A 60,948-nucleotide genomic window follows, 5' to 3' on the forward strand; every position below is an offset into this window, starting at 1 on the left:
ATCCCAAACACTAAACTGAGGAGAGACAAATTGCAGGGACACATTAATTGCTGAGCACAAGGACAATGCAAAGGAGCTCATTAGACCCCCTGAGTCAATGTCAGTGCACAGAAACCCCCAGCAGGACAGCATCAGTCTGACAAGGCTGAATCGAGGGGATGGACAAGAGAGGGGCATTCATAGTCTTTATTTATAGCAAGATTCCTGAGGAGCAATATGGCTCAGGAAATACTGGGATTTGCCAGTCTTGGTCCTTACACGATGAGCTGGAATGATCCAGTGAGCCAGGAGGATTGTAGGATTGGTGGATAATTGAAACTGGAAGTGGTCTCTGGTTGCCATTGGGTCCAGTCAGCTGCTTACCACAGGGACAGCTGTGAGGTGAATTAAGTTTGCTGGTGGCTTTATCCTGTCAGGTCTTGAAAAGCCCTAAGTATGTAAACTATGTAACTTCTCTGGGTGGTGTGATTAAAAATTTTCTGACCTCATCATGAAAATGATGATTCTCACTATGTGAGTTTGAAGCTCTCTTGGTTTGGTTTATGTCTCTCACATTTTCATCCTCCCACAATATGCACTCTGAAAAGTTTAGCTTCATCTCCTCAGTAACTTGCTTATAAGTATTGGAAAGCTGCTATTAGGTCCCACCAAAACATTTTCTCCGAGCTGAACAAGCCCTGTTCCCCAGCTTCTCCTACCAGGGCAAGTACAGCAGTCCCCTGACCTTCTCCATGTCCCTCCATTGAACTCTCCCAGTTTACCATCTTTTCATGCTACATCTTCCAGAACTGGATGCAGTGTTCTAAATGCTGCCAAAAAAGCAATGAGCCCCTTAATCTGCTGACTTAGGCTCCTGTTAGTACAGCCCAGGATGCTCCTGGTCATTTTTGCTGCCAGGGCAGACTTGGTTCATGTTCAGCTTGGTGCCTACAAAAGCCACAAGGTCTTTTTCAGCAGAGCTGCTCCCCAGACACTCAGTCCTCAGCATGTGTAATTGCAAGGGCTTCTTCCTTCCCAGATGCAGGAGTTTGTCCGCTTCAAATTTCATAAAGGTCCTTGTCAGCCCATTCCACCTGCCTTCAAGACCCTTTTGGATGGCAGCCCTGTTGTCAAGGGGGTGTCACAGGCAAGTTTATTAAACAAGCACCCCCCTCACCTACTGCAGCATATGTGTCTTAGTCATAAATGTATGGGGACTGCAAGTCTCCATCTTAGGGGCATGAGGAGAAGTGTCCTAGTGAACAAGCAACCAAAAAAGTGATATCTATGGAGCTGGAAAAGAGCAGCCCCAAAAGGGTATTGGTTCTGTATACCGAGAGAGGAAAAGAATCTGCAAGAAATAGTATCAGGGCTCTGTTGTTTCAGCCCATGGGTGACCTATCCTTTTAATGTTAAAGACTGAATAACTAAAGTGTCTGAACTATTTTATCAGCAGGGGAGATCCTGCTGATTTATGGAGTGACAAACATGAAGATCCAGGTGGGAATGCAGTAGCCTGGTGGAAGAGTCCACAGTTATTAGTGTCATTAGGGAGCTTCTCAACTGACAGAATTTTCAGTAATAGGACCCCAGGAGAAAGATACTTCATCCATGAAATTCAGAAAGAGATTTTTGCCAGATGTCTTCTCTCAACACCTTCTTCTAGGATAAAGGTTCTCTCTCTTACAAAGCAGAAGTGCAGAACTTTCAAAGATTTTGACACTAACACTAATGAAATGTGAGACTAATTAGTCTTTTCAAATTAGCATCTGAAAAATCCAATGGTTGAAAAGTGACACCACTGTACAGATAAAATCCTGTGTGACTTGGGCCTACACCCAAAGAGGGTTAAGAGGCCTATCACAAGTTTTAGGTGCACTCTGTTGCCTCAACCCAACTAACAGCTCACACATGAGTCACCCTGCTCCCCTGCTCACCCAAAGAGTGTGCACACAGTCTCTGTGTACTCTCTTGTGTTTATCTGACAAGGGGCCAGCTTGAGCTGCTGTGTCTGTGGGGCACAGCACTGCCCTAAAGACAGGTGTCTTGGGTCCTGGAGTTGTGTGTAGGTTGTTTGTAGGGAACAGTCAGTGTAACTTTTCTCTAAAAAATCCTTTTTCTCTTTTTCTGATTCTGCTGCACTTCTATATTTTTCTTTATCTTCCTGGATTTCTCAGTCTCCTTTGGACTGAATTCTTTTGGAATCCTCTCTCATGGGGAGCTCTGCTTATCTCAATTCTTATGATTTGAAGAAAACTCCTGAACTCATTAGAATCTTGTTTCTCGTGTTTATTAGAAGGTCATCACAAAACTTGGCAGGTCTCTCCAGACTAGCTGCACAAGCCTAATTCTTTTCAATCCGGTACATTTCTTTCTTCTGATGGTACAACAAGGCCTTGTGGCTCAGTTTGTGTCTGATAGCACAAAATGGCTTTGAACAACGCCGTTCTTTTATCTTTATACCTATTCTTACCCAATTAACAATAGACACATATATTATTTTTCTTAATCACCCAATGACCCATCATCTGTGTACTGCACTGTGGCATTTTCTAACCAATCACACACTATTACCCACAAACCTCTAGAAGAAGAACATGAAGAAGACAGAAGAAGGACAAGAGACAACACCCTAAATCCTCCATCTTTTCTTCTGTTCTCTAAACTAACTTTTTCACCCAGTGACTTAAGAAAACTTTCTAATCTACACACTTACACTTTTAGGTTTTTTCATCTAATTTTAACAGTTGTTTTCATGTATCACCATGAAATTCATATTATATGAAATTCAGTGTTTTTCTGGATCTAAGAACTAAGTATCAGAAACAAGGGCACACACTCTGTATCCCAGACTCCAGCAGTCAGTGTGCTGGGAGCAGCTGATTTATGGCAGGATTCATTAGCTCAGGTGCAGCCTCACACTGGCACGTTGCATCCATTTATGCTCCAGAGCAGTTTTCTACACCACACTGCACTGCCATGTGGAAGCCAGACCATCGGCACTGCTGAGGCCAGGCTCCCAAATTGTGTGGGCTCACTGGGCTCCCTTGGCTGGGTCATGAGAGTGCCTCTGCTGGTGTCTTAGCAAGGAAAGTCCTGAACATGTCTGTCCTGTAAAGCCTGTAAAGCACCTTGCAGACAACCTGTCCTCAGAAAGGTGGGAAGAATAATTACTATTTCGCGGGCAGAACCAACCACAGAACAAGATCAGACTGGTTTAGCTCACTGCCAAATATAAAAATTAGGCTCAAGGTCAGACCTTGTCTGCCAGGAAAGCAGATGACAAGCAGGCATATCTGCTTCCTCTACTCTGTAATATCTGTGCAGGATGCTAACAGCCGACAACTAAAAGACAAGAGGTATCCAAAGCTGTGCTCCCTTGTCACCAAGCTGGTTTTAATGCCAAGGTTCCACCTGCAAGCATAACGAAGTCTTCACACACTGTTCAATGATGAAAGCATGGTCAGAACACAGCACTGGAATGCCTGGTCACCTGTCATTGTTCCCTATAATTTAAAATTATATTTGAATATTTAGATTATTTCCTTCTTGTTAAGCTGAAAAATTCATTTTGAAGTATTTGTGCCACTTTGTTTTGACCCATTTGCTGAGCAAGTTGTATTTTCAAAAAGCCTCTTCTGAACACAGTTCTTTGAAATTTTTTTTCCTGAAACTCAGAATTCCTCAGAGAATATTGGTTCCCGGCTCTGCCAGTGAACCGATGCATGATAACTGAAACCCCAGTATGTTTTTTGGCAACAAGATCAAATTTGACAGTGCAAGGGATCCCATCATTGACAAGAGACGGTGTTGTGAATTTAATATTAAACTATACTCTTCCACATCATGTTTGGACAAATACTGATTAACTAGAGAGATTTTGAGGCAGAGGAGCTGGATTTGCAAGGAGCAAAATTCCCACCCAATTCTTCTGCCCATCATAAAAGAACTCAGGTTTCCCAGATCCCAGTTGTCAAGAAGAGAGATTGCAGAGGACCAAGTTCATAAGATATTATATGCTATGCTATGATATGAGAAACACATTGTATGTTTAATATTTTATATTACATACTATGCATTATAGAGCACGCACAATGTGTCATATATAAATCATCTATTATGTATTTCAGAAATTACATGTCATATACTTTATCTGTTATATGTGACATTATTCACACCCTCCACAGCAGGGTGCACTGCCTGTTCTGGACAGTGGCAATGGGATCTCAGAAATGTTGATATCTGGTGCAAACATCTCAGCAGAACTGATCCAATGACTTAGAGATGGGTAGAGGATGAGCATACGCTTAGGCTGGCTCCTTCCCCCAGCCCCTCCTAGTAACTGAATCCTTTTCCACACGGAAAAATACACAGAACTGTGCATTGATTTTCCCTGAAAAACCCTTTTTTTCCCCTACATTATTTTTTTGGAACATTGCTAATCTCATTCTCCGAGGTGTGATGCCATATGTACCAGCATATCAATTGTTCTCTTGATTTACAGGCAGGTGTTGCTGTCAAGGTCAAACTACAGCAAAAATTGGGAAGAAATTCGAAGCACATGCTTATTAAGATTAAATTAAATTCTCATAAAACTATCTTTCCTCCAGAGCAAATCACCTGCTTTTTCTGAAAACATGGAAGGTGGGGGACAGAGCTTGAAAAACATTCAGTCCTGCTAGCATGCCTATGGAAAATGCAATGGTTTCACATGCCTAATCCCTACAGAGCAGGTTCTCCAGCTAAAGTGGAGCCTGTAGATGGCCAAAACACAGCTCTCTTTATGTACTATAGCCTGAAGTCTTTGGTGCAATAAAGTTGAGCAAGAAGGGAGCCTGCAGTTGAGACAAACCAGGTAATCTGAAGCAAGTGGAAGCAGACTTTATTGCTGTTTTTTTTTTTCCTGAAACACTTAGAAATGTGTTAAACAGCTCAATAATACATCATCATTTCATTCATCACTAAACAACATTGTCAAAACTCAAGGATGACCTCTTGACGTGTTTTTTTTGCTGCTGCTTTCACAGCCTCATCCAATCTTTGCTGTTTCAAGGTTTCTTTTCACAATAAGTAAGTTCTCATTCTATCCATGAGACCTACTAAGAGGTGATGGGGAAATTCGTACAACTTTACTTTCATTTCTGGTTTTGTCATTCACCGTGGCAAGATTTTAAACTGAACTATATATCACATAGATTACCTTTTTTTTGTTGCCTTTGAAGTTTATCTTATTATATCGTCTGCCTAATAATACAAAATTTCTCCAAAGCAAACTGCTCATGTACTAAGACAATAAAGAATTTCCGTCCTGACCTTGATTGATCTTATCTGTACTGTACAGATAATTTCTGGATGTCACAGCTGGGTACCTCTTCCTTCATCCTGAGCCTGAATGGGTGAAGTGAGATGAGAATTATAAAGGTCACAGGAAACCATAATAAAACCTTTCATCATATCTTAGCAGAGCTCATATACTTCAGAGCAGTGATTTCCCTGCATCTCCTCCTGAAAACATGCAGAAACAATGAAAGAACTTATACTAACCATTTCTTGAATCCACAAATAGTTCCTCAGAGGATGTGACAAACATAAAAGGTAGAGGTTCAAAATAAACCCTCATCTCTTTTTCTGATCTTTGAAACGCTTCCCCTCTATTCAGGGTTTTGCAGGGCACCCCTGTAGTGCCATCAAAACAGACTCCAGATGAGCTCACATTTCTCTCAGCAGCAGTCTAATCATACAGAAACAGAAACCCTGTTTAAATTAGAGTACATGTGATTTTTGTTGCACCTACCTGCTAGCTAAACAAATAACATTATGTAAACCTTGATGCTATACTTCATGTATGATAAATCCTTGGTGTGTCCTAATTTCTTAATATCAAAAATATAATTATTCTGTTAAATTTTGTATTTTATGTATGGTCAGACTACATGCTGGTAGTTTTATATTGTACACAAAGTTACTGAGAAAAAAGAGATTAAAGCATATTCATACTTTGCTATTAAAGAGTCATTTTACAGAAGTTGTTGATAGAAGCTGATTTTACAGGTATTTTCACCAGACTGATGAGATACAGGGGCTCTTTGTTAAGGATGAGATATAGGGGCCATACAATCTTGCAGGACCTATAGGTCCCCTCTTGTGTGAACATCTGAGCTCTGTTCCATCTGGAGGAACAGGAGTCTGGTGTCAGATGTGTTTGATCGTTCTTGCCATTTCCTGATCCAAACATATTGTAAAGCATTGTGGGGTGGATTGGCATAACAGCATCAGGATCCCAGCTTTGGAATATGCAGGCCTGCCTTTGGAAGTGGTCTGCTAGCAAGCCTGAGTGCAAACCACAGCTTAGGAAAGCACAGACTTTGATGGGATGATGAGAGTGAAGCCCAGCACTTTGTAAAAGACTTGCATCTGACTGCACACTGCAGCCATGGGGGTTTGCTTAATGAACAGCTGGACACTGAAGAAATTTTCTAAATTTGGGGATTTCTTCAGTTAATTGAACTTGGGGTGCAGGGTTGCACAGAAGGCATATTGTGGAATGTTGCTGGCCTGTGTGAAAGCTTCCTACTTTGCAGTAGTTTTTCCTTGGAGAGGAAACACCATCAGTAGTTAAAACTGGAAAAGCTAAAACACCATCCACAGACTTTTTTTTTTTTTCTTTTAATCTTCTCAATGAGATTTTCAATTTAAAGATTCTGGAGAAACATCAAAGGCAGCTGGCTGTACAAAAACGTTGTCATGCAGTAGGTCAGACACAAATGTAAAGTGTGCCAGTTGCTCTGAATGACCTCCTTAGATCCTTAGATTGATGATATTAAGTGTTCCCAGGGTTTATGAGACAGGGAGGCTAGGGTAGGAACTGATTGTACACCACACTCTCCAGGAAAACCTTCCCCGCTGAAAGCATGTACTTGATGCCAAATGCACAGTTCCCTGCATTGCAATGATGGAAGCTGAACATCTTCACACTCGTGTACTTGAACCTGACCCAGCCAAAGCACAGTCTCAGCTGACTATCTCACATTACAGATGTTCATGCTCACAGCAGATTTATTGGCTATCCTGTTCTGGAAATATCTCTCTCTTCCCCTTCCTCTTTCTTCAGAGCTTCTCAGGAAAAACACACACACCCCTCTCACCCAACACACACAGACAGCCTGCTCGCAATGTCTTCTGGATTTCTGACTCATTTAGGGTAAGAATCACATCTAGGACACATCACATGTGCTAGCCACAATTTATTCCTGGTCCACACCTCCTTTCACAATTCCTGAAAAATTGTCTCTCAGGGAAAGAAAATGGATCCTAAGCACTGTAAAAGGATCAGAGAAAAGAGTAGCTGCAGCCTCTCACAACAAATTTCCCTGCTTTCCCCAAATAGAAGAGTTACCGTATTTCTGTTTGCATACAGTAGCTTTATTACTAATTTAACTGCATTGAAGAATTATTTGTTGGAAGCATTTGAGATCCAACAGGTCTGCCCCATCTCTTGACTTTGTTCTGTCTCTACAGTGATTGAACTTCTAAGCAAAATTTGCACTGTAAGTTTGCCAGTTGGGAGAGCAGTTTGCTGCCAAACCAAGAAAAGCATAAGAAGATTACAAATGGATTCTGTTAGGAGGTGGAATTGCAGGAGTGATCTGGTGTTTCATTCAAGATATCTCTCATGCTTCTCTCAACACTGAGGCTGCTCAGCCACCCTTGCCTTCCTAATGATTTCAGCCCCTTGCCCTCTCACACTCACAGAGTTGGCTCACTTGACTCACACATCTAAACCCTTTGGAGCATGGTCTGAGGAAGCAGAAAAGCCTCCTGCTCACCTAACCAATGGAGAGGGCCCCATGCAGGCCACTGGATGGCACTGGAGCATCCCATGCACCAGGAGAGTCTGAGGGGCTGGCTCCTGTTCAGCCTGGAGAAGACAAGGTGAGCTGTGATCTGAGGGGCTCAGCAAAAGGACAACTGGAAAGAGCCTTAAATGGAAACAGGGAAACTCAGACCAAACAAAAGGAATAAAACACTCATGCCAAGGATTGTTCAGCACTGGCAGAAAGGCCAGAGATCCTAGGTAATCTCCACCCTTGCAGTTGTTCAGAAATCACTTGAAGATGGCCATGAGCAACATGTTTTATTTGGAGGTAGCTCTACTGTGACGAAGGCCTTGGATTATGGAGTTCCCTTCCAGAATAAATCTTTCTGTCAGTAATTCTAAGGAAGATTTAAAAACCTTTGTCACCTTCTGCTTGATTTTCACCCTTTGTTCAATTTCATTGAAAAACTGTCACCATCAACTCATGTGTAAAGTAACTTGGGAATTACTTGTTAGATATTTATGAATACTAATGTCAGACTTCCCTAACCATTTCTCCAGAGGCTCTCACCTGCTCTCTTGTCAAATGTAATCCCCTCCACTGAAGTCTCAAACATCGTTTCCACCTTTATTTCATCTTCTTATTAGTGGAAAACTTCCAAGAATCATTTGATAGATTTTAGGACATGACACTTCTTCAGTTGTTTAGATACTGTCTTTGATTTTAAAAAAACGATGCAATAGCAAATGCAAGGTTTCTGACACATTTTTATCCATATCTCTACTTGAGCCTTTCCTCAGCTGTTTTGTAGGATTGCACTCCTCTCTGGTGCAGGGGAAGCTGTGCCTATGACATTCCAAGCAGAGTGTATGGACTCCTTGAAGCATTTAAGCTGGAAGGAACCTTGAGGGTTTTCTACTTCAAGCTGTTGCTCATGGCAGGACAGAGAATGGGGAGATTTTCCAATGCTGCTTATGAAGCCAGGGTGGAGATAGCAGTGTTGAACAGGAGGGCTTGTTACTGTGCAGCTCTGGAATATTTCCTGCAAGGGGCTGAGGGAAGAGGAAGCATTGGGAGAGTGGCCACAGCTGTGTTGGTGGGTGAGAACAGGAGCAGAGAGGCTGCAGGAAGGCACGGGGAGCTGATAGAGGCAGCGAGTGTCACCACAGGTAACACAGCTTTAGCTGGGCATAGCAGCCACAGACAGAGGTGGAGGAAGGCTGAGACTCTGCTCATCCAGGTGAACTTGCACATGGTAAAACAGAGAATGGAATACCTTGTCATCCCTCCTCCCTCACAAAGAAGGTTTAAAAACACAAGATAGTTGTTTCCAATGGGATCAGCCAATCAGTCAGCTCAAAGTTAGGAGACCTTACTGTTTGATGATGTGATTTGGGCAGTGCAAGACTGTATCACCAGCATGATCCATCACTCTGATTGATTGTATGAGGTACAATGAAACAGCTGATATTTAGGAACAGTCTGCAGGTGAGAGTTTGGCCAGGATCACAGCAATTATCCATGTGCTCATCCAGATTTTAGCACTGGTTGAACCCACTGTTACTGAAGAGTGAAACCAGAAGGAGATAAATCCTTTCAGCAGACTTTCCATGAAAAGTGTCTCAACATGACTGCACAACACATTTCCTGAGCACATGGAGACATCTCTCCATGAAAGGGCCGTATTTATCTACACGAGTCAGTCCATAAAACAGAGCCAGTGCTGCTTGCAAGAGAGTCTTTATTGCACCCACCCAAAAGAGGTTACAGACAACGGCAGAAACCACAAGGGCTTGGTAAAGCAAATCACAAAGGAAGGGACACAAGCAGAGGCAGAGATCAAGCTCTCAGATTCCTTGCAGGTTCTGCATCTTCCCTCAGGATCACAGGATCTGCAGTCTAAGAGCCACGGCCAGGGCGAAGGGGACGCAGGAAGGAAAGCATGTCATTGAAGCCAATTTCCTTGTAATTGGGGACATTTACGTGTTCTCGGGCCAGGTATTGAATCCCACTTCCATCACCGTGCTCACACAGCAGCCAGACACCTCTCTGCACTTTGTGAGAAGACACGATGTCATTATCTTCTCCCCCAGTCAGATTAGTTGCTTCTCTTACTATTCTGCTTCTCCCTTGATAATCAATATGTTCATAGAGAGTGATCTGGGGATTGTGCAGGTCTTCTGTGATCAGCTGCAGAGAACTGATCCTGTCATTCATCTCTTTACCAACATACTCATATTCTCCCTCCTCAAATACCAGAAACCGACCCTTATACTGGACATGCTCATAAGCCACCCAAGGCTGGCCAATTACTTTCACTGAGGAGACAATATCATTCCAACCCACGTCTGACAGGTTGGGAGCGTCAGTGGAGAATTCTTTGGACAGTCCCTGGAAGTTGGCGTGTTCATAGATGATGATTTTTCCCATCTCAGTAGGACTTCTGGAGTTTGGATTCCTTGCTGTAGGAGCTGGAAGACAGCCTGCACAAAAGGAAGACAGCAAACAAGCAACACTTGTAAGAAGCCTGTGCACACCAGACACAACATGATGGAGCGTGTGGAGGAAGAAAAAAGAAAGAAGGGAAGATCAACACATTTATAAGAAAGAATAAACCTAGCAGCAGCGGGAAAGCAGTGAGGACATGACATGGAAATTTTCATTTATAAGAGGATATAAATTGAGATATGTACCCATAACAACTTAGTTTTAACTAGATATATGTGTTGGTTTACAGATATCCCCCAGAGTAAGCTGTCAAATACTCTCCCGTTCACCCCTCACAATGGTGCACCACTGGCCCCCTGCACCCTCTCCCTTGGCAAGGTTTGTTTGTCCTGCAGCAGCCATCTCCTCCTCATGCCCTGCAAGATGGGTTCAGTCTCTGCACGTGCACACAGCACACCCTCACGGCTGTGCTGCAGCTCTCAGCCCAACACTAAAGCCTCCTTCCCTTCCCCTGCATTATTGCCCTGCAGCTGCCCAAGAAACCCTTCCAGTTCTCTCTGCACAGTGTGCCTCTTACCTTGATGGCAGCTGCAGGGCTGGGGAGAGCTGAGGGCAATTCCTCCAGTGCAGGGCTGCGGTTTGGGAAGGGCGTCTCACCTCCCTGCATTTATACTTGCACAGAAGTCTTGTGCAACACCCCAGGTGACAGAATGAAATGTGACCAAAACTCTCCAAAAGCCAGGAGGTCAGCCACAGTAATTCTGACACACCAAAGTACATTGTGGTACAGGGGCTGTGGAAGTTTCCTGCTTGTCAGAATTTATGTTCTTGCTTTCCTTGGAAGCACTTAAAATGAACAAGGACTTTTTGTGGGAGATGTACAAGTTGCAGAGCTAGCATTAAAGTACCAGTTTTTGAAAAAAAACCACTTTATTTCTCTTTAACATCATGGAATCATTAAGGTTGGAAAAGCCTCCAAGATCCAGTCCTACCTCAGACTACGTACCACCATGCTCAGTAAACCTTATTGCAAATGTCACTTCTCCTTGTGTTTTGCTGACTTTCATGGATGATGATTCCAGGACTTCCATGGGTTGCCCATTCCAAAGCTTAACTACTCTTGCAGTGAAGATGTTTTTCTTAAGCACCAACCCAAACCTCTCCATACAGAAGCTGAGGGCACTTCCCCTTGTCCCATCATTGGGTGACTGCAGAACAGAGCAACCCACCTGGCTACATCCTCTAGTCTTGGCATTGTAGAGAATGATAAGGGCCCCCCTGAGCTTCCTTTTCTCCCATATAAACACCCCCAGCTCTCTCAGCTGTTTCTCAGCAGACCTGTGCTCCAGACCCTTCAACAGCCTTGTTGCCCTTCTCTGGCCTCACTCCCACACCTCAATGTCTTTCTTGCAGTGAGGGACCCAAAATGAACACAGGATTCTGGATGTGGCCTCACCAGTGCTCAGTACAGGGGGACAATCACTGCTCTGGTCTGTGGGAAATGCAGGCACAGAAAGCTCTCAAGGTCCTGAGTGTCCAGGCTCAGAGATAGAGATGGATACAAAGTTTGACCTGAGCCTTCAGAGGAGGCTTAGAAGCTTTAGAACAATACAGTTACACAGACGTGATGTAAGACTAGAAGTTTGTAGTTCAAGCAGAAATACGTTTTAAACAAGTAGAAATATGCTTCATGTAAGCAAATAAGTATCTTAAGCAAGATTTAGCAATGTTAGTTTCTGTAGTGTTATAGGTGTGGATGAGAAAAGATGCATTGTGGTAGAATCGTGTAAGACGAAGCAATTGATGATTGGATTATGAAGATGCTAGTGAGCTTTGTGTAGGTTGTTGATTGGCTAAGAAATTTGTAAAAGACATTGTAACTTGAATTAAGACGGCTTCTGATGTGATAGCATTGAATGTAACACTTTAAATGTCTTCCCCTTCCCTGAGACTGATTATGCAATAAAACACCTTTTATAACATCTCTCAGCTGACCCCGTCTGCTCTGATCCCAGCACTGCTCCTGCTGGCCACACCATTGCTGATACAGACCAGGTGCTATTGGCCTTCTTGGCTACCCGGGAGTACTGATGGCTCATGTCCAGCCCTCTGAAGGTGTGGATGCCCCATCCCTCAAAGGGTTGTTTAGGGCCCCTTGCAGCCCAAACCATTCTCTGATTCTGTGACATATGTATTCACACATATATTTATGCACAATAATAGATGGGCATGGTACTATCATAGATGATAATCAAAAGCACCAATATTGTTGTCTCAAAACCAGACAGAAGATCACAGTGGAGAACCCAGAAACTGGGGGTAAATAGGGACTGACTGGTATGGTGTAAAACCAGCTTCAAAGTCAGAATTTTAAAGCAGAAGCATGGCAAAGAGCACCATTGATCTTTGCAGATATTTATTTTGTGCTAAATACTGAATATTGTAAATGGTGCTTTATACTGTCAGTTTTGCAATTAAACTTGCATCTGTTGAGAGAAGGTGTTTCTTACTTGTCAAGCCACAATCTTCTTGTGCTAAATATGACTCCAAGCATTTCCCCAGTTCAGGCTGAAGTAAATGCTTCAGATGGAATTTTTTTTTAATATTTTTCTTGCATCAACTGTTTCTATTTCTGTCTACAGAACATGAAAGCAGAGATTGTCCTGCCCCAGCTCATTTTTGCTTTTGAAATCTTTGATCCAGAATCTTGGTTCTCCTCACTTCCTGATCCTCCTTTCTTTTCTTCACTACATGGGCACAAATCATGCCCTACCTCAAATTATTTTCCCTGACACCAGACTTTGCTCTTGACCAAAGAGCTCTTTGCAGTGCACCAAAAGATATCATGGTCACAGGATCTGAACTGACACACAGAGATCAGCAAATAATACAGAGGGATTATTTATACATACAGAGGTATAGCAAATAATTTATTCTGTGATCACACAAGTTACAACACCTTTGAGAACTCCACCTCTATGATTCCTGGGATCTGAGACTGTGGAACACCCAGGATGGCCATTTTCAGCAGTGCTTCTCCAGAAAACTGCTGGACTTGGTGAACAAGGAGCACTGAAGGACACATTTTTTTGGAATGTGGAGAGTGTCTTGATCACATGCTTTGAGTGCTCCTGGGATTCTGCAGAGTTGTAGAACACAGAATCCCATAAGCTCTGCTGCAATGAGAACTGTGGTAGGGGTGCTCTTCTTCATTCACCAGCTCTACACATGTCCTGTCCTGCTAAGACCTATCTTGCTCTTTGTGTCTTCAGCCTTCCAGCACTTGGAAATTTTAAAGTCTGGGAAGATGAGTTTGTAAGGTATGTGAAATATTACAACATCTGCTCTATGAAGTTTATCTAACAAAGAACTTTTTGATTCCAAAAAAATAAAAATTAATCATAATCATAATCATAATCATAATCATAATCATAATCATAATCATAATGGTGTGATTTGCCAGCAAAGTTTGAGCTGGAGCAGCCAGCAAGCTGGGCATGGACCTAGACTGGGACTTCAGACAGGCAGGTGAATTGTGCTGGGAGTCAAGGCACCCACAGAACACCAGTGAGAACAGTGTGTGGTGTGTGTGGGCTGGCTGCAAGCACCAAGCTGCACTAGCCAGGGGGAAGGAGACACCAAAGTGTCCTCTGCTCAGAGAGCCCAGAGCCAGGCATGAGAGTGGCCAGGCTGGGGGCTCTCTACCCTGTTGGAAGCGCCTGTGAAGGTGCTTGTGGCTGTGGAGAGTGAGGTGTGTAGATCTTCACTGGAGGGCTCCACGTGGATGATGTGGAGATGAGGAAGGAGATGGGGCTGTCTCCATTCCATTCTGTGGGAGAGCTGGCAGTGTGGGTGTGGGGTGTCTGGGGGCAGCCCTTGGGCTGTGGCAGCCGCTGCATTTGGCCATGTCTGTGTCCTTCCCGAGCAACAGGGGGTGCCTGTCCCTGGGTCACACAGCCAAGCCCAGCACAGGTGCCCCTGCAACCTGGGCAGCAGCGGTGTGAAAAGCAGCCCCCGACAGAAACCCTGGCCCTGGGCTCAGCAGCTGAGCAGGAGGAGCTCCTGGGCCTGGACTCCGCTCATCCTCAGCTATCCCAACACACAGCACTCAAAAAGTGACTTGGCCAGAAAGAAACCCGGCAACTGGGGCTTTGCCACACAAAAACCAAACACCCTGGTGTAACTTTACTCTTCTTTCCTTTTACTTTCAGTCCTTATCAGCTGTTTGCAGGAACTACCATGGGCTTTCTCAGAAAAGCATCTTGTGTGTTGCAATCCTGCAGATCCACAGATGTTCTCTCAGTTCTCTTTTTCTTCCACTTGTAGTTGGATGGGATTCTACTTCTACTCTCTTGAAAGCAGGAGAGACACATCCTGAAAAATTCCCTTCCAAAAAACCCCAAATTCACCAAGAAAATCCCAAACACTAAACTGAGGAGAGACAAATTGCAGGGACACATTAATTGCTGAGCACAAGGACAATGCAAAGGAGCTCATTAGACCCCCTGAGTCAATGTCAGTGCACAGAAACCCCCAGCAGGACAGCATCAGTCTGACAAGGCTGAATCGAGGGGATGGACAAGGGAGGGGCGTTCATAGTCTTTATTTATAGCAAGATTCCTGAGGAGCAATATGGCTCAGGAAATACTGGGATTTGCCAGTCTTGGTCCTTACACGATGAGCTGGAATGATCCAGTGAGCCAGAAGGATTGTAGGATTGGTGGATAATTGAAGTTGGGAGTGACCTCTGGTTGCCATTGGGTCCAGTCAGCTGCTTACCACAGGGACAGCTGTGAGGTGAATTAAGTTTGCTGGTGGCTTTATCCTGTCAGGTCTTGAAAAGCCCTGAGTACAGAAACCACCCAACTTCCCTGAGGGGTGTGATTTAAAATTTTCTGACCTCATCATGAAAATTTTTGTCAGCCATGGAAGAGACTAGACTGAGGGTTCTCAGAGGGGCTCAGCAAAAGGACATCTGGAAAAAGTCTTATCTGGAAACAGGGAAGCCCTGACTGAAAACCACAGTCCTAAGAGTTTTTATGCCTTGGAAGAAAGGCCAGAGATCCTAGGTAATCTCCACCATTGCAATTGTTCAGAAATCACTTGAAGATGGCCATGAGTAACATGTTTTCATTTGGAGGTAGCTCTGTTTTGAATAAGAGTTTGGACTAGGGAGGTACGTTCTGAATAAATCTTTCTGTCAATAATTCTAAGGAGGATTTAATAACCTTTGGCACTTTCTGGCTTATTGCATCCATTGTTCAATTTCATTGAAAAACTGTCACCATCAAGTCATGTGTACAACAACCTTGAGTTTACTTGTTGGACATTTATGAACTCTATTTCCCCAGTGTCAGACTTCCCTCCTCATTCCTCCACAGGCTCTCACCTGCTCTCTTGTCAAATGTAATTCCCCCTGTTGAAAGCTCAAAGTCCTTCTCCACCTTCATTTTATTCTCTTATTGCTGAAAAACTTTCAAGAATCCTTTGATAGATTTTTGGACATGACACTTCCGCATTTGTTTGGATATTGTCTTTGATTAAATCCACCCCAAAACAAACCTAGGCAAGAGCAAATGCAAATTTCCGTAAACATTCCCACCCATATCCCTAGCTGAACTGTTTCTTTGTTGTTTTATAGGATTGCACTCCTCTCTGGTGCATGTCCCCATGACAGGCCAAGGAGCGTATATGGACTCCTAGAAGTAAATCATATCGAAGGAACCTTGAGAGGTCTCTACTTCAAGCTGCTGCTCTCAGCAGGATGGAGAATGGTGAGATATTGTCTCATGCTGGTTGTGAATCCAGGGGAGGGAAGCAGAAGTGGTATTTGCAATATGGATTAAAGGGCATGGTGATATTTGGGCAAAGGCTGGACAGGATAGTATTGGAGGCCTTTTCCAGCTTTAATGATTCCATGTTTCTAAAGCAAAAAGGCTTTTTTTTCAAAAACTGGTACTACAATGCCATCTCTGTGACCTAAATATCCTGCTTGAGATACCTCCCATAAAAAGTCCTTGTTCATTTTAAGTGCTTCCAAGGAAAGCAAGAACATAAATTCTGACAAGCAGGAAACTTCCACAGCCCCTGTACCACAATGTACTTTGGTGTGTCAGAATTACTGTGGCTGACCTCCTGGCTTTTGGAGAGTTTTGGTCACATTTCATTCTGTCACCTGGGGTGTTGCACAAGACTTCTGTGCAAGTATAAATGCAGGGAGGTGAGACGCCCTTCCCAAACCGCAGCCCTGCACTGGAGGAATTGCCCTCAGCTCTCCCCAGCCCTGCAGCTGCCATCAAGGTAAGAGGCACACTGTGCAGAGAGAACTGGAAGGGTTTCTTGGGCAGCTGCAGGGCAATAATGCAGGGGAAGGGAAGGAGGCTTTAGTGTTGGGCTGAGAGCTGCAGCACAGCCGTGAGGGTGTGCTGTGTGCACGTGCAGAGACTGAACCCATCTTGCAGGGCATGAGGAGGAGATGGCTGCTGCAGGACAAACAAACCTTGCCAAGGGAGAGGGTGCAGGGGGCCAGTGGTGCACCATTGTGAGGGGTGAACGGGAGAGTATTTGACAGCTTACTCTGGGGGATATCTGTAAACCAACACATATATCTAGTTAAAACTAAGTTGTTATGGGTACATATCTCAATTTATATCCTCTTATAAATGAAAATTTCCATGTCATGTCCTCACTGCTTTCCCGCTGCTGCTAGGTTTATTCTTTCTTATAAATGTGTTGATCTTCCCTTCTTTCTTTTTTCTTCCTCCACACGCTCCATCATGTTGTGTCTGGTGTGCACAGGCTTCTTACAAGTGTTGCTTGTTTGCTGTCTTCCTTTTGTGCAGGCTGTCTTCCAGCTCCTACAGCAAGGAATCCAAACTCCAGAAGTCCTACTGAGATGGGAAAAATCATCATCTATGAACACGCCAACTTCCAGGGACTGTCCAAAGAATTCTCCACTGACGCTCCCAACCTGTCAGACGTGGGTTGGAATGATATTGTCTCCTCAGTGAAAGTAATTGGCCAGCCTTGGGTGGCTTATGAGCATGTCCAGTATAAGGGTCGGTTTCTGGTATTTGAGGAGGGAGAATATGAGTATGTTGGTAAAGAGATGAATGACAGGATCAGTTCTCTGCAGCTGATCACAGAAGACCTGCACAATCCCCAGATCACTCTCTATGAACATATTGATTATCAAGGGAGAAGCAGAATAGTAAGAGAAGCAACTAATCTGACTGGGGGAGAAGATAATGACATCGTGTCTTCTCACAAAGTGCAGAGAGGTGTCTGGCTGCTGTGTGAGCACGGTGATGGAAGTGGGATTCAATACCTGGCCCGAGAACACGTAAATGTCCCCAATTACAAGGAAATTGGCTTCAATGACATGCTTTCCTTCCTGCGTCCCCTTCGCCCTGGCCGTGGCTCTTAGACTGCAGATCCTGTGATCCTGAGGGAAGATGCAGAACCTGCAAGGAATCTGAGAGCTTGATCTCTGCCTCTGCTTGTGTCCCTTCCTTTGTGATTTGCTTTACCAAGCCCTTGTGGTTTCTGCCGTTGTCTGTAACCTCTTTTGGGTGGGTGCAATAAAGACTCTCTTGCAAGCAGCACTGGCTCTGTTTTATGGACTGACTCGTGTAGATAAATATGGCCCTTTCATGGAGAGATGTCTCTGTGTGCTCAGAAAATGCAAGGTATTCCATGCTGTGTTTTGCCATGTGCAAGTTCACCTGGATGAGCAGGGTCTCCTCCATCACTGCCTAATGACAGCTGCGCACCCTGAGCTGTGGTTTGTGACAGCTGTCCCATGGCAGCTCTGCGCTGCAGTGTTTATCTCCCTCTGTGCTGACCTCCTGTTTGCCCTGATTTCCTTGCACTGCTCGCTGGGCAGGTCAGACAGGAGCTGCACTTGGCCTTTTTGAAGCTCATGAGGTGCCCACGGTGCCCGTGCTGCAGCAGCCCAGGCCCCTCTGCACGGTGCTTTCCCTCAGCTCATCAAACACAGCCTGCAGCTTGGAGTCATCTGCAACCCTGCCCAGGGTGCCCTTGATCCCACTGCCTGTGCCTCTGAGGGAGATGGAGCACAGCTGGTGCCAGTGGGGACCCTTGAGGGACACCAGTTGTTACTGGTTTCCACCGATCCTGACAAGGCCGTTCACGGCTGTGTGGCTGACAATTCCCTATGCCAAACTACTTCCTGCATTTTTCACTTCTGTGCTGCCATTTGTAGGCACATGGAGGACAGGGGGGTGACTGGGGACAGCCAGCACAACTTCAGCAAAGGCCTGACCTCCTGATGTGCAGGATCAGATCAGGCTGGGGGATGAGTGGACTGGGAGCAGCCCTGCTGAGAAGGAACTGGGGACACTGCTGCATGAAAAACTGGACATGACCCGGCACTGGCAGCTGGCAGCCTGGAAAGCCAAGTGTACCCGGGGCTGCCAAAGGTGTAGTCAGCAGGTCAAGGGAGGGCCTTCCTCCCCTGTGATCCACCACGGTGAGATCCCACCTGGAGTATTGCATGCAGCGCTGCAGGTTTTTACTGGGGCCTTTGAAACCTGGAGAGGGGAGATTTCAATTATACATTGGGCAGCAAATTTTTGTGATGAGGGTGATGAGTCACTGGCACAGGTTGCCCAGAGAAGCAGCGCATGCTCCGTCCCTCCAAGGCCAGGTTGGATGGGGCTTTGAGCAACCTGGTCTAGTGCAAGGGCTCCCTGCTCATGGCAGGGGTTTGCAACAAGGTGGTGTTTGAAATCTCTCCCAGCCAAAATCATTCTGTGATTTTGTGATTCTAGGATGTGCAAGTTCAACAATACAGTGAACCTTGCCATGGTTTCAGGTCCCAGTCTCTTAGTTTCATATTCCTCTTTTTACATCTACAGTACCTCTTTTGCAACACTTCTAAATTTTGAATATCAGCACAGTGAGTCTATATAGCTCCAAGTACCAGCAAAATCCTGTGCTTTCCAAAGGTGACTGAGGTAGTCGGGTAGCTCATTTTCCATATCTGGAGGCATGAAACACATGGCTTAGGGAACCCTGTTTTTATCAAAGGAAGAAAAGAGTACTCCAGGATGGAAGGTAAAGAAGGTAACGTGCAATGGTTAATTCCAAATGCCTCTGACTGTCTTACAGCCTATTTCTCCTGGAGAGGCAGTTGCTCAGCCACTTGATTTTCCTTCCTCATTTGCAGATACACCCCATCAGCGGAGGACAGAGCTGTCTGTGTTTCGATGTGTCTGTCTGTGGCTGCTATGCCCAGCTAAAGCTGTGTTACCTGTGGTGACACTCGCTGCCTCTATCAGCTCCCCGTGCCTTCCTGCAGCCTCTCTGCTCCTGTTCTCACCCACCAACACAGCTGTGGCCACTCTCCCAACGCTTCCTCTTCCCTCAGCCCCTTGCAGGAAATATTCCAGAGCTGCACAGTAACAAACCCTCCTGTTCAACACTGCTATCTCCACCCTGGCTTCATAAGCAGCATTGGAAAATCTCCCCATTCTCTGTCCTGCCATGAGCAACAGCTTGAAGTAGAAAACCCTCAAGGTTCCTTCCATCCTAAACGCTTCAAGGAGTCCATACACTCTGCTTGGAATGTCATAGGCACAGCTTCCCCTGCACCAGAGAGGAGTGCAGTCCTACAAAACAGCCAAGGAAAGGCTCAAGGAGGCATGTGGATGGGAAAATATCAGAAACTTTCGTTTGCTATTGCATAGGTTTGTTTTGGTTCTCTTTTAATAAAATACAGAATCGAAATAATGCAAAAGTGTCAGGTCCAAAACTATAGCAAAGGATTCTTGGAAGTTTTTCACTAATAAGAAGATGAAGTAAAGGTGGATAAGGAGACTGAGCCTTCAGTGGAGGGGATTACATTTGACAAGAGAGCAGATGAGAGCTGCTGTTGAATTGGGTGGGAAGTCTGACGTTGGGGAAATGGAATTTATAAATATCCAACAAGTAATCCCCAAGTTATTGCACACATTACTTGATGATGACACATTTTCATTGGATGCAATTACCCAGAAAGTGACAAAGGTTTTTAAATCTTCCTTAGAATTACTGACAGAAAGATTTATTCTGGAAGGGACCTCCATAATCCAAGGCCTTCGTCACAGTAGAGCTACCTCCAAATAAAACATGTTGCTCATGGCCATCTTCAAGTGATTTCTGAACAACTGCAAGGGTGGAGATTACCTAGGATCTCTGGCCTTTCTGCCAGTGCTGAACAATCCTTGGCATGAGTGTTTTATTCCTTTTGTTCGGTCTGAGTTTCCCTGTTTCCATTTAAGGCTCTTTCCAGTTGTCCTTTTGCTGAGCCCCTCAGATCACAGCTCACCTTGTCTTCTCCAGGCTGAACAGGAGCCAGCCCCTCAGACTCTCCTGGTGCATGGGATGCTCCAGTGCCATCCAGTGGCCTGCATGGGGCCCTCTCCAATTTGTTCACATTTACCTTTTCACAGGGCATCTGAAACAGATGCAATATTCCAGGTGTGGCCTCTGTTCAGAGGAGATGGAAATAAACTCTTCCCTTACCCTGCTCCTCCAGTTCTTATGCTGTGATATGGGCCACTGCCCTTCATCTTCTTATCCAACAGAAAGGAGTGAGAAAGAAGTCATTCTGACACTACTAAAATTAATTTCTCCGTGGTTGCATATGCTGAATATTATCATGTTTGTGGTAGGGTAAGCCCTTTACAGAAAGAGTGACTGCAACAGCTACTATTCAGCATGAGCAAAGAAAAGAAGTTGGGTTGAACAAAACCAGAACATGAGAACCCATTGCTCACAGACTCCATGAAAGTTTGAGTCAGGTGAGCAGGAGGCTTTTCTGCTTCCTCAGACCATGCTCCAAAGGGTTTAGATGTGTGAGTCAAGTGAGCCAACTCTGTGAGTGTGAGAGGGCAAGGGGCTGAAATCATTAGGAAGGCAAGGGTGGCTGAGCAGCCTCAGTGTTGAGAGAAGCATGAGAGATATCTTGAATGAAACACCAGATCACTCCTGCAATTCCACCTCCTAACAGAATCCATTTGTAATCTTCTTATGCTTTTCTTGGTTTGGCAGCAAACTGCTCTCCCAACTGGCAAACTTACAATGCAATTTTGCTTAGAAGTTCAATCACTGTTGAGACAGAACAAAGTCAAGAGATGGGGCAGACCTGTTGGATCTCAAATGCTTCCAACAAATAATTCTTCAATGCAGTTAAATTAGTAATAAAGCTACTGTATGCAAACAGAAATATGGTAACTCTTCTATTTGGGGAAAGCAGGGAAATTTGTTGTGAGAGGCTGCAGCTACTCTTTTCTCTGATCCTTTTACAGTGCTTAGGATCCATTTTCTTTCTCTGAGAGACAATTTTTCAGGAATTGTGAAAGGAGGTGTGGACCAGGAATAAATTGTGGCTAGCACATGTGATGTGTCCTAGATGTGATTCTTACCCTAAATGAGTCAGAAATCCAGAAGACATTGTGAGCAGGCTGTCTGTGTGTGTTGGGTGAGAGGGGTGTGTGTGTTTTTCCTGAGAAGCTCTGAAGAAAGAGGAAGGGGAAGAGAGAGATATTTCCAGAACAGGATAGCCAATAAATCTGCTGTGAGCATGAACATGTGTAATGTGAAATAGTCAGCTGAGACCCTTTATTTAGAGCAAGATTCCTCATTAACAATATAGCTCAGATAATACTAGGATTTGCCAGTCTTGATCCCTAAGACATGATCTTGAATGATGCTGTGAGCCAGGAGGATTGTGGGATCATAAAATAATTCTGGTTGAAAGTGACCTTTGGATGCCTTCGGGTCCAGTCTGTTGCACAATAAGGCCATATATCCTGGGGCATCTCCACCCTTGCAGTTGTTCAGAAGTCTTTTGAAGATGACCATGAGTAACCCAGTCTTGTGTGGAAGTAGCTCTGCTTTGAAGAAGGTCTTGGGCTAGGGAGGTCTCTTCCGGAATAAATCTGTCAGTAATTCTAAGGAAGATTTAAAAACCTTTGTCACTTTTTGCCTGACTTCATTCTTTGTTCAATTTCAATGAAAATGTGTCATCATCAAGTCACGTGTACAATAACTTGGGGATTACTTGTTGGATATTTATAAATTCCATTTCCCCAACGTCAGACTTCCCTACGAATTCAACAGCAGCTCTTACCTGCTCTCTTGTCAAATGTAATCCCCTCCACTGAAGGATCAAAATCAATCTCTACCTTTACTTCATCTTCCTATTACTGAAAAACTTTCAAGAATCCTTTGCTACCAAAAAAAAAAAAAAAAGGTTTGCACTAGCAAGTGCAAAGTTCCTTAAACCACCCCATCCACATGCCTCCTTGAGCCTTTCCTTGGCTGTTTTGTAGGATTGCACTCCTCTCTGGTGCAGGGGAAGCTGTGCCTATGACATTCCAAGCAGAGTGTATGGACTCCTTGAAGCATTTAAGCTGGAAGGAACCTTGAGGGTTTTCTACTTCAAGCTGTTGCTCATGGCAGGACAGAGAATGGGGAGATTTTCCAATGCTGCTTATGAAGCCAGGGTGGAGATAGCAGTGTTGAACAGGAGGGTTTGTTACTGTGCAGCTCTGGAATATTTCCTGCAAGGGGCTGAGGGAAGAGGAAGCATTGGGAGAGTGGCCACAGCTGTGTTGGTGGGTGAGAACAGGAGCAGAGAGGCTGCAGGAAGGCATGGGGAGCTGATAGAGGCAGCGAGTGTCACCACAGGTAACACAGCTTTAGCTGGCTGAGGGACCCGGGCAAGCTGCAGTACTGGCACCATGGGCACCTCATGAGCTTCAAAAAGGCCAAGTGCAGCTCCTGTCTGACCTGCCCAGCGAGCAGTGCAAGGAAATCAGGGCAAACAGGAGGTCAGCACAGAGGGAGATAAACACTGCAGCGCAGAGCTGCCATGGGACAGCTGTCACAAACCACAGCTCAGGGTGTGCAGCTGTCATTAGGCAGTGATGGAGGAGGGCTGTGACCCTGCTCGTCCAGGTAAATTTGTGCATGGCTAACCAGTTCCTGAAATACCTTGTCATTCCTCGTCCCTTTTCAAGACTTTACAAGTTAAAAAAAAAAGGCAGGTTTTACCATTAGGATTAAAGGATTCGAATGAATGAAAACATTCTGTTTATTATGTGTTGAAGAGCAGTAGAAGATTATATCATCACTACAATCACTGACTTGAGATACAACCAAGCATGTCATAGCTTGGCACAATCTGCAGGTGAGAGTTTGGCCAGGATCAGCAACAATCTACATGCTCACCAAGACTTTTTGAGTCAAGAGTGAACCCACTGTTACTGACCAGTAATGGGATACAATCCTCCATGAGAAAAATGTTTGCAAGTGACTGCATAGACCATTCTCTGGATATACAGAGATATCTCACCATGAAAGCACAATATTTATCTGCTCTAAGGATGCATTAAACAGGCTCACTGCTGATTGCAAAAGATTCTTTAATGGCACCAACACAGAATGGATCAAAGATAATGGCAGGTGCCACAGTACCACAAGGGCATTGTGAAGCAAATTACAAAGGAAGTGATGCTGGTTCTGTTCTAATATTTTCTGTTTCACTTAGCTACTGAAACAACATGCAATGCTTCTACATTCCATAGCCAAGGACTCTGGAATGCCACCCGAGAGTACAATAGGTTTCACACACCTGGCATGCCTCCTAGCTTGGACACTCTTTCATATGATCAAGAGTGATGATCCTTGCATTGCTGGGGTGGGAGAAGAGTGCAAGGCAGGATAAAGAAGCACAGATCTGCAGTGCAGCACAGCAGAGAGCACTCACATTCAGTAGTCCTGTGACACTGGGGGGGAAAGGCAGCACAAGCAGAGGAGGAGATCTAGGTCTCAAGTTTCTTGCTGAGGCTACATCTTTTCTCAGCGCTGCAGGATCTGCATTCTTACAGCCACAACCAGGGCGAAGGGGACACAGGAAGGAAAGCTTGTCATTGAAATTGCCTTGTAATTTGGAAGGTGTTCTCATTGCTCTCGGACAATGTATTGAATTCCACTTCCATCACTGTGCTCACGCAGCAGCCAGACACCTCTCTGCACTTTGTGGGAAGACATGATGTCATTGTCATGTCCTGCAGCCAGATCAGTTGCTTATCTTATTATTCTGCTCTTCCCTCAATAATCAACATGTTCACAGAGAGTGATCTGGGGATTGTGCAGGTCCTCTGTGATCAGTTGCAGAGAACTGATCTTGTCATGCATCTCTCTACTAACAAAGTTATGTTCTCCCTCCTCAAATACCAGAAGTCGGCCTCCATAATTTGCATGCTCATAAACCGCCAGGGCTGGCCAATTACTTTCACTGAGGAGACAATATCATTCCAATCTGCATCCTTTAGAATGGAGATGTCAGTGGAGAATTCTCTGGACAATCCCTGGAAGTTGACATGCCCATAGATGATGATTTTTCCCATCTCAGTAGGACTTCTGGAGTTTGGATTCCTTGCTATAGGAGCTGGAAGACAGCCTGCACAAAAGGAAGACAGCAAACAAGCAACACTTGTAAGAAGCCTGTGCACACCAGACACAACATGATGGAGCGTGTGGAGGAAGAAAAAAGAAAGAAGGGAAGATCAACACATTTATAAGAAAGAATAAACCTAGCAGCAGCTGGAAAGCAGTGAGGACATGACATGGAAATTTTCATTTATAAGAGGATATAAATTGAGATATGTACCCATAACAACTTAGTTTTAACTAGATATATGTGTTGGTTTACAGATATCCCCCAGAGTAAGCTGTCAAATACTCTCCCGTTCACCCCTCACAATGGTGCACCACTGGCCCCCTGCACCCTCTCCCTTGGCAAGGTTTGTTTGTCCTGCAGCAGCCATCTCCTCCTCATGCCCTGCAAGATGGGTTCAGTCTCTGCACATGCACACAGCACACCCTCACGGCTGTGCTGCAGCTCTCAGCCCAACACTAAAGCCTCCTTCCCTTCCCCTGCATTATTGCCCTGCAGCTGCCCAAGAAACCCTTCCAGTTCTCTCTGCACAGTGTGTCTCTTACCTTGATGGCAGCTGCAGGGCTGGGGAGAGCTGAGGGCAATTCCTCCAGTGCAGGGCTGAGGTTTGGGACAGGCATCTCACCTTCCTGCATTTATACTTGCACAGAAGTGAAATTGCAAAATACCCAATTCCAAGGAACTGGGAATGATTGATACCATGCTTAGGGATCAAAAATCATTTAATAGTCTACCTTGGTTTTGATGTCCTACAACCAGACATCTGAGTGCTCTGGTTCAGAAGTCCATTGAAATGTGAGTGACTTGATAACCTTAGAACTTGGCTTCATGTTTGTCCTCCTTCAGAAGCTGTCTGAACCACAGTAATTAGAACACATTAATTGGAGCAACCCCAGCTCCTTTGGCCACTCCTCATCAGACATGTGCTCCAGATCCTTCAACGGCTTATTTCCCTTCTCTGGACTCACTCCAGCTCCTCCACTTCTTTCTTAGAGTGAAGGGCCCAGAACTGGACACAGCACTTGAGGTGTGGCCACACCAGTGCCAAGTACAGGGGGACAATCCCTGCCCTGGTCCTGCTGGCCACATCATTGCTGATACAGGCCAGGTGCCGTTGACCTTCTTGGCTACCTGGGCACTGCTGGCTCATGTTCAGGTGCTGTCTACCATGTGTGGGGTTTTTGTGACCTCAGGACAGGACTCGGCTCTTGGTCTTGTTGAACTTCATACTATCAGCCTCAGCCCATTGGTCCCTCTGCAGAGCTTTCTTACCCTCCAGCACACAATACTCACACCCAAGCTGGTGCTGCATACAAACTGACTAAGGGGGCAGATCTAAGGGTGGAGCACCCACATCTTTTCTAGGAAACCTTTTCCAGTGCCTCACCACCTTCACAATGAAGAATTTCTTCCTAATGTCTAGCCTAAACCTACACTCCTTCAGCTTGGGAAGCCATAGTAAAAAGTCTCTCTCTCTGCCTTTCTTATAAACCTCTTTATATTTTGAAAAACCACAATAAGGTCTCCCAGAAGCATTGTCTTCTCTAGGCTGAACAACTCCAAGTATCTCTATCCAAACCCTTCTTTGTAGGAGGTTCTCCAGCCCTCTGATCATTTTCATGGTCCACCTCTAGACCTGCAGTAACTTGTCTGTGTCTCTCTTGTTCAGGAAACCCCACAGCTGCATGCAGTACTCCAGGTAGAGTCTCACCACAGCAGATTAGAAGGGAAAACCCATCTCCCTCATCCCGCAAACTACACTTTATGCAGCCCAGGATACAGCTGGCTTTCTAGGTGGCAAGTGTCAGGTCATGTCCAGTTTTTCATCCACTGGTGTTCTCAGTTCTTTCTCCACAGGCTACCCTCAGCCCACTCATTTCTCAGCCTACACTGCTCCTGGTGATGGCTCTGACATCTAGTTTCAGGGTCTTGCACTCAGCCTTGCTGAAATTTATGGAGTTCACATCCAGCCGTTTCTCAAGCTTCACAAGGTCCCTCTTAACAGTCGCTTCCTTCCAGCATAGCAGCACACCACTCAGCCTGGTGTCATCTGCAAACTTGCTGAGGGTGCACCTGAACCCATGTCTATGACATCAAGGAAGATATTTAATAGCACTGGTGGCACTGTGGACCCTTGGGGATCACCATTTATTCATGGTTTCCATTGATCCTGATAAGGTTTATCATGTACTCACTGTGTGCATGACAGCACAGGCAATTAGGTACCAGCAGCATACTGCTCCAAGAGATGGTACTTCCTCAAGGGAGAAGAGATCTATAAAGATTTCTTATCTTTTATCAGAGTATTCACCTACTCATTTAACCATTAACTTGCTCAGTTATGGTGATTCAGCAAGGAGGTGTGTTAACAATTAAGTAACTCAAACTGCTTCCTGCTTGTTAGCTCTTTCTGTGTTTGTATTTGTAGGCACATGAAAGACAGGGAAGTGACTCGAGACAGCCAGCACAGCTTCAGCAAAGTCCAGTCCAAATAACCTACTGGCCCTACAATGGAGTGACTACTCCAGTGGAAAAGGGAAGGGCTACAAATGTCATCGACCTGGATTTCTGCAAGGCCTTTGACATGGTCCCCCACAACTTCCTTCTTTCTAAACTGGAAACATTTGATAGATCAATAGATTTGATGAGGAGACTGTTCAGCAGACTGGGCTTTGGGACCATGTAAATGACAAAACCAAGTTTGCTCCAAGGAAGGGAATTCCTTATAAGAACAACCAGATGCACACATTTCACTGTGTCACATCTATTTTCCTGATGACCTCTACAGATCTCTGAAGGAAAGTCTCTCGCTACTGCTTCTGTCAGCAACATGCTTTGCATCTTTTGAGATTTGATTTGCAAGGATGGAGAATCTCATTTAAGCTTTGCCATAGTTTTGCTCTGATTAACACAGAGTCAATAAGGCACTGCCAAGAAAACACAGCAGCATGAGGGGGAGGAATACTCTGACAAAGAAAACCAAGAAAAAATTAAAGGAAGCATCAGCAGCTGAATTGAAAGTGGGGCAGCTCTGTTGTTGGGTAAAGGGAAGATGTGTTTGAAGAAGCATATGTGAATAAAAAAGAAATTGCTTCAGCCCTGCTCCCCACAATGGCTTTTCAGTGTTGGATACATTAAAAGATGCTGTAAATTCATGTTGTGGGAATTCCAGTACCAGATGAAATGAGTAGGAAAGAAAGCCACAGTAAAAACTTGCTAGCTTGCAAACAGCAAGTTTGAGAATTCTGTACTTGGAAAAGAACTTGAGTTTCCCCAAGTGACTGTAAAATCATCTAGCCAAAAAACCATAGAATAAGGCATGTGCAGAGAATATCCTGCCTGCTGGTTTCCCTCCACTCCTCTGATGGTGGGTGCTTGGGCAATGGAGCTGCACCACAGGTGAAGAGTCACAGTGGCTCATTCACAAAGCTGATCCAAAGGAGCTGCACCAGAGCCTTCAAATACGGAAACAAAGGCATCATTAAGAAATTACATAAGTGGTTAATGTGTAACGTCACCTTTTACTGGGCATACAAGATCTGACTTTATACCCACATTTTATATTCCGTGTTTACCCAAACACGTCTGAACCTGTTCTGAGGATGTTTCTGATCAAGCCAAGAAAAGCTGAGTCTGTGCATGTATCACCTCTCTGTTACAGCCACAGTGTCTAAGCTTTCTCATCTAGATATCTCCTTTTGGAAAACTGTTGAGAAGACCCCCGAGCTGTTCACCACTCTTCACAGAAGTAATTGTGAATGCCGTTTATTTCTATCTTTAGCACACTTTTATAGGGTTCTACAGGGTCTGCAGGCAGAACAAGCTACTATTGGCTAACACACACAGTTTACATTTTTTCTCTTACACACAAGGATATTGTTTTACTTTACTCTCTCTTCTGCATGAAGGTTTCAAGGACTTTAGCCCTTAATATTACGACTTCTTTCAAAGGCTGGTTTGTGCATACAGGCCTTTACTAATATATAAAATACAGCAACAGAAAACCACTTGTTACAAGCCTTCCTTGTGCTGCATTCTCTTCAAAAGTCCATTTGCACTGGGGATTAATAATCCCCTCTGTGAACGTTTTTTGCTGACTGTTAATTTTACTCTATTTAATATCATGTCTAGTTTAGCAGGTTTTGGGACCTCCAGATACTGTTTATTCCTGGGTTGGCAGGCAGACTGAGGTGTCAATGCTTTAGTGTTTACTGGGCAAGAGTATTGCACAGTGCGCTTTTATAGGGATAAACAGCATTTGAGAAGTACAGTAGGGAATGCCATGGTTGGTGATGTATCTTTCTGAGAGGCCTCTTAAAATCTGTCAAAAGAGTGAGGGGTGAGGATGACCAGAGAACATGGTTCCAAGGGTACTGCTATCTGAGCAGTGTAGAAACTGCCAGCTGGTCTGCACTGCACTGCGCTGCACCCCAAGTGCAGCTAGACCACCTCCCCACAATCCCCAAAGTGAAGAAAACCCCCTCTCTGGTGACCAGGAGAGACAGAGCCAGACAGGAACGTCAACTGATTAAAATCAGAGTAACAGCAGCTTTGGGAAGCAATGTAATATTTTCTTTGCTCAAGAGAAACAGAGGGAAAACTCAGAGGTATCTTCTTCAGAAACCTCCTGGCTGTAAGGAACTTCTCATTTACGTATGCCAAGAAAATAAGAGTATATCTTCTTTCTAAGAAATGGTGGTTTTCAAAAAGGAAATATCATTAAGTGTATTTCTTAGGAAATACAAACATCCAAAATTACCACTCTCCTATTAACAGTGCCTATGTAACATCATTATCATGCAGAATCATGAGATTCTGAAAGGGATCTCTCAGATACGACCAAGGCACTTCAATAAGACTTCCAAAATCATTTCTTCCACAAACTGTTTTGGGCATAAGGTGACATTTGGCAGTTGACTCGCCACTATAACACACATGTTCTAGTGCAGGTAGAATGCCAAATGCTCTTGGAATTGAATTTGGAAATCCCACTTTGGTGAACAGAGCAAGGAAACCCGAAACTGTCTGCAAAGCACTAAGAAGCGCCCCAAAACACCTGGATTTTGTGCTATCCCCACTTCATCTGCCCACCTGAGCCCAGCAGAGGAGCACGAGTGGCTGACATGTCAGCACAGCCTGCAGTGTTTATTTCAAAGTCCAGCAGTTGATAGCATAGCATGTTCTGGGCTTCATGTGCAGATTGTGCAGATTTTCAGCAATCAGCTGCAGAGAGCTGATCTTACCCCTCATCTTTCACCAGCAAAGCTGTGTTCTCCCTCCTCAAGCACCAGAGTAACTGGTCTGTATAGTTTGGGTGTTCACAAGTCAGTGGAACTGGAAATAACTTTACTCTGTGTTCTAGCCACAAGCCTGTAGTTGCCCCAGTTGCCTGCCTGTGTGGGCTGACACACCAGGGCTTCTGCAAGAATACTGGGCAGAAAATAAAGGCCAAGTAGAGTGTAACCCCCACTCCCCGCCAATAAACAAGAAGGAAGAACTGGTGGCAATGGATGTGGAGAAGGCTGAGGTACTCAGTGTGTTCCTTGCCTCAGTCTTCACTGGATTTCCCCTGTCTCTGGAGTCACTGAAGCTGCAGGTAGTGACTGGAGGAGCAAAGTCCCTCCCACTGTAAGTGAAGAGCAGGTTTGAGACCACTTGATGAAGCTGAACAAATCTATGGGACTGGATGACATGCATCCCAGGGTCCTGAGGGAGCTGGCTGGTGTTGTTGCCAAGCCACTCTCCATCATATTTGAAAATTCATGGCCTTCAGGTAAAATCCTTGGTGAATGGAAGAAGGGAAACATTATTCTTATTTTTAAAAAGGGGAGAAAGGAAGATTCTGGGGAACTACAGACCAGTGAGCCTCACCTTTATGCCCATGAAGATCACTGAGCAGATCCCCATGGAAGCAATTCTAAGGCACATGCAAGACAAGAAGGGGATCCAAGACAGCCAGCATGGCTTTACTAAGGGCAGATTATGCCTGACCAATCTGGTGGCCATCTGTGATGGAGGGATTGCACCCATCAACAAGGGGAAACCAACCAAAGTCACTCACATACTTCCTTAAGAACTTTGACATGGTCCCACGTGGCATCCTTATCTCCAAACTGAGATACACAGGTTTGAAGGGTGGACTACTTGGGAAATAGCCACACAGCCAGAGAGTTGTGGTCAGTGACTCTATGTCCAGAAGGAGACCAGTGATAACTGGTGTCCATCAGGGCTCTGTTCTAGGACCAGTGCTTTTTAAGATCTTTATCAATGACACCACAGTGGCACAAAGCTGAGGGGTGCAGCTGACACAACAAAAGGATGGGATTCCATCCAGAGGGACCTGGATGAATTTGAGAAGTGATTCCATACTTACCTCATGAAGTTCAACAAGCCCAAGTGTTAGGTGCTGCACCTGGGTCAGGGCAATCCCAGACATGAGCACAGACTGGGAGAGGGTCATGGGGTGCAAGCACCTCTCCTGTGAAGACATGGCTAAAAAATCTGGGGTTGTTCATCGCAGAAGAGAAGGCTCCAGAAAGATCTCATTACAGCCTTCCAGTTCTTGAAGGGGGCTTATAAGAAAGAGTAGAAGCAATTTTTTAAGTGGGCAACTAGTAATAGGATGAGGATGGAATGGTTTTGAGTCAGAAGAGCAGAGACTTAAATTAGATGTTATGAAAAAGTTCTTTACTGTGAAGGTGATGAGGCACTGAAACAGCTTGTTTAGAGAGGTTGTGGATTTCTTGACCCTGGAAGCGTTCAAGGCCAGGTTGGATGGGGCTATGAGCAACCTGGTCTAGTGGAAGGTGTCACTGCCCATGGCAGGAGGGTTGGAATGAGATTATCTTTAAGACACCTCCAAACCTCAGACTTCGTAGGATTCTAGGATTCTATGATCAGTGCCTTGAGATACAATAATTCATGGCGTAGTTAAATACAGGCTACAGGTGAGAGTTGGCCCAGCAGCACAGTGATAATCAAAATGCTTACCAAGCTCTTTAATCTGGTCACAATGTTTCTGACCAGTGAAACTGGAAGGAGATAAAATTCTGCAGGAGAGATTAATGAAAAATGGTTGCAAGTGACTGCACAAAATATTCTCAGAATACATAGAAACATCTCTCCATGAAAGCTAAATTTTCACCTACACTAAACAGTGCATAAAACAAACCCACTGCTGATTGCAAAAGATTCTTTATTGGCACCAACACAAAATGGATTACAGACAATGACAGAGGCCATTTGTGGGGCAGGAGAGCTCTCACTTTCAGCGGTCCTGTGATGCTGGGGGAAAAGTGACAAAAGCAGAGGGAGAGAACAAGTTCTCAAATTTCTTGCTGGGGCTGCATCTTTTCTCAGCGCTGCAGGATCTGTGTTCTAACAGCCACAGCCAGGGCGAAGGGGACGCAGGAAGGAAAGCTTGTCGTTGAACTTGATGGCCTTGTAATTTGGAAGGTGCTCATGTTCTCGTGCAATGTATTGAAATCCACTTCCATCACCGTTTTCGCACAGCAGCCAGACACCTCTCTGGACTTTGTGTGAAGATGTGGTGTCATTGTCATGTCCCCTAGACAGATTGGTTGCTTCTCTTATTACTCTGCTCCTCCCTCGATAATCAGCATGTTCGTAGAGAGTGATCTCGGGATTGTGCAGATTTTCAGTGATCACCTGCAGAGAGCTGATCCTATCATTCATCTTTTTACCAACAAAGTCATGATCGCCCTCCTCAAGTACCAGTAGCTGTCCTTTATAGTCTGCATGCTGATAAGCCACCCAAGGATGGCCAATTACTCTCACTGAGGAGATACAATCGTTCCAATCTGCATCTTTTAGGTTGGCAATGTTGGTGTGGAATTCTTTGGACATGCCCTTGAAGTTAGCATGCTCATAAACAATGATTTTTCCCATCTCAGCAGGGCTTCTGTGGTTTGGATTTTCTGCTGTAGGAGTTGAATGGCAGCCTACAGAAAATGAAAACAGAAAATAATCAATGATTGTAAGAGGTCTTTACATACCAGACATTAAATGCTGGAAACCAGAGAAGACAAAAGGTGAAAAGGAAACTTAAAACAATTTTAGCAGAAGATAAAAATTGCACCAGCTATGCAAGAGTGAGGACATGACATAGAAATTTCAATTTGGAGGAGAAAAGTAAAATGAGATTTGTACAACACAACAGTCCAGTTTCATTTAATATGTATACCTGCGAGGGATACCTGAGCATTTTGTGTAACATCCTATTGGTATACCCTAAATAATAACAAAATAAAATACACAACTAGTGATAAACCTTTCTGTTGATAATTGACACTGCAGTTGAGAAATATTAGAATATTAATAAATATAATAGAAACTGGCACTCATTGTTTGGAGTAGGTTTCATGAGCCACAAAGAATGTAATATAAAAGTAGTGAGACATGCAATTAATTTCTAAAAGAAAGTGACTTTTTTATTTAAAATTGTGGGGAAAACCCCTATTTTCTAAGGGCAGAAAAGAATTTTAAATTCACTGAAACACCTAATTTCTCTTTTTATATGGAATTTTACTGAAATCAAAAAGTTTCTTCTCTTGACATACACTGAGAAGCAATCAAGTTGTAAGCATCAACCCTTTAACTTAGACTAAATTTCAGGTTTTAAATGTCTTTTCCTAACACTACTACCAACACACATATCTAATTCCCCACAGTCATCTGTGTTCAGTTAAAAAGCCACAGTGTTTATTAGTAACAGCTGCAGGAATAGTAATGAGAGGCCATTTATGATAACAGCTCCCTCTCTAAATCATGTAGCAGTTACTGAAGCAAAGATTTACATTTCAGGGCAAACAAAAGGGACCGAAAAAGCCACTCCTCTAGCTGGTTCTGAGAAAGGATGGGAAAAGACAGATATTCCCAGTAAGATTAAAAGCCATAGTAATACTGCAGGACATGTGCATTATAATTTAAAAACCTGAATCACTTAAACCTCACTTCTATAGAAAAAAAAACCAACAAACCTCTATGTTATTAAGAACATGTATTTTTTTACAGTTATGAAAGCATATACGGAACCTGAGGGGACCTCAACTCGGACTCACTGACTGATTAAGCACTACTATAATTTCTACCCGTAGAAAAAGTATGAATAATGACCCGTTTTGCTGATACAACATAAGGATCCCATGACGAAGATAAATTTGTAGAATATCTTCACTTTCACCCCTCACAATGGTGCACCACTGGCCCCCTGCACCCTCTCCCTTGGCAAGGTTTGTTTGTCCTGCAGCAGCCATCTCCTCCTCATGCCCTGCAAGATGGGTTCAGTCTCTGCACATGCACACAGCACACCCTCATGGCTGTGCTGCAGCTCTCAGCCCAACACTAAAGCCTCCTTCCCTTCCCCTGCATTATTGCCCTGCAGCTGCCCAAGAAACCCTTCCAGTTCTCTGTGCACAGTGTGCCTCTTACCTTGATGGCAGCTGCAGGGCTGGAGAGAGCTGAGGGCAATTCCTCCAGTGCAGGGCTGAGGTTTGGGAAGGGCGTCTCACCTCCCTGCATTTATACTTGCACAGAAGTCTTGTGCAACACCCCAGGTGACAGAACTGAGAAATGGTCAATAAATAAACAAAAATTATTAACTATCTTATTTGAATTTTGATCTGTCTACAACCACTTGTGTTATTGCTTTGGGTCAAAAGTCTGTTGAAGCATAAACCTCTGATAAAACCATAGAACTTTGGTTCTTGTTTGTCCTTCTCCTCCAGAAGCAGATGAATCATAGTAATAAAAAATATCAAAGTACTTTATGACACATAGGCTGTAGATTTTTTCTGCCTGTTGTAAAATACATTATCTTTACCAGTGAAGCAAATATAGTAAACAATGCTAATTTTCCAAAGGGCTTTGCTGGGAGATGCCCACTTGACAGAGGTGGCATTTAGGTAGAATTTTATTTAATTATCCTCTTCCTTCTCACCTACATAGCCATTTGAGTAGCTACAGGGAGGAAGAGCTGCTAGAGCAGGGCCAGGATGCTCTGGCAGAGCTGCAGTGGCAATATTTTTTTTTTCATTGCAGGTTAACTCTGTAATATATTTTCAGACAGGTTCACTGCCTAGCATGCCAGAAAGCTGTTCTGCAGCAGGAGAAAGCAATAGGATCTTTATTAATTCACGTAATAAAGGGGGACCCCTGCTCTGTCAGATAGGAAGTAACTGGAGAAGATGGGGAGCTGGGAAGGGAGATAGTTCACCCCTGCAAAATAAGCAGCCTGAGATTCAGCCAAATCCTCATGCTGTATCTCTTCACTGGTGCTTGGCTGAGCCCATGGTGTGCTAGATCACAAAACTAAGCCAGCATAAAAATACTTGAGGCTTTGGGGTTTTTTCCATGTGGTCCATTGTTTCGCAGCTCTGCAGAGGCTGGAAGCAGAGGAATTGAAACTTGTAAATTGCAATTTTGGGGTTTTGAAGAGAAAGAGGCCCTCACTTTCTAGCAACAGCTAGCTGAGAAGTCCCTTTTCTGAACAGGAAAATCACACCTTTAGGACACATGTGTTACAGTGATCTCAGCCTACCTGAGTCCAGCACCTCAGTTCAGTGCTACTGGAAAGGGCAAAACTCCATTCCACTGCTGAACCATTGTGTCCACTGTCTGGTGAAGAGAAGGGAGGACAAATGAGCACCCTAATGTGAGGAACACTTGAAAGAGGGATTAAAACAGCCTAGACTAGGATGGATTTACACTGCTATTGTACAACATTCATTCTTCTTAGCTTACTAATATGTTTTACTCATTAAATTATTTAGCTTCTCAAAAAAAAAAAATAATGTGTAATGACATAATTAATCATGAACTAAACATTCCAAACTTTCTCAGCACCTGCAGACACAGAAAGCGCCTTTGACCAAATGTATGAGCCATGAAGGCATCACAAAGACCGAGTCTGAGTGTATCTAAACTATGGTACGGAGTGATGCAGCCAACAGTGAATTCCTAAGCCATCCACACACTCCCTGCAGAGCACAAAAGCCAGCAGTGGGGCTTTTCATGGCCTCCAGGAAAATCAAAAGGCAATGTATGATGGAATGATACACGATGGAATCCTTTACCATGTTTTCTGTGCTACTACAAAAACGTGGTAAAAGATCTCTGTACAAACACTGCCAGGTTCACAGAAAGAAATGAGTTCCTGGTTCTCATTGACCATCTGTCCCTGGTGTTATTGGATTGAAAACTAAATGGATTTTAATGTCATTAATCTCATTTTATATGGTGCTTTATGCACAAGGAAGTCACTGAACAAAGCCCCACACCCCAGGGTGGGGTTGGGGGGTTGATATTGGAAATATTTATGGAGTTTTCTTTGAGGGTTGGGTTTGTTTGCTTTTATTCCTTATGGATCACAGAACGATTTGGGTTGAAAAGGACCTTAAAGGTCATTCCAACCCCCCTGGCATGGGCAGGGACACCTTCCACTAGACCAGGTGCTCAAAGTCCCATCCAACCTGGCCTTGAAATATTCCAGGGATAGGGAATTTCCAACTCCTCTGGGAAATCTGTTTCTGTGTTCCTGTGTCTTACTACTCTCACAGTAAAGAATTCCTAGTATCTAAACTAAACCTGCCCTCTTTCAGCTTGAAGTCATTTCCCCTTGTCCTCCCACTGCGTGCCCTTGTTGAAACGTCCCTCTCCAGCTCTCTTTTAGCCCCTCTGGGTACTAGAAGACCACAGTAAGGTCACCCCAAAGCTTTCTCCAGGCTGAACAACCACAATTCTCTCAACCTTTCCTCAGAGGAGAAGTGCCCTAGCCCTCTGCTCATCTTCACATCTCTCCTATGAACTCATTCTAACTGGTCCATGGCCTGAGAATTGTGCTGAGGTGCTCAGAGCTGGACACAACACTTCAGGTGGAAGAAATTTATGGGAAACAATGTTTCTCAAAATTCCTCTTATGCCCCTCCTGCAGAAGCAGCAGTATCTCAAAATCTGAAAAAGAAAGTGTGAGACAAAAGTGAAAATATACGAGAAGGAGGATAAACCCCTCTTCCTCTATTGCAAAAAACACTCCAGCAAGAGAAGAATAGAGACCATAAAAACTTTTTCATAAAAAGTTTTTTTTATGAAAAACTTTTTTATAAAACTCCTTCCTTCCTTTCCTTCCTTCCTTCCTTCCTTCCTTCCTTCCTTCCTTCCTTCCTTCCTTCCTTCCTTCCTTCCTTCCTTCCTTCCTTCCTTCCTTCCTTCCTTCCTTCCTTCCTTCCTTCCTTCCTTCCTTCCTTCCTTCCTTCCTTCCTTCCTTCCTTCCTTCCTTCCTTCCTTCCTTCCTTCCTTCCTTCCTTCCTTCCTTCCTTCCTTCCTTCCTTCCTTCCTTCCTTCCTTCCTTCCTTCCTTCCTTCCTTCCTTCCTTCCTTCCTTCCTTCCTTCCTTCCTTCCTTCCTTCCTTCCTTCCTTCCTTCCTTCCTTCCTTCCTTCCTTCCTTCCTTCCTTCCTTCCTCCCTCCCTCCCTCCCTCCCTCCCTCCCTCCCTCCCTCCCTCCCTCCCTCCCTCCCTCCCTCCCTCCCTCCCAAAACAATTTCACTTAAAGCTGTGGATGTCACATATGCACCCACTTCACAGTGCTGAAAAAGGTCAAATGGTAGAAAAATCTCATTAACAAAAAACTCCTTCACACACCACATCCTGTTGTGTTCCCATTTTGCTCTATCACTGCAGATACCTTAGTTTATATCTCAGTATTTGTTGAGGGTTAGGTGGGAATTTTTACCCATTATGTGCTGGGAAACCTAACTACCGGTACTTAAGGGTGCTCACGAAGGACAAAGAGTAGCCGGGCCCAGGGTGGCGGGGAAGGGGGCAGAAAAAGGAGGGTGGGGACAGTTTTTGGCTGGCTTTTTTCCTCGGCTTTGGGGAAGAAGGACGTTCCTGCGCTGGGTCGCGGAGCTGCTTCTTCTCCTTCTCCCCTCTTGGTTGGTGGCCTCGCACCCGCTGTCCTGCCAGGCATCGCCGTGGAGCTGCTGATACACCTCATCCACCAGCCCAGGATCGCAGCTCGTCCCTGCTGTCCCAGCTGACTGTTTCCTCGGAGCCCTGCAGGAGCACCGGGACTGACTGCCCGAGGGGTTTGTGAAAACAAAGCCTCTCCTCCATCCCGTCTCAGCCGAGAAAGCTGTCCCGGGGTCCCTGGTTCTGTTTTCTTGTTATTGCTGTAGTTATTGTTTGTTTGTTTACCTGGTTATACTAGTAAAGAACTGTTAATTCCTATCCCCAGATCTCTGCCTGAAAGCCCCTGATTTCAAAATTATAATAATTCGGAGGGAGGGGGTCTACATTCTTTCATCCCAAGGGAGGCTCCTGCTCTCCCTAGCAGACACCTGTCTTCTAGAACCAAGACAGATTTTGGCGCCCAACGTGGGGCACTGAGAGAAAAAGGGCAAAAAAGGAATAACAGTTCTTAAATAACCTAACTTTTGTGTGCTGGATTTAGAAACCTTGTTAGGTAGAACCATGCTGCTTAGCTTACCCAGGTTCGTGGGCCATGTGGTCACAGCTATATTTCTCCCATTTGCTGCACCTTACCTAAATATGGGTCCTATAACTAAGGCTACTGTGGCTATTATCCAGCTTGTTTTGTGGGTTGATAAGGTGAGGAATTCATGGATGTTTAACGTCCTCTGGACGGCGGGCTCATGGATTCAGAGCTGTCACACACTAACTGGATGGTTTTCAGGTTACTTTAATAATGGTACCTACTGGGAGAAAAAGACAGCTGGGGAAATTTTCTCCCAACCTTTCACCCAGTTCCTTGGGCCTACCCCGCCAGTTTTCAAAGGGCTAAAATCTTCTCTGGATGCTAATGACATCATACAGTGGCTGGTGTTGCTGATAGGCCTGTTCTACCTAGCCTTCAGAGACAAAGGGAAAGAGACCGGAGGTGCTGCTCCAGAGCCTGGCACAGCCCCAGAGACAGGGAGTGCTGCTCCAGAGCCTGCCCCTGCCCCAGAGACAGGGAGTGCTGCCCCAGAGCCTGCCCCTGCCCCAGAGCCAGGGAGTGCTGCTCCAGAGCCTGCCCCTGCCCCACAGCCCACCTCAGAAATGAACCACCCAGGGTGGGTGGGGGTGCTGGTGAAGGAGATGCATGAGATGGGCCAGATGCTAAAGGAGTGCATTTACTCAGCTGCTGGGAAACCCTTCCCCTGCCCCGAAGAGGGAGAGTCTGAGGGTGCAGCAGTGGAACCCACAGATGTTACAACCGTCCAGGTTCCAGCTGAACCACAAGGGCAGTCACAGCCAGCAGCTGTTGCCCCTGTGGAAACGAGGAAGTCTAAGATGAAATCACAGCACCCTGCTGATAAGGATAAGAAAGGAGGGTCCTCACAACCCACAGGGGAGCCAGAAGTTGAAATCATTACTGAGTCTCTGACATATGACAGTCTCCGTAAGTTACAAAAAGACATTGTGAGGCGGGGGCGTGAGCCTTATACCACCTGGTTACTTCGGGTCTGGGACCTTATGGGTACAGGCGTGCAGCTGGATGGTGGTGAGGCAAGGAATGTGGGACCCTTGACGCAGGACTCAGGTGTGAATCAGATATTCGTCAGGGAGCAAGGGCCCCTTTCCCTCTGGGAGCGGCTTTTGATGAGTGTAAGAGAAAGGTTTGTCCATAGAGAGAGAATGGAGGAGCACTATCATAGAAGGGAATGGAAAACCATTGAGGAAGGGATCCAACAGATGAGAGAAGTGGCGATATTAGAGGTCCTTTTTGGAAGGGGTGGACAGCATGATAATGACCCCGACAAAGTCAGGTGCACTGGGCAGATGTTGTGGAGTCTGGCAAATCTAGGGCCACGTGACTACACCACCTATATTGCAATGATTAATGCCGATAACGGCCGAGAGACGGTGGGTTCTGTTGCCACCAGGCTTAGAAATTATGACAGTATGGTCCATGGCCCACATCAGGCTAAGATTTCTGCTGTGATTAAGGAACTCAAAGAGGAGATGAGGGAAATGAGGGAAGAGATGAGGAAGAGCAGTTCCCATATGGCACCAGTGCGGGTCACAAGCCCAAAACTCCAAGCCCCACGTCCCCCAGCTAGAGAGAGAGGGTACACCTCACGAACTGAGCTGTGGTTCTTTCTACGTGACCATGGGGAAGACATGGGAAAGTGGGATGGGAAACCCACTTCTGCCCTGGCAGCACGAGTGCGTCAACTCAGGCAGGGAACCAGTAACCAGAAAGGTTCCACTAAAGTGAAGGTAGCCTCAGCCTCCCGTGACGAAACTGCCAGATATTACAGAAAAGAGGATGATCCCCTTGAAGGAACCTTTAGCATGTATGCCCAGGGAGGAGAGGATGACCAGTGCTAGAGGGGCCCTGCCTCTAGCCAGGAAGAGGCACGGGAAAACCGGGTCTTTTGGACGGTGTGGATCCGATGGCCTGGCACATCAGAGCCACAAAAATACGAAGCTTTAGTTGATACTGGTGCACAGTGTACCCTAATGCCGTCAGGACATGTGGGGGCAGAACCTGTTTCCATTGCTGGGGTGACGGGGGGATCGCAGCAATTGACTCTGTTGGAAGCTGAGGTGAGCCTGACTGGGAAAGAGTGGCAGAAACATCCCATTGTGACTGGCCCAGAGGCCCCGTGTATTCTGGGCATGGACTTCCTTCGAAATGGCTATTACAAAGACCCAAAGGGACTCAGGTGGGCTTTTGGAATAGCTGCTGTGGAGGCAGAGGACATTAAGCAATTGAACACCTTGCCTGGACTATCAGAGAACCCATCTGCAGTAGGACTCCTGAAGGTGGAAGAACAGCGAGTGCCAATTGCCACCTCGATGGTGCACCGCCGACAGTATAGGACAAATCGAGATGCTGTGATCCCCATCCACAAGATGATCCGAGAACTGGAGAGCCAAGGGGTGGTCAGCAAAACCCACTCACCCTTCAACAGCCCCATCTGGCCTGTGCGCAAGTCTGACAGAGAACGGAGATTGACTGTGGACTATCGTGCATTGAATGAAGTGACTCCACCGCTGAGCGCTGCCGTGCCGGACATGCTGGAGCTCCAGTATGAGCTGGAGTCCAAAGCAGCGAAGTGGTATGCCACTATCGACATTGCTAATGCATTTTTCTCCATTCCCTTGGCAGCAGAATGCAGGCCTCAGTTTGCCTTCACGTGGAGGGGAGTGCAGTACACCTGGAACCGACTGCCCCAGGGGTGGAAGCACAGCCCCACCATCTGCCATGGACTGATCCAGGCTGCCCTGGAAAAGGGTGAGGCTCCAGAACATCTGCAGTACATTGATGACATCATTGTGTGGGGGAACACAGCAGTGGAAGTATTTGAGAAAAGAGAAAAGATCATCCAGATTCTGCTAGAAGCCGGCTTTGCCATCAAGAAGAACAAAGTCAAAGGACCTGCTCGAGAGATCCAGTTCCTGGGAGTAAAGTGGCAAGATGGGCGGCGTCAGATTCCCACTGAGGTCGTCAATAAGATCACTGCAATGTCTCCACCAGCCAACAAGAAGGAAACACAAGCTTTCCTAGGTGCCATAGGTTTTTGGAGGATGCACATTCCTGAGTACAGCCAGATCGTGAGCCCTCTCTACCTGGTTACCCGAAAAAAGAATGATTTCCACTGGGGCCCTGAACAGCAGCAAGCCTTTGCTCAGATCAAACAGGAGATTGCTCATGCAGTAGCCCTTGGCCCAGTCAGGACAGGACCAGACGTGAAGAACGTGCTCTACTCTGCAGCTGGGAACAATGGTTTGTCCTGGAGCCTTTGGCAGAAAGTGCCTGGGGAGACTCGAGGCCGACCACTGGGATTCTGGAGCCGAAGCTACAGAGGGTCCGAAGCCAACTACACTCCCACAGAGAAGGAAATCTTAGCTGCCTATGAAGGAGTCCAAGCCGCCTCAGAAGTGATTGGCACAGAAGCACAACTCCTCCTGGCACCCCGACTGCCAGTGCTGGGGTGCATGTTTAAAGGAAAAGTTCCTGCTACTCACCATGCCACCGACGCTACATGGAGCAAGTGGATCGCCCTCATCACGCAGCGCGCCCGTATTGGAAACCCAAATCGCCCTGGGATTTTGGAGATAATTACAAACTGGCCTGAAGGTGAAAACTTTGGTCTCACTGATGAAGAGAAGCAGGAACAAGTGACACGGGCTGAAGAAGCTCCACCGTATAACCAGCTGCCAGCAGAAGAAACACGCTACGCTCTGTTCACTGATGGTTCCTGTCGCATCGTAGGGATGAACCGGAAGTGGAAAGCAGCCGTATGGAGCCCCACACGACAGGTCGCAGAGGCCACTGAAGGAGAAGGTGGATCAAGCCAACTTGCTGAACTCAAAGCTGTTCAACTGGCCCTGGACATTGCTGAAAGAGAGAGGTGGCCAAAGCTCTACCTCTACACAGATTCATGGATGGTAGCCAACGCTCTGTGGGGATGGTTGGAAAGGTGGAAAAAGGCCAACTGGCAACGCAGAGGAAAGCCAATCTGGGCTGCTGATGAGTGGAAAGACATCGCCACCAGGGTAGAGAAACTGTCTGTGAGGGTCCGTCATGTAGATGCCCATGTCCCCAAGAGTAGGGCTAATGAAGAGCACCGAAACAATGAGCAGGTGGATCAGGCTGCAAAGATAGAGGTGTCAAAGACAGACTTAGATTGGCAACACAAGGGAGAGTTGTTCCTAGCTCGATGGGCCCATGACGCCTCAGGTCATCAGGGTAGAGATGCCACCTATAAGTGGGCACGAGACCGAGGGGTGGATCTAACCATGGACAGTATTTCTCAGGTTATCCATGACTGTGAGACGTGTGCCACGATCAAGCAGGCCAAGCGGTTGAAGCCCCTCTGGTACGGTGGGCGGTGGTCCAGATACAAGTATGGGGAGGCCTGGCAGATTGACTACATCACACTGCCTCAAACCCGCCAAGGCAAGCGCTATGTGCTCACCATGGTAGAAGCCACCACTGGATGGTTGGAAACCTACCCTGTGCCTCATGCCACTGCCCGGAACACCATCCTGGGACTTGAAAAGCAGGTCCTTTGGAGGCATGGCACCCCGAGAGGATTGAGTCAGACAATGGGACTCATTTCAAGAACAGCCTTATAAACAGCTGGGCTAGGGAACATGGCATTGAGTGGGTGTACCATATCCCCTACCATGCACCTGCTGCTGGAAAAGTTGAACGGTGCAATGGCCTGCTTAAAACCAGCTTGAAGGCGCTGGGTGGGGGAACTTTCAAGAACTGGGAGATTAATTTAGCAAAAGCCACATGGTTAGTGAACACCCGAGGTTCCACTAACCGAGCAGGCCCTGCCCAATCTGAGCCCTTTAGAACGACAGATGGAGATAAGGTTCCAGTGGTACATATGAGAGGTATGCTGGGAAAAACTGTTTGGGTTAATTCTGCCTCCAGCAAAGACAATCCAATCCGTGGGGTTGTCTTTGCTCAAGGACCGGGTTGCACTTGGTGGGTGATGCAAAAAGATGGAGAGACCCGGTGCATACCTCAAGGGGACCTGGTTTTAGGGTGAACTACCCATGACACTGTGCTTGTATCTGTATCTGCATGTACATATGTATATAGTTAAAGTAGTATGTGTTAGTGTATAATTTAAAGGTTTAATATTTGATGTAACATTTTGGTATGGGAAAAAATTCGGGGTGGATAGTGTTGAGGGTTAGGTGGGAATTTTTACCCATTATGTGCTGGGAAACCTAACTACCGGTACTTAAGGGTGCTCACGAAGGACAAAGAGTAGCCGGGCCCAGGGTGGCGGGGAAGGGGGCAGAAAAAGGAGGGTGGGGACAGTTTTTGGCTGGCTTTTTTCCTCGGCTTCGGGGAAGAAGGACGTTCCTGCGCTGGGTCGCGGAGCTGCTTCTTCTCCTTCTCCCCTCTTGGTTGGTGGCCTCGCACCCGCTGTCCTGCCAGGCATCGCCGTGGAGCTGCTGATACACCTCATCCACCAGCCCAGGATCGCAGCTCGTCCCTGCTGTCCCAGCTGACTGTTTCCTCGGAGCCCTGCAGGAGCACCGGGACTGACTGCCCGAGGGGTTTGTGAAAACAAAGCCTCTCCTCCATCCCGTCTCAGCCGAGAAAGCTGTCCCGGGGTCCCTGGTTCTGTTTTCTTGTTATTGCTGTAGTTATTGTTTGTTTGTTTACCTGGTTATACTAGTAAAGAACTGTTATTCCTATCCCCAGATCTCTGCCTGAAAGCCCCTGATTTCAAAATTATAATAATTCGGAGGGAGGGGGTCTACATTCTTTCATCCCAAGGGAGGCTCCTGCTCTCCCTAGCAGACACCTGTCTTCTAGAACCAAGACAGTATTCATCTGCTTTTACGCCTTACTTTAAAACAAGAGGATTAAAGAGGCAATAAAATCACACATGAAGTATATCCCAGCCAATTTCTGCTTGCTATTTTTGTCTGGTAGTTTTGGACTCAAGGCAGCAGAACACTGGTTCCTTTACTTTGGAGCGGGTTGTGTGGTTGGAGAGGGTGGTTTTTTGGGTTTTACTCACTTAGAAGTTGTTTGTCCTGGTAATGTAATTCTTCATCACAGAAAAAAAGTTTCTTTCCCACTTTTCACTCTCCAACTTCTGTTTCTCAAGCAAAATTGCAGCCCCCAAAATTGCAACCTAGGAACATGCCACTGGACCACAGAACCCAAAACTAAGAACAGCCTACATGCTAATAAATGCATTCACTACCAAACCCTTCGGGGGGGAAAAAATAGGCCCTTTTTTTGCCTAGCATGTATCTTCCACAAACCCCCCTTTTTTTGCTTTCCTCTGCTTGGTGCACTTCTCAATTGCTACTCTTCAGTACAGCAAACTGAACACCACTTTTTCAGCAAAAAGAGAGATGATAGAATCCTACTGGATGAGTGCTGCATATTCAGTCACAACAGTTACTGGGAGTAAGCTCCAAAGAAATAGTGCTGGAAACAGGCACAGCAAATACAGACTGACAAAAGCCTTCTAAGTCCCACTTGACAACACACAGACGTCAGAAAGAAAAGTGAAGATCTTTCCTAACTATTATTTCCCTTCCCAAGTCTCCTCTTCCCAGATGAAGGAAAAGGCAACAGGTTGTCTGTGAATAATGTCTGTTCAAAATGTCAGAAAACCATCTGGATTTGTTTTGGGGTTTTTTAATAAATGTACAAATGGTTTTCCATGGAATAGTTGCTAAGCTGGACTCCACAAACACAAAGACCTACGCTCAGCAGTGGGGAGAAGCCAGGGGAAGGCATCACAAAAGGCCTTAGCTTTCCAGCACCACGTTTTGCATCTACAGCTGCACATTTAGAAAATTCATCCAGCATTTCTGTTCCTTTGATGTTTAATTAGCAAGCTGTGCTCCTAAACCCTTTAGTGTCCCCATCCAAGCACGTGTGACAGACACGGACCTGCCCTCGACTCAACACTAGGTGTCACTTGTGCTTCAGAAATGCAATGGAAAGAGCAATGGAAACCCGACTTCAGAAAAAAACCCGACCCACCGGGCATCTGATTTTTCAGGGGATCTCTGCACCTACAGCTCCTGCTGAAGTCGTGGGCAGGTACAGGTTTTTAGAATTTTAAACTTCTCAAAATACACACCTAAAAAGCATCAGAAAATATTAAAGAATGCTTTGCCATATTCAACATAGCAGTGACAGAAAAGTTTCTCTTCTCCCTGGTGGGTGCAGAGGAACACTTTCCGACATGAGCAAGGGACCACGATGTGGAGAAGCTGTCAGAATCTGCTCTGGCAATGAGGCCTGTCTGGCGGGCCTGTCTCTGGTGCACTTTGCTGCTGCAGGTGAGAGAGCTGCTGTCCAGCTTTCAGTCCTTCCTTGCCTGCCAAAAGACTTCCAAGCAGCAGGGGCCAACACAGAGGAGAGAAAGTGGCAGGGTGTGTGGTCAGGACTCTGAGGCAGGCTAGGGCATGAAGGAAATACTGGCAAGAATACAGTAAAAATAGAAAAGATACGGAAGTGGGGTACAGAGCTAGGGAAAAGGGTTCTCCCTAGGGACACCTGGAATGTGATAGGACCATTTTATTTGCCATTTCTTTCAGAAACTAAAGTAGGAGACCAGAAAGGAAGAGACAGCGGGCTTAAAAAACAGAAGAAAATACTTTAGGAATTTAGATACAGTTCTTGCATGCATCCACAAGACATCATAGAGACCAAAGGCACCGTGTGGTTTAAAAATCTACAAGTCACAGGCAGAGAAAAACTTCACCAAAGGCTCTAAAACAAACATTCCGATGCAACTTCTGAGTCAGACAGTATTTCAAACAGCGGATTCCTAGAGAATATGAGAGTAGCCACTACCTGCTTGCCTGATGCTCCTTCCATGAAGACTCACAGCAGGTCACCACCCCTAGAGCATTCCCCTAGAGAAGGATTGGTCTGAACACCTTCCAGAACCAGAGAGACCTCAGCACACACAGGCACAACAGGTAAGAGCCTGGGACCCAAAACTTGAACTCAGGGGGTTGCAACTCAATAAAACAGAATCATAATGAGGTTCATCAGATCAAGAGAGGAAACTGCAATGGTGAAGCAGAATAAGCAATGACAGCACAACCACTTCCTTGACAAGGATGGAAGCTAATGAGGAGCATTCTTGCTAGAGGTATAAGGACCTGAAAGTACTTTTTCCTTTTCTGGCTGGGTGGTAAAGACATCACCAAGAGATTCTATGGCTTCCTGAGGTCCTAAGCAGCAAATAAATAAGACACTGAAGGAAGAAATACAGCAGAAACTTATGAAGAAACTTGGGTCAAAAAACATGTACTGAACTATCCTATTTGACCATTCACTCATGGCTCTGTGAAAGGTTAGTGTCCTGTAAGCCCAAGAATTTGGTAACGGTCATGCTAGGATCTCTTACAAATTTTCAATGGTGATAGGCCCTGCCACCATTCTGTGCATTGGGAGAGGTGAAAATACTGGAGAGCATGATCATTTCTAAGGCCTTCAACTCCCCAGCCTACCATTAGGGTTAGGCCTGCTGTGAGCAAGGGGTTGGATTAGGGACATGCAAATATCCCTCCCTGCCTCTACATGAATCTAAAATGTTTGGTACCTGCTAGCCACCCCTGCTGTGCAACTGGGCTTGGTGACAGAAAACATGGATGTGTCTGGATATGCAAACTAGGATCATGATGCATGCAGAGCACTGGAACAAGCTGGGTTTGGACACCAGACACAGGGCTGCAGAGCGCAGACAAAAACTGAGCACCGGAACCAGAATGCAGACCCAGTCAGACAGTTGGGGTTCATTGCATCAACACCCCACTCCCAAAGGCAGCTCTTAACAGGACAGTCACACAGGACCTGGACAGAGGCAACTCAATCTTCACCCAGCCCTGGGAGACTAAACAGGGACTGGTGCTTAGGTGAAGGTTCAGCCGCAGCAAAAGGTATAGCAGAGATACTCAGATAATTTAACAGGGACAGGGGGAAGAAAGTGAGAACAATTTCCAGGGAAAGTGAACAAATGGTAGCAGCCAACCTACCTGCAGGGACAGGGGGAAATGTGGGATGTGGAAGGACACCAACACAAAGTCAAGAGGTTAAGTGACATTGCAAGAGAAATCGAGGCAATTAGGAAACCTAGGCGAGGAGAAGCACTAATGATATCTGAGGATGAGAAAAAGGGAAGACCAAGCAATAGTAATGGGAATATGAACAGAGAGGAATGTGGTGCACCAAAGAGGCAAAGGAAATGAGTGGTGAGAACAACAGCAGAGAACTGGGGAAGGGAGAACAGCTAGACAGCAAGTGAGACACAGCACAGGCATTAATGCTTTCTTCCACCAAGCAAAGAATCTGACTTAGAATATCGCTGACTGAGGTAAGTAAAAACCAAAAGACATCTCTGACCAGCAGTGTGGGTGAGCAGGACACAGAAGTAGCATTTCACTTCCTTTCAGACAGCGAAACTTTCAGCAAGTTGTTTTGCATGCGCTACAGCAGTCCCAGAACAGTGCATGTAGGTCTCAGTGCCACAGGGACTGAGATACAGGGGAAAATAAAGCTCAGAAAATATACAGCAAATACTTTTCTCTCCACACACCTTCTGCTCCAGCAGCAAGAGAAAAACAAGCCTGCAAGGCTGAGGTATGAAGAAACAGGTGCCTGATGGAACAGGAAGGGGCAGCACTTCCTGCTTAAGCCCCCAGCCATGACTACTGCAGCAGTCAAATTCCTTGAAGGGTGATAAAATGTAACATGACTTCCCTCACTGCAGAGGGCCAGATGATGAAAAAAAAGTGCGTCACTGACCTCTAAACCTGAGCAAGAAAAAAAGAGAGCTTTTGGCATAGGGAGGCTCTTCTGCTGGCTCACTGAATTGAAGCCTGGGGCTACAGCAAAATGAGGTCCTTTAAGCTTCATCTGCATGCAAGCTTTCAATAAAGCAAAACCTGGGTCAAAAGGGGAGACAAAAACAGAATCTCATCTATCCTTTGAAAAGCAGTGGGCTTATACCTTTATTATACAAAATATTTTACAATTAAAAAACATTTTCCCCAATAGAATCATATACAGATATTTATAATTAACAAGATTCAGTTACACACAAGATGGGGACTTTTGCGCAAAGGAAACCAATGATACATGAGCAAGAGAAAATTAAGACTTGACCCCTTTCCCCACCGTCTTTTGGGAGAGGTTACATTTTAGACTTTTACTCCTATCACCTTCTCTCAAGCCTAAACTCTGGGATCTCCCCTTACCCTGAACAGGGTAAGGGCCTCCAGCCATGTCCCCAACATCAGTACAATACTCTTGTCCTAAAAGGTTCATGAAGAGACAGTGAGAAAGTAGCATCTGGCTGTACCATGAAGTTAACCAGTGGCCAGGAAAGGGGACTACTGCCCCAGTTTTCCCTAGCAACCCACATAGACACACATGCAAGCACATACATGGGGAATCATGCTCAAACCCCACAAATTTTCACCTTTTTGGGTGAAACAGCAATCCCACCCCTCCAGAGCAGCCTGAACTCAAGACACGCCCTTGCAGGCAGTCTGTGGAATGGCTCTCATAACTAAGGTCTCACAGCCAAGCTGGGCACCACTGCAAATGCAGTCTGGCAAGAGGGCAGGATGCTGCTGTCTTCCCCACTTTGATCATCTGTGAACCAGCAGTGTCAGTCGTCATGGAGGTGATAACGTGAACCGTTCAGAAATGCTCAGGCCACAACAGACAGGTTGGGGAAGTTGCACACTTCACCAGGGGAGGGTACTTAAAAATTAACAGTTGCCAATGATCTGCCCTACCAGGGCAAAGACGTGTGTGAACCCTTGTGAACATTTTCTCCCTAAGAAAGGGCATTCACTGCTGGGCTAGGCAACCGCTGCACTCGCAGGGAAGCCTATCCCAGAGTCACTGCTGGAGGCCAAAGGCCTGCAGCAGTGTGGGCAGGTCACGGGCATCAGCTGCCCCATACAGGTCACTCTGCCCCAGCATGGAGAGGGCCATGCGCAGGGTGCTCCAGATGTTGTCAGACATAGCTCCTTGCTGGCCCCGCGGACCTCGGCTCTTCTGCTGCATGTGCAAAGCCTCCAGGAAGTGCTCCACAGCCTCACTGTCAACAGGAGAACACACACGTGCTTAGTGAAAAAGATGGTACATCTCACGCTCCTTTCCCCATTTGCTTCTAAAGTATTTCCCCTCCAAAACAATTTCCTCCTCTTCACTAGATCCTACGCAGAACCAGAGGTCCCCCTTTTCCCTCTAGAAGTATCAGGAGTCCAGATGGCCTCTACTCCACCTGTAACTGCATGACACTTGGATCTCTGGGCAGAGTCCACACCCTCGCTCTGCTCCCCTATGCCAAGAGAAGGCTGCAGGCAGTGAGGCCCTGCCCTCATAAGCCATGTCAGTCTGTCTCCCACAAACACACACAAACTTGCAGGTCCCAGCAGAGCTGCCCATCCTGTGCTCACCGGTGGGCGCCTAAGTTGATGCAGCTGATGCCCAGGTTGTAGCGAGAGCGGATGTATCCTGGCTGGAGCTCCAGTGCCCGACGATACGCGGCCACAGCTTCTTCGCTCCGATTCCCATTGGCCAAGGTGGCGCCCAGCTTGTTCCACAGAAGATGGTCCTGGAGAAAGGGGCACAGAGAAAGGGCTGAGATGAACTGGATCTCTTTAAGCTCCAAGCCAACCCCCCCTTTCCCATACATCTGTCTTATTCCTTCACTCCAAACAAGCACCTCTCGTACATGCAGCATCTCCACCCAAACCCTCACCCATAAACCTCCAAATGCCTCCAGCACCCCCAGTCCGTCCCTTTCTTACATTGGGACGCACACTGAGTGCGGCACTGAAGCAATCCACTGCCTTCTCGTACTCGCCACTGAGGTTGAAAAGGACACCCAGGCCACACTGGACATCAGGATCCACAGCTGAGGGGTTGCTGCGCACAGCTGCTAAGAACAGCTCTTTCACCTCCATGAACAGCGAGCTGGAAAAGCACAGAACAGGATACTGGTGTAGGTGGAGAGAGTCGGCCTCGGGTTGCTCACTCTGCTCCTGCCTGGACCAGTCTGAGCCCTGCAAGAAGCCTTTCAGCTGAAGGCTGGAATTCATAACCATAACTCACTCAGAGAGCAGGGAACTTAGGACACGCTTGGAAGGCCCCAGGTTTGTCCCCGAGACACTCTCCTCTGGTTCCTTGTTCAGCAGGTGGGCATAGTCCGGTTTATGGCGCAGCCAGTCCCGCAGGGTCTCACACGCCTGCTTCTGCAGGGACTCGTTGGTGAAGCTGACTGCTAAAGCCATAAGTGCTGTGAGGTTCCCAGGCTGCAGCTCCAGGCACCTGCAGGGCACAGAAAGAGAAGTGAATGCAGCATTAAATCAGTGCAGGAAACACACACACACAGGAGGTAACACAATCAAGACACAGCACCCTGTGACAGCCATATGGGCCTTGTGGCACTACACACCCAACAAGGAACCATGCTCAGCAGCTCTGCTGCAACACTCACTGTCTGAGGGCGCTGATCGCCAAAAGCTCCTGTTCATTCTCTGCTTGGGTGGTTCCCAGATATTGCCAAGCCTGGAGAAGACATAGATGTAAGAAGTCAGACTTACAGAGGGAAAAAACAGCCAATAAGCCACAAACACAGAGATTAAATCCAGTATATTAGCCTGCACAGTTTCAGGGTGCGATCAAATAGACCAAAGTATTACACATTAGCCACAGGGGTAAGTTCCTCTCAAAAGATAAACAGATGTAATGGCACATAGGTCCTCAAAGACAATAAAAATGGCATTGTTATAGTGAACAGAAGTGAATGTCTACCTGGAAATCTATCATAAAGCAACTGCTGGTAGTTTTACACTTTTAAATCACAGAATCTCCACTTTTAACTTCTAACTGTAGTCAAAATGCAGAGGAAGGAGGAAAATGCAGATCTCCTATTTCCCAAGAACAAAATGGCATAGCAGCAGTGCTAACAATAAGGAGACCCCCGAGGCAGGCAGCTGTATGTACTTGGGCAGTGGTCCACTAGCAAGTAGTAACCTTGGAGAGTTGACTTTCAGACCTGAAAGTAGAAGCACTGTTAATTTTACTGAATTTCCAACCATCATGACACCAGTACATGAAAACGACTCCCACCTCCAAGCAGCTGATATAAGGAATACTCAACTAGGCACTAAATCCAAAGTATCTGTTCACCTTATGTTGATAGCCACACCCCTGTCTCTAAAATAGGCTAAATGATGGGATTGTCAGCATGATGTACCTGCTTTTTGAATGCAAGTCACAAAATGAGGTATCCGCTGCCCCAAGGAAGGAAATTGTTTCATTAGCAAAGACACAGAAACCCTGCAGAAGGCAATCTACTCCCTTGAATCTCTCACGCATCACAATACATAGCTAGCTACAATTCAAGCAGAGCTGACCAGTGATAACTGCAGTGTTCTGCCAGCAGAAGAGCTGATGAGCTTCAAGGTAGAGCTGTGACTTGGACCAAAGCAAACATGACATTTCCTTCAGAGCAATTGTTCATGTCTATTTGATCACTGTACCATTTGTGAAGTCTTGACTTCTTCTCTACTTTTTGCAGTCACAGTAGAAGAATTCACAATGTTTTTAATACAGCTAGCCAGAACTGGCTCAAGATTTCTTCCCTGAAGAATTCAGAACGTTTCCAATACAGCTAGCCAGAAATGGCCCAAGCTTTCTTCCCCTATGGTTTCAACTACCTCTCCATCATGCTCAGCCTGCAGCTCACATTGCCTATGAGAAAAAAGCAACAGTTCTAGAAGGGCATTAACACTTTTTGACCAGTTTAAAGTTAAAGCAGGTCTTTGAACCTTCTGCTTACTTTTCACCTATTACCAGTACCCTAGAAAATTAGACGGCTATTTCCAGAAGCCAAGAACATCTGTTCCAAAATGTCACTCTCATTTAATTCTCCCTGAGGGTAATCAAATTATGTATGTCCAGTCATATATAATTAGCAGGGCTTGAACAAGACATGCTGAAAATTCAGCGGCCCTGGATCCTTGAGGCAGGCGCTCCAGAAAGGCACCACACGAGTGTATTTGCACTCTTCCCGAGAATATCCATGTCCTCCACCCCTGGAAAAAGGCACACAGGCTATTCCATTTCTCAATTCATCCTGCAGAAGCTGAGGTGATTTATGGAAAAAACTATTCACTTAACAAGGAACTGGAACTCTGTCTCCAGTGTAAAAATCCTTCTTTGGCCCACAACTTCAATTAAGTGTGTGAAAACACCCAACCCTTTTGGGTCACATCTTTTCCTAGCACTTAGATGAAAGACTTAGTCAGAACCCCAGTCTAATGAGCTTCTCAGAATTAGATTTTAATACAGATACAGAAAGCAGTGATCCATCATAAGCTCTCTCCAAACTTACAATGCCAATAAAGACTTTCACAGAAGCAACTTGAGAGATGAGAACTCCTTGCCTTGGCTCCATGCATAGTCTCATGTGCTCCAAAGATTTTACACAGCTCTGGGCCAGACAGCTTTATGCCTCCTGTAACTGACCTTAAGCTGGAAACCTCCTCCCTCAGAGGCTCCCTGAGGGCTCACATACATGAGCTACAAACTCAGAGCCGCAAAAAAATGAGGTGTTTTCATACACCCTGCACAGGTCCTGACACTGAAGGGAGTCTTCTACACCTGCCCTGACATCTCAGCCCATTATCTCTGCTGCGACTCACCTCCATATGATCTGGCTTCTGTTGCACTGCGGCCTCAAAGAGCAGGACAGCATTGGGGAGGTCACCTTCCTCCAAGCGCTTCCGCCCCTCTTCAAATGCATCCGGGTGATCCCTCATGGGATTGTCTTCCTCGAACTGGTAACCCTAGCAGGACAGACAGACATACAGAGGCTAAAGCCAGGAGACAGGCTTAGGGAGAAGAGCACAGCACAGCCCTGCCGCATCAGGAACACTCAAGCTGCAGACTAGCCAGCACCACATCCTCATTGCTAACTTGTAGCAGATCAGAGAACAAGGGTGGTTCTTCCAGCCTCTGTTCTGGAAAAATCCTCCAAACCAGACCTGGAATAAGTTGCTAGAGAGACAAAACATTTAGCATGGATCTTATTAGCTTGGAGGGGAACGGGGGAGAGGAGCAGGGATGGAGACACAACACTTGAACTCATTGCAAAGAACCCGTGTATTCACCAGACAGCATTTGCAGACACAAGCACAAATGAAAACAGTATTTAACCCCTAGCTGATCTGGGATAAGGGTGTAAGTGACAGCCAAGCATCAGTGTGAGAAGGAATCCCAGCAGCATTTAGGGTCTGTGGAGCTCAGAGCGAGGCAGACACACTGTCAGTCTCCCCAGGGCAGCCCACCACAGTGCTAGGGCTGAGAGACCCTGCTCTCCCCTACCTTGTCATATGATGAGGAGTTGAGGTCTTCATATTCAGAGAGCCAAGGGTGAGCCTCTGCATCTCTCTTGGCCATCTCCTCACATTCTGCCTGGAGTTTGTCCCAGAACTCCACATCTGACTGAAGCGAGAACAAAGTGTGACTGGAGTACCTCAGGCACAAACTGAGGTCTACATACATGCCAGAGAATTTCCTCCTGAATGTTTCCAGCCCTCCTCAGAGCATGCAAAGGAGAGAGGTAACCCTACCATGGGCTCTCAGTTGGCACCCCAGCCCTCCTTCTCAGCCAGCTTTACCTCCACAGCAGCCTTTGCCTGCTCAAATTCCGTATCAAGAGTTGACATGTTCCCAGATCGCGCAAATTGATCCACCCAGGCATCGGATGCCCCCTGGGAGTTTGGAAACAGAAACACACCTTTCTTTTTAGAATTTGGCAACCTCAGGGCACATCCCAAAACAGCAGGAGGGCCTGTAATGACCCTTCCTCCCCCATCAGCAAGAACTGATGGCCTACGAAGTGGAAACGAATTAATCTGAATCTCCTCTTCCTCACAGATGCTGTGGGAGATGAGAAAACTCAAACTGTCCAAACACATTCCCAGCTTCTGGCTAGACTCTGCTAAGAGCCCAACAGCCCCTCCCTTGTCTCCCTCAGCACTGCTGAGAGCTGGACTTGCCATTTTCCTTTGCTCCCAGACTGTGCACTGTGGCAAAATGCTTTCTTCCTTCAGAGCATACAGGCCTGGGGCTCCTACCTGCTGCTGTATAAACTCAGCTGCCCATTGCTCTGCCTGATCTTGGTCTCTGTGGGTCACCTGATTAGCTTCGATCGATACCCTCCCATCTCCGATCTGGCGGACAAACTTTAGGAACTGCGGCAGAGAAACGAAACAAGGGTGGAGCTGGGCAATGCTGTGCCCACAAGCCCTCAGCCCATGCCCCCCTCCTTCACTAAGAGGGCTTCTCTCTGCAAAGCGAGCACAAAAGGCCCAGAAAGGAGGGAAGGACCGGACTTCACAAGAGTGGAGACGTGTAATATCTAAAGTGAATTGTCAGGTTCAACTCCCAGGAATCAGGGGAGAAATGAAAACATGGGACAACAGGAGGCTTTATTCCTTTACTATCTTCACCCTTCTCAATTCCCCACACCCTTTACTCACAGCAATATAATTATGACTAATTATGTAATTACTAATTGACAGTAATAATTAATCTCAGCCCCAGTCAGATTTCTCACCTCAGTATTCTTGAGTTTCGGATCATCCACTTTGGAGAGGAAATCAGTAACAGTTTTCTTAAGGTCATCCTCAGGTTGGTATTCCTCATACCTGTATTCCAAGGCAGTAAAAGGGAAAGAGATAGTCCGATACCAGGCACCAGTGAACTCTTTCACTAACAAAAGTCTACACAATGGAGCAGAGAACAGTATTAAGGGATACAATTCCTCCTCAAAGATCTGGGTTTCTCCTCAGTGATTCAGTACCAGATAAGATTTTGAGATTATCCATCTGTAAAAATTCAAAATTACTACTATGTTAGCTGTGCAAGTGACTAACAAAAACAGCATCAGAATTAAACAATTACAGAGTCAGCACAGTTCTGCAGAGCAGTGTGGATTCCTTGCCAAGCTCACATGCCATCAGACACTGCAAGTTTTAGCTCTACCAGAAACAAGGTCATATATCCAGGAACAAAGAAAGTAGGTCATGCCCACTGAAGAGGAAAACAGTGCCTTGGAAAAGCATCAGCTCTGCAGAGGACTGAGGGCTCACAGCAAAGACAGAACTCAATATGTCTTGTCTGGCTTACAGCAGGATAGGACCAGTTCTAGGTGTTATCACTACATTCAGCCTTGGCAAAGTCTTTGGAACTGGTGGCAATCACTCATGAATGCCCATTATTTGCAGAAAGCTATCAGAGAAGGCAAGAGCCAGGTGGAATGAGAATCCAAATATCCAAAATTTTTGTAAGGAAAAATCTTAGAAGCCCGAATTGCTTGTGTGTGTTCTGCTTCTTCAACTGAAAAACTTGATTGCACTCAACAGATACCTATAGAGAGATGAGCCATCTTTAATCTACCACAAAAAAACGCATTAAAATAATATGTAGAAGGCTGAACCTAGAAATATGTCAAGGAAAGGCTGGAAGTGGTTTGTCAGATAGGAATAATCCCATGATGAAAGTTTACAACTAGTAGAGTCTAGCAAAAAGCATCTGTTGCAGAAAAAGTTCCTGAACTCACTCCTGATGTGACTTTAAGGAGTTTTGCCTCAAGAATGAGATTAAGTTAGCTTACATGATCAATGTATCTTCCTGGAACTAGAGAACAGAAAAGCTACACTCGCTTAATAACTTCAGCTTGCAAGCATTGTTTCCTCCTTTCTCTGAAACCAAAGGCCTGAGAACACCAGTCTAAGTTAAATTACTCAAAAGCATTCAGGCCATAGCAGATTTCTATCACCTTTCCAAACTTCACCCACCCAAGTGCCTAGCAGCAACAGCTAGCCTTGAGAAGTCAGACTCACCATTTATCTGCCAAAGACTGATCTTCCGATTCCCCAAGCCACAGTTTCTCCTCTGACTGCTCTAGGTATTCTTCTGCCCACTTGGCAGGAGACACAGACAGCGGATCTGCAAAGGAAGAACGGGGAGAAAAGTAAGACGGGCAGATCACCACACCTTTGTTTATGCTTGCTGCTTCTACCTTTGTTTATTCTGACCTAAAAATCAAGCCTTTAGTTCACACAGTGAATTAATACAGATGCCACTGCGGTGACAAACTTACGATTTTCTACTTTAATAGTACAACTTATTCATCTGCTCTCTGTGGGATACTATGTAGGTCAAGAAAATTAGCAATGCCTTACAAATCTCTGTCAAAAGCACAGCCTACAAGCATTAGCTTTTCATCAGAACTTTCTCAAAGACCTTTGTAACTTCTAATTTATATTCCCAGAAATGTAAGGAGTGGGACTACTCAGCTTTCTACAGTGGCCACTCCTGGAGAAGAAAATAGCATATACTTGATTATTTTCCATAATTTGCAGATTAGGGCATGGATGGTAACAGGATGCTGTTCCAGACCCAGTTCTATACACAACACAGGACGGCTCTTCACATAAAGCTTAGCCTTTGGGCAAGAAGCACTCACTCTTCTGTACAGTTCCAGGCTGTAACATCCCTCTAACCTTCATACAGCTGACATAAAATATTTGGCCAAAGCACACTAAAGAGTATTTACCTTTGTACCAAAGGCAAATTTAGCAAGAGGAAATTAGAAAACATGTAAGCAAGAAGCAGTACAAGGCCATCTCCAGCTTGCATCAGTTGACGGGCATTAAAAGCAGTTTAATAGCATGCTTCTCCCAAATTCCATAAGTAACCTAAGCCAAAACCAAAAGACCCTTACACCTAAATAAAAGCTTCCACACCACATTGTTCATAATTTAACTTAAACATAACACCATCACAAAGCAGTTTTCCTATCCTCCACCCCATTAAAGCTGCTACACGAAACACTGACTGCTGGGCCCAAAGCAATACTCCAATTTCTCATTCACTGCTCTTCACTATAAACAGGCATGTGACTGGGCATCATCTTGACAGTAATTCCAAAAAAGAACAGTTCACCTGTCACTTCAGCAATGAACTCCTGTGACCAGTCAGCCTCATTGTAATCTGAAGAGACATCACCAGCATTATCTGCTGCAGCCAAGAATTCCTGGGTCCAGTTTTCAGACAATGCCAGGGCTGCCACACCTGGAGCTGCATGAGGGAAAAAAAACAGAAGTGAGGACTGGAGCACTCAAAGGCATCATTTCCGTGTTCCAGGCTAGCCCTAATCACCTCTGATTGTTAGAATAAAATCACAGAAATATTTCACTTGGAAGGAGTCTCTGGAGGTTGCTAGTTCTCACAGCAGATTAACATGAAAGTTAGAGATGAGGTTGTTCAGAGCATTCACCAGGTAACTTCTGAATTTGTCCATGGCTGGTAATTCCCCAGCCTCTCTAGATGGGAAGTTCAACTGCCTCTTCCAAGGGAAGAAATGTTTCCACATACCTAGTCTGTTCCCCTTTCCACAAATTGTGCCCATTACCCCTTGTCCTTCTCCTGACTATTGCTGTGAAGATCCTGACCATGGCTGCTGAAGACAGCAACAAAACACTCCACCTCCCCTGCCCCTCAGACTCCTCTTCCCCAGGTTAAAACGCCCAGTTCCCTCAGCCTTTCTTCTTACAACATGGATTCCTGTCCCTGAATATTTTATCGATCTCTAATGAACTTGTTCCAATAGATCAGTGTATTGGGAAGCCCAAATCCAGAAACAATACTCCAGATACAATCTCAGAAGAGCTTAACAGATAGGAAACACCCTACTAGGAGCTTAACCATAACATCAAGATCTTTTCCAGCTCTCCACCTACTTCAGCTCCCCTCACCTCGCTGAGGGGCCTGTCGGAAGCTTGACTGTTCAATCTCTTGCATCTCAGCCAACAGGTCATCCATCTTAAAGGTCTGGGGTGCACGCGACAGCAAAGGGGCATTCTGAGCTTGCAGAAACTCTCCAACCAGCTGCCAAAGACAGAGATGGATTACAAACATTGCACAGAAGATGAACAGGCAGAGGTATGGAGCGTGACAGAAGGGCTTGTCAGAAGAAAATATCAGCATCAGGTATGGGGTAAAATAACAAACAGTGGTGATGAGAAAAACTTTAAGATTAATCAAAAGCCATAAGGAGAGGAATTAATCTGTTCTTACCTCATCTTCGGTGGCTACTCCCAGTGGTTTGGATACCTGCAGGGAATAGTGGGGAATCACGTCAAACTTTTGATCCCATGCCCCTCTCTACACACACTCACAGAGTGACCCAATTAGATTGTATCTTCCTCTTCCTTGAGCTTAAGCTGTCAACACTTTCTTGCCCTAGCTGCCTGCTAAAGGAGCAGAAACACTTTGAGGGATCCCGTCCAACACCCTCCCACTTATCTGGCGTAGGGCCTGTGACAGCAAGGCACACAGCTCACCACAGCCACCAACATCCCCTGAGTGAGCACAAACATGCCCTCACCCCACAGCCCCGCTTCGGGTGACCCCCGGGCCTTTTTCCGCAAAAACCCACAACGCGACACCAGCTGCACCGAGAGCCCCCCGCGCTGCTCACCCCCAGCCCGAGCTGACCGGCCCAGCCCCCGGCAGGACGCAGAGCCAGCCCAGCGAGCAGAGCAATACTCACGGCTGCGGCTTCGGGTGCCCCGGGGGGCCAGGCCAGAGGGCCCTGCAGTCCTTCCTGCCTCAGGGCCTTGTCCTGGGTGAAGTGCCCCGCCAGCTTCATCAGGGGGTTGGAGCCCCCGCACTCCGGCTCCACCAGCTCCCTCATGGCCATGGCCTCGGGCGCGGAGGGAGAGAGGGTCGACGCCGAACCCCGCCACGCCTGCACCTGGCGCCGGGCGGCACAGACAGCGGGTGAGCGCCGGGCGGAGCGACCGCCTGACCCCGACCCGGCGGCCGCCCGCCAGCGCCGCCTCCCCCGCAGGCCCGGCCCGGGAGGGGACGGACACGCACTCACGCACTCACCCACTCACCCACCCGCCGCTTGGGACAGCAAGGCGCGGCCCCGGCCCGAGCCCCGCGCCCCCGCCCGGCCACCCCCGTTCTCCGTCCCGCTTCGCCCGGAGGGGCCGCGGGGCTCCCCCGCCCGCTCCGTACCTGGGGCCGCCGCGGCGCGCTGGGCTGGCGCGGCGGGGCGGGGCCAGCCTTAAAGGGACCGCAGCCGCAGCGCCTTAAAGGGGCTGGGTCGCCCGGGTCGCCGCCGGGATCCGTCCCCGCGGTGGCTGCACTGCTCCGGAGCCGGCTCCCGAGGGGTGTGCCTCTCTGCTGGCCGTGAAACGGTGTGTATACGTATATGGTATGTGCTATACACATCCCGTTGTATGTGAAAATATACATAAATTCATATATATATATTCAACGAGATGTGTATGGTATGTGCATATGTATATACAAGAGATATATACACATATGCTCCATATACATCTCGTTATATTTGTGAATAGACATAAATACATATATATACATACATTTGTATACATAAATATATCTTGATATATATATTCATATACATATTCGACACGATGTATATGTTCCTTACCCCATATATGTGTAGATGAGTGTATACTCTATCAGTACACATATGTCCGGCTGATGGACTGATGTTTTACTGTTTGCTCTGGGATCACTAAAATGTTGCGGCTGGCAGCCACAGGTTGAGAGTGCACACATTTAGCTGAAAAGTATGTGATACCTTCAGATAAACCACAGAAATGTCAACTCCTTCCCAACTTTGATTTCTCTACATTCGTGGTTCCAAAGGACAAGCCAACTGGAAAATCAGAGGTCATTTGTGTGTAGCCTCTAAAAGAATGGGAAAAGCACCCAACAGGGGGTTGCACGATATGTGCTGCCTCCCATGACACTAGGGTGCTAGAAAAAAATTGTTTTCAGAATCAAATCCCATCTACTTCTTTTCAAAGGAGTATTCTCCTCTGCAGGGTCCTCTCCAGATTTGTCAGGTTCACTTCATCTGTCCAAAATGTGACAGAAATCTGGTGCAGTTTTAGACATAATTCTTTGACAGCAGGTCCTCCTGCCTGCTCTCCTTACGGCTTTGAAATGCATGTGGCATCTATAGCCAGTTCTGTGCTAGCAAGCAGTATGTGTGGCTCAACAGGAGCAGGCCTTTAAAGTTACAAGAATTGAGGCTGGAAATACAACATCCACACCAAACCTGCTTTGGACTATGTCTTCCTTGGTCACCTGGACAGCACACCAGTTAGTGGTTGACGTCCATGAGGTGTGCCCTACGTGCAGCTTAGCACCACCAAAAAGGAATCTTGTTTGCACACAAGGCTGTCCTGCAGGACAAACCCCAGCCCAGCAAGCAGGGATTACTGGAAGATTCATTCTGAAAGCACACTTCTGGCATCCTGGAAGATTAAAATAAGACTCACCTGCTATTACCAAATGCCATTGCTATGTGTGCTGTAGTCAAGGGTTAGCAAGAGCGCTTGAAGAGAGAGGGCCGGAGAATGCTGTGGGGCAGAATCCCAAATTACTTTCAAGAAGAAGAGGTGGGCAAGGCTGCTCCTAAGTGAAACCAAGAGAGTGCACAAAGACATGGAAAAGCAAAGTGTAGGCATTGAGATAAGGCATGGACAGAAATCCAAAAGCCATCCCAGACTGAGCATGGAGGAAGACATGAAGTAGTTTTGATTTGCAAATATTTGGAACAAGGTTTTGGGGTATGCCAATGACACCAGCTTGGCCTTCTGGTTCATGACAGG

General features: G+C 46.1%; 2 protein-coding genes and 2 pseudogenes across 8 annotated transcripts; 1 reads left to right on the forward strand and 3 right to left on the reverse strand.

Annotated features, from left to right (window-relative positions):
* Nucleotides 1-9,635: 9,635 nt before the first annotated feature.
* LOC131579595 (epidermal differentiation-specific protein-like) lies at nt 9,636-10,226 on the reverse strand (annotated as a pseudogene).
* A 6,913-nt stretch (nt 10,227-17,139) lies between these two features.
* Nucleotides 17,140-17,730, forward strand: LOC131579649 (epidermal differentiation-specific protein-like; annotated as a pseudogene).
* Nucleotides 17,731-31,905: 14,175 nt separating this feature from the next.
* LOC131593127 (epidermal differentiation-specific protein-like) lies at nt 31,906-45,287 on the reverse strand. 2 transcript variants are annotated; one of them, XM_058865383.1, is made up of 2 exons: nt 45,221-45,287; nt 31,906-32,675 (listed from the first exon to the last, which is right to left on the reverse strand). In XM_058865383.1, exons 1-2 carry the CDS (start codon nt 45,225-45,227, stop codon nt 32,092-32,094), a joined length of 591 nt encoding a protein of 196 aa, XP_058721366.1. In that variant the 5' UTR covers nt 45,228-45,287; the 3' UTR covers nt 31,906-32,091. The 2 variants fall into 2 exon arrangements, with proteins under 2 accessions (XP_058721366.1, XP_058721375.1); XM_058865392.1 differs by lacking the exon at nt 45,221-45,287 and adding an exon at nt 34,165-34,229.
* A 2,892-nt stretch (nt 45,288-48,179) lies between these two features.
* Nucleotides 48,180-59,348, reverse strand: PEX5 (peroxisomal biogenesis factor 5). 6 transcript variants are annotated; one of them, XM_058865170.1, is made up of 16 exons: nt 59,315-59,348; nt 58,842-59,045; nt 58,367-58,402; nt 58,045-58,177; nt 57,233-57,367; nt 56,128-56,233; nt 54,840-54,930; nt 54,358-54,474; nt 53,899-53,991; nt 53,603-53,722; nt 52,921-53,064; nt 50,709-50,779; nt 50,324-50,539; nt 50,020-50,185; nt 49,666-49,823; nt 48,180-49,304 (listed from the first exon to the last, which is right to left on the reverse strand). In XM_058865170.1, the coding sequence occupies exons 2-16, from the start codon at nt 58,989-58,991 to the stop codon at nt 49,103-49,105; spliced, it is 1,938 nt and encodes a 645-aa protein (XP_058721153.1). In that variant the 5' UTR covers nt 58,992-59,045; nt 59,315-59,348; the 3' UTR covers nt 48,180-49,102. The 6 variants fall into 6 exon arrangements, with proteins under 6 accessions (XP_058721153.1, XP_058721144.1, XP_058721134.1 ...); XM_058865161.1 differs by lacking the exon at nt 59,315-59,348 and adding an exon at nt 59,195-59,299; XM_058865151.1 differs by lacking the exon at nt 59,315-59,348 and adding an exon at nt 59,191-59,299.
* Between the last annotated feature and the right edge of the window lie 1,600 nt (nt 59,349-60,948).

The sequence above is a fragment of the Poecile atricapillus genome, chromosome 1 (assembly GCF_030490865.1).
Source record: "Poecile atricapillus isolate bPoeAtr1 chromosome 1, bPoeAtr1.hap1, whole genome shotgun sequence".
NCBI lineage: Eukaryota > Metazoa > Chordata > Aves > Passeriformes > Paridae > Poecile > Poecile atricapillus.

Coding starts and splice junctions, on each gene's coding strand:
- PEX5 (XM_058865170.1), bottom strand. CDS start 58,991: ATGGCCATGAGGGAGCTGGTGGAGCCGGAGTGCGGGGGCTCCAACCCC. Junction 53,992..54,357: donor CTGAGTTTATACAGCAGCAG/GTAGGAGCCCCA, acceptor CCAAACTCCCAG/GGGGCATCCGATGCCTGGGT. Junction 50,540..50,708: donor GCGATCAGCGCCCTCAGACA/GTGAGTGTTGCA, acceptor TGTGCCCTGCAG/GTGCCTGGAGCTGCAGCCTG.